General features: G+C 42.0%; 1 protein-coding gene across 1 annotated transcript; it reads right to left on the bottom strand.

Moving 5' to 3' along the window:
- Positions 1-23,323: 23,323 nt before the first annotated feature.
- On the bottom strand, positions 23,324-67,096 carry TMEM154 (transmembrane protein 154). Its single transcript, XM_039875770.1, has 10 exons — positions 66,844-67,096; positions 64,496-64,641; positions 63,856-64,015; positions 61,879-62,091; positions 44,997-45,257; positions 44,868-44,906; positions 39,429-39,456; positions 38,118-38,203; positions 36,279-36,336; positions 23,324-26,332 (listed from the first exon to the last, which is right to left on the bottom strand). Exons 1-10 carry the CDS (start codon positions 67,094-67,096, stop codon positions 26,317-26,319), a joined length of 1,260 nt encoding a protein of 419 aa, XP_039731704.1. The 3' UTR covers positions 23,324-26,316.
- Positions 67,097-72,089: the final 4,993 nt, after the last annotated feature.

Below are 72,089 nucleotides of genomic sequence, written 5' to 3'. Positions count from 1 at the left end.
GAAGCAGATAATTTCCCCAGGCTGCAGAACTAGTCATGGACAGACTGCGGGCAGAGCCCAGCTCTCCTGACCAGCTCCTGGCTCCCTGGCCCTGCCCCAGCACACTGCCTGTGCATGCCAGTTAGCGCCTGCTACACTGCCCTTAATGAGGACAAACAAATGTGCTCATTGCATTTTCAAGTATGAATGATGTGATCATTCAGCTCCCGCTTAGCAATTTTTTCTTTGGAAAGATCTAGGGCGGCTTCAAACATAAACTCCCAGATAAGAGTGGCATGCTTACAAGGGGAGTCCTCAAAATCAGAGCTGCAGGGTAGCTCTGCTCATGAATTCATTTCAGTTAGTCTCATCTTCAAGGGAATTTCTTGTCCAGCCATTACTATTATTTCATCCCAGATAGTGTCTAGAAGTCTGTCCTTTTAACTTATTCCTAATAAGATAGAGGACAGAAATCCTAAACCACCTGAGAAATTTTGAAGAGTTCATTCAAGTTGGTAATATCTCTTTTTCTGAGAGAATAAATCCCAAACTTCTTCTGTATGGATCACTTTGTATTTGCAGAGTCCACAAAGCGTCATTGTTTTTAAAAGCATTGCTGCTTGAAAACAAATCTGTGTCTTTTCCTTGAAATGAATCTGTGTCTTTTCCTTTGCAGCAGGCACTATCAAGACATTTTCTGAAGGCTCAAACCAGACCAATGGAATAATTGGCCATGAAGTAATAGTAACATACAATTGCCCCTGTGTATTTTTAAGTTAATAAAAAATGATGCTTTGACTGCAACACTTTCCTTTTGTTAACTGAACGTCGACTACCTGCCATGATAGTCTAACAACTTTTTCAGAACTCCAATCACATGCATGAAAAACCTAGGCAGCCTGCCCCTCTTTCTGACCTTGTCTTATACTTGTTTTGATAACTTCAGTAGTGTGATACATTTACATAAGGTAGAAGAAATAAAAAGAACTAAGTTTTTGACCAATACTGATATTTTAAAAATCTGTCTTCCTCTATGTGAATAGATGCCTTATGTTTAGAATCAAACGCAACCACAGTGTTATGTTCCGCATCTTCGGGCATCTTCAGATATGCCTGCCTTCATCTTTTATACACTTAGCCGAGTTATTTATGTGCTTTATTCATCTCTAGAAATAATGTCATATTAGTCATTAGGAAATATGAATTCCCTCTCAGTCTGGCTTGAGACCAGGGAGCTCTCAGGTATAACTTGGAACATTATGAGAAAAGTGAGCTAGCTACTCAGTTATGAAAGACATTATTAATACAGGGGGATAATCTTCCTGCTTTATATTAAGGTGGCTTTCTTCTTCGATCTCACTCAAATCTTAATTCAGTAGTCGCAGGCAAGAATACTCAGCGGGTAGATTCCTGGTCTGGAGGCAACCAAGTATAAAAGAAAAAACTATACCTACTAACATAACAGTACATGCCATTTGAACTACCTCATTTTATCCAGTAATTTTTCCAATGCAATTGTTCTTAAGTGGAGCATTTTCAATATACAGACATGCAGTCTCCACCCCAAGATCTGCTAGGTGAGAATCTTTTGGGATATAATTCAAGTAGTGTGTTGAAAGGCTTCTCAAGTTTTGTTGTTGTTGTTGTTGTTGTTGTTGTTGTTGTTGTTTTCTATGCCTAACTTAATTGGCTAAGAATGACTTTTCTCAATGACTCATTTTTGTATTCTAATTTTTCAGAATTTAAAGCACTCTTGTAAGTTTTTGAAATGTTTTATTGGCAAAATTAATTTTCCTGGTTAATACCTCACAACTCCAACAGATGATTTGAAGGGTAAAGTTGACAGCAAGTGATACTTGGAGGAAGACAGATGAGATGAAAAGTTTGAAGACTTCACCAAGTTTCAGTGTGAAGGAAAAACAATCCGTGTGGGTTAATAACGCCTACCATCTGCTGACTTCATGCAATGGTGTGGTGTCAAGACAGGTGCATCTCCGCCACCAAAACTGGCTTGGTCATCGTCACTAAAAGGTAGTCTTAAGCGTAGAGGCCCAACACTGAGCAGACCCAGCAGAGTCTCTGACCTGTGTAGTCCCTTTTCCTGGGGAGGACTCCTGAAGCCTTGGGGAACACTGTGCAAACATCTAAGGAGCAGACCTTCCACAGCTGTCACTGCCAGGCAAAGCTTGGTCCCTTCTGGCGACACACATTCCTGCACACGTCTGGCATTGCGATGGCAGGTCACTGCCCCCGAGTGAGTGGTGCAAGAATGAGAAGTGGTCAAACAAGGTATCAAAGGTAGGCCAGACCGTACCAAGTTTAGGTTAATATACTGTCATCTCACATGTCTGTGAGGTCGTTTTACACAAAGAGCATTTTCTCTTGGGTGAAACAACATCCCTTCAAAAATAGCAAAACATGAAATGCGAAGGAATCACAATCGGTTAAATCTACTCCACGCTCTGGTTTTCTATGTGCAGAAGCCTGTCGTGAGAAGCTTGTAAAACCAACCGCCGAGACTGCTCATGCATAGGCGCTGCCGATTTTACAAATGCATAGTAAGTAACGCAGCCTCCTCTCCAGGGGCAGGCTCCAGCCTGATGTTCACACAGCCAGCAGAAATAATCTCTTGCAGGAGATAGAATTTCATCATTTAGCGTTATTCCTTCAAAGGAAGCTGCACTCTCAGCCACACACACCATTTCAGAGTTGCTGCTGCCCTCCCCCTGGCTGCGTCCCTTCAAATTAATGGTAGCCAGCAGATAATCAATGGCTTTTACATAGGACAGCAGAGAAGATGCTATAGGTCTCTCTACCAGAGATATTTGTCATGAGAGGCAGATACCAGGTTTTTTTTTTTTAAAAAAAAAAATAACGTTTTTTCTGGATTATAAAAGTAAATCATGTTCAATACAGAAATGTTGCAAAATAAGAAAGCTTGAAAAAGAAAAACGAATCATTTGTCATTCAGTCATTCAAAAATAGCCACTCTAATGTTTTAGAGAACTCTGCAGGCTCTTACATAATGGGCATTGCACCGTATACTCGGCGTGTAGCCTGCTTTCTCACTTAATATTATATTGTGCATGTTGGATATTTAGTCACTTCTTTCTGTAATTATGAATAAATGTTTCAGTGAATCTCCTTGGATGTAAGTTTTAGTGTACATTTCTCATTATTTCCTTAAGGTAGATTGCTACAAGTGGGATTTCTAGTTCAAAAGGTTTAAATGAACATAATGGCATTTCAACAAAGGTTTTCTAGGATAATTGGAAAACACACCGCTGTGTTTAACTGGTTGTGTACGGCTGTTTCTGGGTAAGGAAAAACCATCTGCCACCAGCTTTTCTCATGCCGACACTTTTCTGTTGTTGGTCTGGTCTTAGTTAGGGTTGATGCTTTCTCTGGAGAACAGATAATTGAATGACAGGCCCCACACTCTCCAGCTGCCTTTCATCCCTCCAGATCGGTTTCCCTACTCCGCCCTGTTTTGTGCCCTGCAAGGCCGATCTTCATGGACCGCATCAACGCGCTCCCTCCCTCTGTGCATCCAGTAGGTTCTACCCATGACAGACAGGTACCGCCGCAGAAGGAGAAAGAAGGTGGCTTTTTAGCCTCCAGACTGCTCCCTGAAGAACTGCTGTGAGTTGACCGTATCCTTTTTTTCTCCCTTATCTGCACTTTTTAAAATTGTGGTAAAATATACATAACATAACATGTACTATTTTTAGGTGTATAATTCATTTACAGTGTTGTGCAACTGTCACTACCATCCACTTCAAGAACGTTTTATTATCCCAAACAGAAATTCCACACCCATTAAACAATAACTCTTTGTTACCCACCTCTCTCTAGCCCCTGGTAGTCTCTATTCTGCTTTCTGTATCCATGAATTTACCTGTTCTAGGTACCTCTTATAAAGGGAATCATAATATTTGTCTTTTGGCTTATTTCACTTAGCAAAATGTTTTCAAGTTTCATCCATGTTGTAGCATGTGTCAGAATTTCATTCCTTTTTAAGGTTGAATAATACTCCATTGTGTGTATTTACCACATTTTGTTATCTATTCATCTGTTGATGGGCATTTGGCTTGTTTGCACCATTTGGCTATTGTAAGTCATGCTGCTACGAACATTGCTGTATAATGGCTGCATCTTTTTTCAAGGCCATAAATGCTGTCAGGTGGCCCCTTCCATACGACTGCCCTCTGTTCCAATAACCACTCCCTTTCCTTGGCCTTTTAGGCTTAGGGCAGGAGTGGCTCCCACTGTTGCTGGTCTTAGGGTGCTGCGCCATCTCATGCCTTCGTAATTCTTCTCTTTATCAATCTTTCTTTAAACTACCCAGTTTGAGTGTGCCATCTATGTCCTGCCGGGATTCTGACTTTCATTGAATTGTAGCTGTAAACTGTCTCTACTTAAGGCTTGAAACAACTGAATACCTCTCGAAGAGTACCCGGGCATATCGCCAATGCATCCCACCAGCAGAAACTGACAAGCATCTGGAAATCTAAAATAATACAGGTGCCCAGGCTCTGTCCCACTTCAATAGATTCAAAATATCTCATGTGAGGACCCGGAAAAATCTTCATTTTAAAGAAGTTTCTCAGTGATTTGGATGCTGTTGGTCCATGGTCCAGTATGAGTCCCTGGCACTGGAATTCTTGTTTGTTGCCTTGAACCAAGGTGGACTTCTCGTCTGCTTAAAGAATTTAGGCCAACACTTTAAACTAAAGTAGCCCATTTCTACACTGAAATGAAGATTTGAGAATTAATCACATTTCATTCACATACACTTTCTAAATTAACTCTGTTTCATATCGGGTTACCTTCCAGATTATCAAGCGTTTAGAGGGGGAGAACAGATTATGATTTTTATACCCAGAGATTGTCATCTAAGCTGCCAACACCTCATCCGTCTTTCTCCAGGCTCTATCTCACTGTGCCTAATCTTTTATGTTCAAGATTCTGTAGAAGTAACAAAAGGCCAAGATTGAGAAGCTGCCAGCATGCAACCTTCATACTTCTAAAAGTTGCTTAATTAAAAATACTTCTCGTAGTATATATTTCCTGAGGTATACAAGTACAGCTGTCCTTGTCTAAAGTCACAGCCGACATGCTAGGACTGCATTACCCATCCCTCCTGACAATGACTGCAAATTTAAACGTTTCCCAGAAATAAGTAGGGAGCCGAAAGGCTAGATAAGGAAACAGGCTTTATCTACCTCAATACTGTGCAAAGGCAACTATGAATTTAGAGTATTAAATAAGTCATTATAATATCTTCGCTTATTACCTCATGTTTATTCTCAATCCTGTGAGGTGGTAGTTTCGGGCAATTCATTCAACTTCTCTGAATTTCGACTTCTTTATCTGCAAAAAAGAGAAAGAGAAACAATATTTTGCTGTACCAAAAAAAGCAGCTAAGAGCACATCAAATTAAAAATTTTTCGGTTCATGAATTCCATATTACAAATGAGAAAATGAGGTGCAGGGGAGTTTAAATGACAACTGTATCATTCAAACCACTGCGTAATGGGGGTAAGCTTCAAATCCAGGCCTCTTGGTTCTTAGCTTAGCAGGTAGGCCAAAATGAAGTCCAAAAGGTTAAGAGGAATTAATTAGCAATAAAACAAAACAAAATGAGAGGGAAAGCAAACAAATAAGAACGGGTGCCATAAATACTAGGCTTCCGCCATCGCTGGTGAGACAGAACGGGAGTGTGGTCGCCGTGCTTAGCGCAACCAGTCAGCCCTCGAGTTAAAAATAATTGCAAAAAATGTGAAATACCTTCAACTTAAGTCAGCTGGACAGATGCTAAGTGCAAGGGAGGTGTTAAAATCCACGGAGAGGCCCTCGTCTGCTTCGCTGTGGCATCCAGTTCAGGTAAGACACCGGGGAAGCCCGTGGGTCTGCGGACAATGCCGGCAACTCAGGGGCTAAAGATACCCTCTGGGGACTGATGAAGTTTTCCAAACTTACCCACAAATCTCTTTTGCCCCCTCATCTTTAAGATAAGAAGTTGAATCACTAAGTTTCCTTCCCGCTCCTTAACTCAGAAAATCAATAACCTTTATTTTCTAAGCATCTTTCTAGATTCTTCTGGGGATTGCCATATACTCAGTTGCTTTCATAATAGCCCAGACTATGAACTGTTGGAAAACTGAGCTTTTGATGTTTAGTATTTTAGCATAAATTTGGGAATATCTTATTTGTCTTTTGAAGAACTTGACCCTAAAACCTTACTATAATCACTATAGCAAATTGCTATTTTGATCCAGAAATGGTAAAATAAATAAATAAATAAATAAATAAATAAATAAATAAATAAAATAGATAACTTCATTTTCAGTACATAACATAAACTTGTGTTTACTTCAAAATCAGAAACAGGTTTCAACTGGGGGAAAAATTCTTTCTCATCAAGCAGTGGTTTAAGAAGTATATTGTGAGATTGTCCCCAAAGCAAAAGCCATATTTTCACTTCTTCAGTGTGCACATCCTTTGACCAGCTCTGAAATGTCACTAAATTTGAAATAATTTTCTAACATTCCATACACTAGCCTTGAGTTAACTGTTGGAGTCATTGGCACAGGCAGAAATCAGAAGCCAGTTTTCAGCAGTAGGGAACAGATCAAATAAAGCACTTAGGCTCGGGACAGCTTCCTAACAGCCAGGTGTTAACTCGTACTGCAGTGTCATTGTCAGGTTCATTTTCGAAGTGTTACAGGCTAATTGGATAACACCTTGAGTTCACTGTAACCACCGCATCTTTATATTGCAATGAATACAGGAAACGAGAAACAAATGTTCCCTATACTCCTCAGGAAATTGTTCCTTTCGTCTTATTCACTTCTTTAACGGGATGTCTTTTTTATTATAGCAATGAGTAAATGGCTAATGGAGATAAGAATGAGCCAGAAACTTCCCCACACTGTAGAGAAGATATAGGGGACACTCCCTCCTTTTGCTCCCGAACATACGTACAGGTCTCAGGGTGTGATACCGGGTTTGTGGGTGGGGTTTTTTAAAATTTATTTATTTTTATTATAGTGACATTAGTTAACGAAATCCAGTAAGTTTCAGGTGTACCAGTTTTGTGTTTTAGTAGGATGCAGGGATCCCGTGGAGACCACAGGGCAAGGCCACATCCATGTGGGCAGAGGGAGGAATTTTCTCAGTGTGGTGTGTGTGTGTGGTCACTAGGGGAAGAAGGCTTGACCTGAGCAGGGAGCTAAAAGTGGGAGGGCAGGGCAGGCAGACAGGAAGGGCAACCCCTCTCCTCATGGCCTCTCCCTGCCCTTGGGCCAGGATTTAGACGCAATTTTCTGACCCCCTCCCTCCGGGGGCAGGGGGTGGGGGGAGGCGGAGGGGATATGGGTAGAAGAATAAGATGACCTCCATTGTGGATTCAGCCTGGGAGCCAGCGGATGCTATAACGTGTTGTTACGCTCTGCCGTTTTTGTTTGGGCTTGCTCTACGGATTTCAGCTCAGCTGTGGTTGTGCTCTGAGGAAATAAAGCCAGAGTTGTGAGTCTTCGCCTGGCTCAGCGTGTAACGGGGGGCGAGGGGTGGGGCCTCCATTCTCACCAAAGGGATGGTCAACGTCAGGAAGCAAAAGATGGCATCTTGTGCCTTTCTTCCTCTGTTGCCAACCTTGGAGGCAGTTTGCACGGTAGTCACGCAAAGTAGTTTAGCCTTAAGCCAGACCTTGTGAGTTTATGTCTCAGTCCTGTCACTGATTGGTTGTTGACTTTGGCAAGTCAGCCTCTCAGGGCCTCGGTTTTACTTTCTGTGAAAGGGGGATAGTAACAGGTTGGTCGTAAGGATTAAACAAGTTGATTTGGTAAGATGTAAATGCTATATGTGTTAGCTTTTATCTTAAGATTAAAGACGCTGTTAGATTTCCTTAGAAGATTCTCAGGATCTCTGGCAAAATGGGCAAGTGCCTGCGTAAGGAGGAAAAGAAGCCTGGAGAAAATCGGAGAAAGGGACAATGTAGCCGCCACATGAAAATGACTTTGAAATGGTTAAGAAGGACGCCCTGAATTGTCGCCTCCAGAAAAAACTGTCATGGCATCCTTGCTTCTGCCCAAGGGGAAAGAGCTTTCAGCTTGGACTCAGGACTCCTTGATAGTGACGAAAGGAGTGGATTGTAATGAATCAACCCCAGCATGGAGTAAAAACTTTCTATATTTTATAATACAGTGACCCGAAGCACAGACTACGGATATTTAGTGCAGCAACTGACAGAGGAGCTGATGAAAACCTTTAGTCACAGGGGGAGTCTGTTTGGCTCCTATCTGGTATCTTCTTGTGACACACAGGGACTTCTAGTCTCCCACTGAATTAGTTTCCTGGGGCTGCCCAAACAAATGACCACAAACTGAGTGGCATAAAACAAAAGAAATTGATTCTCTCACAGTTCTGGAGGCTGGGAGTCCAAATTCAAGGAGTCGTCAGGGTTCCTTCTGGCGGCAACAGTTAAGGTTCAGCATGAGCTTGCTGATCCTTCAGAGCCTCCAGCTGCTGGTGGGAATTTCCACAGGGGCCGACCGTGACGGTAGCGGGGTGCCTGTGGCCAGCTCACGGTTTGCGCAGAATAGCTCCAGGGAAAACGCTGGTGAGAGTGAGTTGAATAAAACACTATTCACACCTGTTTTTGTTGCCTCTTTCCACACCAAGCTATTAAGCCTCAATCAGAGAATTGCGCAGTCTCCTCAGGGCACAGCTGGCCATAGAGAAGGAGGACAGAGAACCCAGCTTATGTCCTCTGCCCATAGAAAGAGCCAACTCTTGATGGCCGGCCCATGGTGCTGGCTCCTGACCTGAAGGATGGCCTGTTATCAGACTAAACCAAGGATGACATTCCAAGCCACTTTATTTTCAAATGGGCCAGAGCAAATCAATTGCCGTTCCTTTTTACTGGCAGGGCGTTTTCTTAGCGACAGCTTCACCTCTCCCGATTAGTGCTGCCATTAGACAAATGACTCCTCAGCACAGTGAGCCATCTCAGATCCTGACAACTGTAACCATTCCAGATGGTGAGAACATCAGCGACCATAATGGCCCTTCCTGTCAGCATTTGCTGAGGATTGTTCTCGGAACCACAGGGGACAGACACAAGCTTGTAGCCTGGAGAGATTTACAAGGTGTGGCTGCAAAGCAATGACACTGATGCCACACGCAGCATGTGGAAGTCAGTTGCTTCACAGTCATAACTTCCACCAGGGGCCAGAGCATAACACCAACTGCGAGGAGCGAAAAAGAACAAAGGGGCTCATGCAACCCAGCGCACCGCCCAGCAAGAAATAAGAAGCAGGTGCTCAGCCTGTCGGGACCGTGCTGTCAACATGAAGGCTCTTTGGGCTTCTTTCATACTGTCACCTAGAAAGACTTGCAGGCCTCAGAGGAAAAGACAGGCATCCAATTTGCATGCCTTTTGGTGTGAAGAAAAAGAAGCCATCTGCAGTTGCTCATGTAGACAGCAAAAAGGCCCGATTTCTTGGCATTTGGAATTCTCAGGGAAAGACATGCTCAGTTAAAGAAAAATAAAGTCGGTTTTTAGAATTTGTGCAAATGACTTCATGAAGCTGGTCGAGTTAAGCAGTTGCCCGTCCCCCCGGCGCCCCCCAAATATCTGGTTTCTTTGGAGAGCTGCGAGAATGTACTAAGCATGGCTAAATTTATTTTACCAATTTTCAAGCTTACATGATAAAAAAATAGTACTGGGTGAAGCCTCATCATCATTATGGCGAAGCGAGGCGCTCATTTCACAATTGGTTGTTTAAAGTTAATAGTAAATCAACTGAGCAACCACTAAAAAGATGATGCATTGGCTTAATTCCGTGTTGTTACAGAGCTCAGCAGCTGAGTTAATATATACATGGCGATGTTGGCAGACGGCTCCTTTTGGTAATAATATTCATTTTTATGAATGGCTCATTTATTTTTTATATGTTCCTCTTTAGCCCTGCCCTCGTTTCTCCCCTTTGTACTGAGTCTGGCTCCCAGGACTCTGTAGGTAGAAAAGAAAGCAGAGCTTTGCATTTTAACGGAGAGAATGAGCAGGCCGCTGCTTCAGACAGCTCCAACGCAGTGAAAAATGAAGAGGGAAAAAAATTAGGAAACGAATCAGGGGCAGTAATTGGTTTCAGAAGTGCCAGTTAGCCAGTTATTTACTGAGCCCATGCCCTGCATATCTTCGTAGGAGTGTTTGTTCCAAATCCAGGCAGTGACTCATCATGACAGTGAATCTCTCCCATCCCCTTACCTCCAGCAGGAGGAAACTGTATGCATGAGGCGTTTTAGCTTTTTCAACTAATCACTGAAAGAATAAGAGGAGCATAGTTCCTTGGGGGAAAAAAAGAAAAGTACAGCCCTCAAAGGAAAATGCTTTAGACCTTCGTCTCGAAAGTCATGAGCAAGGTCGGAGGGGGTTTGTGGTTGCTTCAGCTTCTCTTGGAATCGCACGTGTGTTTAGAGCAGGGCCTGGAAGGGTCCAGGCGTCACTGCCGAGCAGTTCCTGTATGTTCTCTGCCCACCAGGCTCTCCGCTCTCCCCATTGCTGAAGGTTTACCAGGAGGCTGTCCTCCATTACACCCCAGGGCACTCGTTACTCTTTGGTTGGTCCTCCCACCCACACAGCCCTCTGCAGAACAGAGATGCAAGTGGGGAATTGCGGAAGGGATGGTTAAAGGCTCTTTGGGGTCACAGGCTCCCACTGAGCGAGAGCTGAGACTCCTCAAAACACGCAAGAGGCTACAGAGCCAAGTGGTTGGGAACTTGGGGTCTGACAGCTCATTAGACATGTGACCCTCAGCAAGTTGCTTAAGCACCTTGTGCCTCAGTTTCTGGGAAATCAATATGATCGTATGTTGGGAAGTTTAAATGAGTTAGTGCAGGCAAATTACTTAGAACATTGCCCGGCACAAAGTTTTAACCACTCTTGTTATTATAACAACTTACTGTGCTAAGCGGTCCCTAATGTAAATGGCAAAAAACGCCCCATCGTTCTCATCACCCTGAACTAGCAATGAGAAGACCTGGTCAGGGAAAATTAAGCATCCCCCGCTTCCCTCTCAGATCAGTAATGAAGGGAGTGGTCTTTGAAGGGTGCTGAGTTTTCCTGGGTGCTGAATTTTCTCACTGGTGGGAACTGAAAAGCCCTCCTCTTCCAGGGCGCAAAGGTGCCAGTATCTCATCTAGTCATGGGGGGCTCAGTGGGCACCGTGCAGGGGTGGCTGACATGCCCAGTATGTCAAAGCAGACCCGGCCGCAGGAAGACTCACAGGTCGAAGGCGATACGGCATTCATTCCTAGGAACAGTTAGAGAGCGTAAGGGGCAGCCTCTGGCCAAGCTTCTCCAGTGTGCGGTTGCGATGGGAGGGCTCAGGGACTCAGGGCAGAGAGGTCAGTGCGAAGGGCCCGCCCTGGGAACCTCAAAGCTTGCCCTTCAGATGTCTTTTCTCAGGGACAAAAAGGTTCTTTCTTACTCTTTCTCTTTTTCTTTCACTTTCTCCTCCTCTACCTCCTCTGAGAATTTATTGGCAAGGTGCTTCAGAGGAAGCCTCCCCTTCGAGGCTCCTGGATAGGAGCTTGTATTGGATTTCTCAATGCACGCTTCCCTGCTTGAGAATTATCTGGGGTGCCCATTAAAGCTGCCGATCTCTGGGGTGACCCAGGACTCTGAATGTTTAAGAAGCTGTTCAAATGCTTTTTATCCACTCTGAGTGTGAAAACTGTTAACTTGGAAATGATTTAATCTAGCTTCTTTATTTTGCAAATGGGGAAACTGAGGCCCAGGGAAGTGAAGCAGCTTTCTCTAAGCCATCCAGCTAGTTAGTGGTAGAAGCAGAAGCCCGTAGGAGAGGAAATGCAGGAGTGTTCGCACTGCAGAGCTGGCTGCGGGCTCCCTGGGTGCGAGACCTTCCCAAACAAGCGAACGCTGAGTTTTGTTTCCTCTCCAGCTGGCGGATAGTCCTGGCCACGGCAATGTGGGATTTATTGCCATATTTTACAACAGACATAAATTCCACATTTCCAAATAAAACTAGAATCTGGTATATGTCCAATGAAAAGAAATTAATTTTAACGAAGATCTCATTTATAGTATTCATAGGTTTGGCATGTTTCATTCGGTAATTTAATGGTATTTTATCTTGAGTATTGATGTTACATTGATGACATGTTTTTTAAGATAAGAAAGAAAAAAACATAAATATAACTATTTCCCAGCTTTTAAAATTCCACAAGAATTACTAATAATAACACAGAATGATGTAAAGTAGCAAAGAGTAGATAATGACAGAGTTGGGAAAATGTCAACAATATAGGAGGAAGGTAGAAAAAATATAGCTACAGTACAGATCTCTGTCTTACCTCAAAGTAACGATGTCTTAGAAATGTCATGACAACTCACGTATTTGTCATTATATTGTAAGAAATTCGGGGCCATCGTCTATGACTACTGTTTTCTTTACGCTGTCCTACAACACTAAGCTCAGTCTCCTACAAACAATCAAAATATGTTTGCCTGCTGAATGGGAGAGGAAGTCGAAGAGAAAATGAAAATGGTGAGAGAGGGGATATGTGAGGGTGGGAGAAGGAAAATGAAGTCAAGAAGTGAAGGAGCCTGTGTCTGGCTAATCCTTTGTAGGACTGGTTTAGAAGGGGATGGAGTTTCGTGGAGGAGAGGGGCATGGTTTGGCAGGCAGGCCATAATGAGTCCAAGGAAGCACAGATGCTAGTAGAACAAACGCAAAAAGCTAGAGTGAGAGAATTTAAAGCTAGGGCATATAAGAAGCTAACTATCCAACTTTATATCTCTTAGCAAACAAACCGCTAAACCATCTGAGATGAATAGCTGTCTATTCTAATTTCATTCATTCACGTTTTATTTGTTTACTGATTCATACAATAGTAATTCCAAGAATACTTTTTACTTCCTAATAATAACAATAATAATAACTACCATTTCTGGAGTGCCTATTCTGTGCCATTACCCTATTACACAGATGAGGAGCTAAGGCTCAGAGAAGCTGCATGACTTGCCCAAGGTCCCACAGTCAGCTCCATGCCGGCCTCTCCTTTGAGTCACTGTCATGTTGCATAAAGTCAGTCCTTATTCAGGCATATGCAGATTGCTGCTGCTACCAACTCTCCCCATTCTGTTATATCACTTCATGCATGGAATCTGCTTCTGGTCCCTGCTCTGCTACCTACTTGTTGTGTGACATTGGCCAAGTGTCTTCGTTTCTGTGGGTCAAATCTATTCAATAGCAAAATGTAGCTGCCGGACTAAGTGATTACTAAACTTCTTCGTGGCTCTAAAGTTCCACACATCTGTAACTGGGTACTCATTCCTCATAGTTGGGGGTGAGGGGATGCTCATGAACTTACATATTTCTCTTGTGACCCCAACTGTCTCAGCTAGGCTGTCGTTTCCTATGGTAGAGTTGCCCACTGGATACTCACATTCCTAATAGAAGAATTCTTGACTTTCTTCAAGGTATCAACATACCCATCTAAAAAGCTACATTTTTCGGCTTTAACTTAAAGCAAGATGCACTCTTTTTCTAAGTTTGGGCCAATGAGATATAAGTTAATCAAGCTTTCAGGGGAGTCCATTTCACCTTCCCCTTCTTTCTCCCTGATGCCAGAAAGACAAGCTTGATGACGACAGCTCCAGCAGCCATCTAGGGCCAAAGGTGGCTCTGAGGATAGAATCTACATGCTAAGAAAGGTGGCACAGAAAGATAAGGAGAACGTGGTTCTCAGATGACCATATGGAGCTACAATGCCAGCCCTGGACTTCCTACCTCCAAACTTCTCTTAGGTGAGTGAAAAAGAAACCCTTTCAAATTTAAGCCTCTCTCTTTTTTTTTTTCCTTAGATTTTTTTATTGTATGCAGGCAAACGAATTCTCATTCATACACCTATAAGCTTTTCACTCTTTCTTTCTCTAGCTGTAATATTTCCCTTAAATCATAATGTTAATTTTGCTACAGACTGCTGGACAAATCGATGACCTGCTGGCACCTCCAAATCAATATGGTCAATGCTGGATTCATAATCATCCTGGAAAACTGTTTCTCCTGCGTTACCTGTTACAGTAAATGGCAACGCCACTTTTCCTGTCACTAGTGTTCAAAAGCCTGGTATTAACTTTCATTCCTCGTATTCCATCGGTTATCAAATCCTATCGATTCTCCATTCGTTGACTTAATATTTTGAGGACATATTATCGCAGGTGATGATCGGTGCTAGGCGTATAAGAATAAGCCAAATTGATATTCCTCTGTTCTCGTGATGCTTACGATCAAGGGCAGGCATTTATTTGTTCTCATAAAGCTTAATCAAGCCAAGCATTAGCTGAGTCATCACACCAACGAATGTAAAATTGCAATAGCAGCAAGTGCTACTGAGAAAAGTAACTGAGAATGTGCAGCGAGGGCTGGGGAAGGCTGTGACTGAGTTGACACCTGGAGAATGAATGAGACCTAATGTGGCAAAGAGTGGAGATGGGTATGGGTAGCAGGATAGTATTTCAGGCAAAAGAAACAGCAGGTGAAAAAGCCTGAGGAAGGAAGGCGCAGGGTCTGTTTCATGAGTTGAAAGAAGGCAGTTGACTGAAGTCCAAGGTTCAGACCTTGTTAAAGACTTTGAGCTTCATTCGAAAATTAAGGGGAAGCCATTTGACGTGTTTAAGTAGCAAAGGGAGGGTGGGCAGTGACCTGATCATATTTCTGGTGTTCTTCCTATTTCTTTTCTCCTCTTAATTGCTTCTGCTCCTACCCTCATCCCCTATGGCCTGCTTCTCTTCTTGAAACTCATCCGCCATGAACTGGGATCATTCTTCCCAATCCCAGTGCTCTTCATTTTGCCCCCATTCTTGAAAGTCTTCAAGAGCTCCACATTTCCTGCTAAATGAAATCCAATTTCCCAAGCCAGAGTTCATGGCGTCTGGCCTCCCTGGGCAGCCTTCGTCACTGGCCACTCTCCCTCACGATTCCTGCCCTCCAGCCTAGCTGTACTTTACTGTCTTCCCTGTTTCTGTGCTTTGCCTCATGCTCTCCCCTAGGAACTGGAATGCCATCTTCTTGATTGACTATTTGTCAAAACCTCCTGTCCTTTAAGACTGTGCCCAAGTCAACTCTCTCCCTAAGGTCTTGTCTGCTCTCCCTAACCTACTTTCCTCCTCTGTGTCCCTGAGCCCTGTTACTGCTTTTCACCAGGAACTTGGCATTTGGGCACAAGCCTTATCTCCCAAAACAGCTTGATGCGGGGGGATACTGGCTTCTTTTCTGCACCCAACAGGTCTCATTGTGCCCTACTTAGAGCAAAGGGTTCAGTAAATGTCAACTGAAGGATCAAATGAATAATACTCAAATAAGTGGGCAAAGAGCATCCAGGGTCACACTTTGCACAATTTCTGTGTAGTCAATGGAAATGGCATATCTGCACAGTGACCTTGGTAACATGTAGGCTGATTTTAGAAACAGACTATTTGGATTCAAATCCTAGCTCTACCACATACTATCTATGTGACCATGAGCAAGTCATCTCTCTATGCCTCAGTTTTCTCATCTATAAAATGGGGTAACGGTATACGTACCTGGGGAGTTAAGTGAGTTGATTCACATGGAACACTTAGAAAAGTACCTGTTACATAGTAAGTACTCAACAAAAGTCTTCACCACCACCCTCTCTTTCCCACTTAGAAGGACTGTTACTATGTGAGAAGGCACATGTGTGCCTCCTGTGACCAATGGCCTATAAAGTGGCACTTGGGGCCACCTACGCAGGATGATTTCCTATAAGCCGTTCAGCAGGGGAGCCTCCCAGCGACTCCCTATGTTAAAAAAAAAATGAACCTGACAAGTCCTTCATCTTGTTCCACAGACTTAAACTTCTAGTTTTTGCTGTTTCAGCCTCCGGACTGTGAACACCTTACGGGCAGAGACCGTAATATAGAGCACCACACGATTCTCTGAGTGCTCACGGCACAGAGCATTCACCTGGATCAACCCACGTGGTTTTTCCAAAAATCTAATGAGGCAACTAGGGCACAGAGAGGTTAGGTACCCTGCCTAGTGGCACGTAGCCCGCATTCAAACGCAGCCAGGCTGGCTCCAGGGGCTACGGGCTTTTCTACGCTCTTTCCTCCCCTCTGTATCTTTAACGCCTGGTACATAGTACCAGGCACTCAATAACTGTTTGCCACATGAATGAATGGATTGCAGTGGCATCTTCAGGGAAGCCGTCTAGTATTTTCTCTGTTCGGGATTTCTGCCTGGCTCCCTCTCCCACCGACCCTTCCAAACCCTCCCATAGCAGCTGGTGGTACGCCTGCATTTTTCAGGGAACCGTGCTCCGCCGGGCTGCTCGAGGAAGTCACCCATGCGACCCCACACTGACGTCCACTCTCAGCCCCTTCTCACTTTCCCTTTCTTAGAAGGAGATAGATGGAGCGTCCAAAACACTCCGAAAAATAGAAATTGCTTTTCTAGGCTGGTGGAATTAAGAATAACTTTTTTGAGGGGGGAGGAGTGAGGATTTTAACTGGATTTTATTTTCAATAATTTTTCACTCTATGGAGGATGTATGTCTTAACTGTAGAAACTTTGGCAACTACAGAAATGCACAAGGAAGAGAACTTAAACTGGAGGATGTTTTTGCTTTTTATTCAAAATCTTCTTTAATGTTAAATGATCCTTACAGTAAGAAAATGAAAAAAACCCAGGCGATTAGACATTATGCATTATGGGGAGAAAAAAATCTTTCCAATCCTGCCTTGTTCACATTTTAGCATCTCAGGGGCTTGACTACTAACTGCCTTCATACTCTCTGCTCCTGTTCTAAATAATGACTTGACCCAGAAGGTAAACACAGAATTCTAGAAACTGCCCTGCTTCTCCCACAGTCCCTGAAGGGAAATGGGCAAAGCATGCCCAAGTTCAGCCTGGGTTACAGGAATGCGCGTAGAAAAACTACATATTCCCTACTATGGAGCAAGTTTTTGAGGGTTTCTTACCTCTCCTTTCAGACCCCTTTTCTCCTTCCTTCAGAAAATGATCCTGGTCACTTACACTGAAATGTATTCATTCAGCTTTGCAACTGTTTCAAAAGACAGTTATGCTACAAGTATATTAGACCTAAAATTAGGATTTTTCAATGTTTTGGTTCTTAATATTTCTGCTTGGTTAATGGAAACGTACCCACTGTATTATGTAACATGCATTACAAAGGTAATACATATTTACTGTAGAACATTTAGAAAATATTAAAAATGCATGAAGAAGGAAATGAAAAGCGTCAGTAAACCCACTATCCTGAGAACCTGGCCCATTCTGGAGTTCTGACTCTGAATATGGATCAGTAAGCGGAATGAGAAAGAAGACTGTGGACTTGGTTGGTTCCAAATGCCCTGTGTTTGGTCATAGCACTGATTCCCTTTAAAAACTTCCCCCCTACGGCATCCTCTTCCCTACAACCAGCTAACCAATCAACCAACCAACCGACCAATTAATCAACTACCCAACAACCACACTCACCCACACATGCCCACACTTCAGTCTGTGACAATAGAGGGAAATGTCAGTCTGAGTGAGCCCTAATACCCATTTTTCACAGGGTTAGACATAAAACTCAGATTGTTTAATTCTTTCTGGGGGGCTTTTCTTAATTTGATTCAGGGAAAGAGATTCCCTTATACTATGATCGTGAAGATGGAACGATGAGCTCCTTGGAGCTACTAGCTGCAATAGTTTACAGCCCTATGGAGAAAGTTGGTCTCAGAATGAAGGAAAGACAAAAAACTGAAGAAGCTTTGTTGTATTTGAGTTCCTCGTCTGGCTGTCTCTGATTGCCCAGTTTGGTTCCCTGAGCCCATAATTGCTTCTGGTCTGGGTTAGTTTGAGTTGGACATTTTTCTCACTGGAACCAATGTCTTATTTAAGCAAACACGCCAACATTACATTTAAGAAGAGAAAATTAGGAGAAGCATATTTACTTATGATAAATCTTCATTTATTCAAGGGAAAGTGTTGGGCCTTGCCTTGTCCATACCTCATGTAGCCTGCTATGGATCTGACCAGAGATGTAGGCAGTTTGATGTCTCCCTTGGGTGACCCAGTTAGCTCCCATCACTCCCGCAACTCTGAGAGGAGTCAGGGTAAGTGTCCTGATGCTGTGGGAGCAGGAGTCCTAGCCTAGGCTCTGTTACTCATGCTGTCTCTCCAGAGCTGGGTTTTCCAACTTAGCAGGGAGGACGGCAATTCTGACAAAGACAAGGAATTGGTTATCCAGTGTCTTTTCCACCCTTCCGCCATTAGGCCAGGCAGACTACTGTTCCCTGTGCATCCAGTAGCCAATAAAAGCAGCTTGCATAGCTTGGCTCGACTGTGGAAATCACCAGAATTCTCCCCATCTCACTCCCAACTCTTTCTAGTCTGCTTCTGTCTAACTCCTGCTTCTAATTTGTTTCCCAGATTTTGACTCCTCTCCTGCCCCCTTGGTCTTCACAATCAATCTGGTTTTTCTGGTTTAACCAGAGAACTCCCTGAGTACTTTTCCTCACATTTTCCCCACTCCTCCTGGCCACTGGGTTCTTCTTGCTCATGTTCCAGCCCCACTCAGAACACAAATCTTGACGTTAATTCATTTGGCTGTTTCCCCAGTTCTATCTATTGCTGAAGGGTTGGGTATGAGCAAAGAGGAAGGATGGAGATCCAACTGGAATAGCACAGAGGTGGGTTATGAACAAAAAGGCACATTCGCACAAGGTAAAAAGTCATCAGTCACTACCTGTAACAAGTCCTGCCCAGAGAAGAAACAATCTGTAACTTGTGCTTACACCATCACCTAAAATAGATTAGTTATGCTTTTTATTGATAAAACATGTCTTTCTTTTCTCCATGACCCTTCAGAGGACGAAGAAGAGAAGCCCAGAGCTGAGGCAGAAAGAGCTGCTGGGAGGATTTTAATGACCTGCTGGGCTCCTTCCTGGGGATTCCTTTACCCTCCAAACCAAGACCACTTTGTCTCTTCCACCTCCCCTTGCTCGCTAGTTCAATTATGATTGTCCTCTGTGTCCTTACAGATCGCATTTACAGTAGCTAAAAATAAAATGCACATATAATGGGACAGTTTCAAATGAGGATAAAAAATGATATCAGACTCCATTATATAGAAGGTGAGAAAAACATAATTAAACCAGGAAACTTGGAAAGAAAATGGTGGTGGAAAATGAACAATTCTCTGTTTGGGTCCTGCTCTCACTGACAATGAAGACTGATTAGGGACTTGAGTAAACGAAGTACAGTGTCTCTTAGCTCAGCAGGTGGTTGGTTTTCCCGTGATTATTGAGCATTTACTGTTGCCAAACACCGTTCAGGATACAGAGGTGCTAAGACTTTTTAATCTCTATCTTCAAGGTACTCACACTCTAGCTGGTCCCATTATAACCTTATGTAATGAGTAGCCATAAATGCCTATGTGTCTGACCCACCACAACCTGTTCGTGCCATGGCTCATGCCTCAGGTAGTGGGTGAAACCAATTCTACCACCTACCAAAATTACTGGACCAGGGATGTATGTTCAAGCCAAAGACAGACACACAGGCACTGGATTCAAGGGAGGTTAAATATCCCTGAGGACACTTGGTGTGAGGTTGCCTAATGTATTTCTTCCGTATTGCATGGGGCCACATCGATTTTGGCAGATCGTATTTTCCAAAGATGCTGATAATATATCTCCCTATCCCACTTGCTCTTCTCATAATATGACCTTGACACCCTTCCCCTTGAATGATGGAGTTTATCTCTTCTCCCCTTTGAACCTTGTGACTGTCTCAAACAACAGCATGGTAGAAATGGTGAGCTGTGACTTCTGAGTCTAGCTTACAAAAATGCCATGTACTTCTACTTTGTTCTCTTGAAATACTTGTTCTTAGAACCCAGTTACCATGCCACATGGAAACTCAAGAAGTCCTGCTGGGCTCCAAACCAACAGCTAGCACCAAATTGCCAGCCATGTGAATGAGCTATCTGAAAGTGGATCTTCCAGGCCCAACTGAGGTGCCCAGCTTGACGGCATGCAGAACAGCTATGGGCTATTTCAACTAAACACCCCACATCGCAGACTCATGAGCCAAATAAATTATTGTCGCTGTATTAAGCTACTAAGTTTTGAGGTGGTTTGTTAGGGAGCAATAGATGACCAAAACACCAATCCGATCAGATTTTCTTTCTTGGGAAGTATGAATGCATCCAGAAGGAAGTATGAATGCATCGAGTTCAGGCTGAATCCCAAACAGTCCACTTTTCCTTTTCTATATGAATCCTATTTACATGCTAGCCTTGGCTATTCTAGAAGGCAGAATGACTATGGCAGTGAAAGAGGGAACATTTCAGGCTACTTCAAATTCTTTCAAACGCTAGCCCTACACACCTGTTCTTGAAAGCATCTGGGCATCCTTTTCCACTGCAACCTTAAAGAGTATGGCTATTACCTTGTTCGCTTCAGCACCAGTAAATGGGGATTTTTTTTTTTTTCATTCAGTGACCAAACCCTTACCAGCACGTAAGCCCAGAAACTATTTTTTTTTTCTTATCACACCTATTCCAAGTCCTGGCTTTTTTTCTCAGCGTAATATACCATTTCCAACGGACCTAGGATCTTGCCCTCACTGTTATCCTGCAGCTTATTACTTCCCATCTCAGGCTGTGCCCACCTTCAGGCCTCTTTGACAATGGCTGACACCTTCTTAAACACTTCCCTATTGCCTCTTCCTGGAGAAGCGTTGCAATATAGTGGTTTCAAATATGCGCTTTGGAGTTGAGGAGACACGGGACATGTTTATGAGTTCTCTGTATCTACCTTCAAAGTATATTCTGAGGTTTAAAATGAAATGATACATGTTAAGTGCTTAGTACCTTATGGCCAGCATTTCTCGTCAGGTACTTAACATTCTTTCATCACTTTGAGAAACAGAACCCTTATTGTCAGGCATAATGAGATAACAGCCGTAGAAACCGCAGTTCCCTGCTGCCTTGCTGTTGGGTTGGCCAATGAGATGTAGGCTGAGTTGTTTCACTGGACGGATGAGAAAGCCCTCTAAAGTGGCTGACCTTGTTGTGAGGCTCACCCCAGCCTCCCATGCTGGTTCCCTCTTTCTCCTTCTTGTGACTATCATCTTGGAAGTAAAGCAAGCATCTTGGATCATGTGGCAGCCCTGAGGATGGAAGCTCTGTAGTAGTGGAGGTTAGCAGGAGCCCAGGTCCCAGATGCCCATGGAGTCACCATACCAGCTTAGCTCTGTACTCCATCATGCGTGAGAAAAAAAAACAGTCTTGTTTAGTTTTATTTTGTGTCTTTAGTATCAGAGACTGAACAAAATTCCTAACTGATACAGATAGTATGTGCTAGTCAAGAGTATAGTCCTCTTCACATCCCTTCCCTAACTCAATGGAGCTGTCTGCTCTTTGAGTCCAAGCGGTCTCCAGGCTGATCCGTCCCACCACATGAGTCACTTACTCTTTCCAGTTAAATTGGGAGGGAAATACACACACTGCAATACACTCATGTGGATGGGCATACTGATGCCATATTAACCAGGTTTTACTTTAGGAGAGACCATGAGGAGAAATTCTTACTTTAGTTGGGACTAATGCAGTGGGACCAGGTTTTACTTTAGTCAGGACCAATGTGCTGACTAGTTCTTATGATCTGCAAGAACTCATCCTTTTTTAAGGAAGTCTTCATATTATCTACATGTTGTTAACCTGCCAGTCAGCCTTGCTCTGTTATAATGTCATAGTGTGAAAAATGAGATTAGAATTAAGGGCATGAAGAAAAGTGAGTAGTCAGGAAAAAAGAGAAGATTTTATTTTATCCTTAAGATTTTTCTATTTTTCTAAAAATATTTTTAAAAATTACTTTCCAGTAGCCAATTAAAATTTCATTCCTCAATTTAAAAATATTTTGTAAAAAAGAAAAAAGTCACGAATGTGTAATAATATCTTTTAGAGATGCAGAAAATCCAATTAGTTTTTAGTCTGGACAATTTTATATAAAGCAGGTCCAATTTTATAAGAACTTTTTGAATTGATATTGCTTTATTTAAAGAGATGTATGGATCAAAAGAGTGCAGTTATGAAGGTATCAATCCTTCTTCTTCCTTCACTCCTTTACTCTTAGTCATCAGCATTGTAGTAAACAAATATGTTACCTTTAAATAAACATTTCATTCTAAATATTAATATACATGAATTACATAGAAACAAATACAGAAGTTATTTTTTCTTCTCAACTTATAGTGCTTTATTTTTAAATTTTTTAAATTAAATTTAGAAATGCTCTTTCAGTCACTTGCCAAATGAATAATTTAGCTTACAAACATGTATGTACTTATTTTTATAAAAAAGCATGCAGCTGAGAATAGAATAATTTACATATATATACATGTATACTTAACATTTATAAAGCCCTAAGTCATCAAGGAAAAATATTACACACACACACACACACACACACACACACAGTCTCAGCATTCAAGTCAGGAGAAAAAAACCTAAAGCCTTCAGTCAGTCTTAAAACTTTGATAGTTTTGCAAACAGTTCTAATCAGTAGCAATGGGACCATTTCTTATATGAAGCTTACAAAGTAGAATTTGGATGTTGCTGAGACAAAAGCAAAGTGATAAATATGACATCTGATAATCTTACTGATCTCCTGAGGAAATACTTTGCTTGTAAAATGAGAGTCTAATGCAGTTGTTGTTGTTTTTTACATTATTCTTACTTAACTTTAAAAGCAAGATACTAAATAAATCATTACTGATCTACCAGATTATTTTTTAACTTGTTGAATAACTATAATCCCTGCTCTTTCTGAAAGCTGGCATTTATTACACATGTAGAATTTTCACATGTTCCTGATGTTATTTGTAATTTCAGGAGTTTCACCTAAGCCAGAGCAATACAATTTACTCTCATTGATCTTTACATGTTGCTTACTGTTTGTAGTTGCACACATCACTCATTAGTCCTTTCCATGCTGACCAAAAAAGAGAAAAGTGTGAAGAATATGCTTTTCCATGCTGACCAAAGAAGTGACAAATGTGAAGGAAAAAAATATATATATAATATATTTTATATAATTACATAAATTGCTATCTCACACATATTATTTTAAAAAGGTAATAGGGCAAAAAAAAAATTCCACCAGGTATCTGTGTCATAACAATCCCCTAAGGAAGGACTAAAAGAGGAGAGGCTAGGTTTGTTTGCCAGACAACAAGATATTATCAAGAAAGGCAAGGTCAAAAGAGCTTATAAAAAAAAAAAAAAAAAAAAGTCAGACAATTGGTTGTTTGGGTTATGCAATTATTAATAACCAATTTGACTAATTTCACTCCACACTAATATACAGTGCCTCTTCTGGTTATTGTAAGATTGAAGAAATGTGATCAATGAGTAAAGCTACTCTGGGCGCCTGTTGTAGATATTAAATGGAGACCCATTCATCCTGAATGTCTTCTGAATGTGAAAAAGTATCATGGGTAAATGTATTCAGTAGAAAGTTTCAAATTTTCCCCATAATTAGAATTTCAGCAGTGTCTTCCCAGTGTGAAACCATGTCTTATCACGCCACTATATTCAGAATTTGTACTAATTAAGATAGAAGTTGAAACTAACATCTGCATTTTTTGTTAACTCAACTTAAGGACCTTCTTCCAGAGCTGGAGTTACAAACTGATAGTTTAAACAACCAAAATAAAAGAATAGACAAAAATATTTTTTTAAAGCACCCATATACATTGCTAGAGCTAAGAGGCTGATCAGCAGAAGCATTTCTCACCCTATGGGTATCAAAGTTGATCCATGCTGTGTGCTTGTTTGAATGACAATGACCTTCTCAGAGAGAGGAGTCATTTCATTAAAATAAGATAGATATTTTTAAATATTTATTAAAACAAGTTTCCTGAGGAGTTCAACTAGGAAATGTTATTAACCTAGTATGCTTAAAATGTACAAAAACGAAATAAAACATCTATTTTTAAAATATTCTAAAGTCAGATTTTGCTCTGATTGGCTATCCAACTAGGGCAAATTAATGAGATTTTTCCTAACAATAATCTGAAACATAAAATTAAGTTTGGCTTTTTAAAAAAATTCTTGAAATTATCATAAATCTATGATGTCTATTGATTGGATAGTAATAAAAAAAAAAATACAGGGTGCTAGAATTGACCCTTGACTGTTTGACTCATATTAATTTCATATATCTTGCCAGAATTAACTATCTTTAACGAGTGCCTCCTACACTATGCAATTGTAGAGGTTAGTACATTTTTCATGTATAATCTCAATGACGTGTTGCTGAAGTTTGCTTCTTCTGGGATTTGAAGTTATTTTAAATGAGAATATTTTTATCATATAAAATATCATATAAAATCTCACTTTGTCAAAGTGAGATTCCAAGACCCCTTATACTTCTCATAATGTGTAAAGTCCATTATTTGATAGGGCTGAGTGAAGTTCACAGGCCTAAGTGTTCAGCAAAAATCTTAGCTACCTAGAGAGAGAAAGGAGCTAACTGAGACTCTTTGAAGAGTCAAACATTGATGAAATAAAAACTTAAAGTAACCAAATAGGCAGAAATGATCATTCAGAAAGTGGCAATTTTGGCATAAGTATCTGAGAATCACTGTGGGACACAAGTTGAACATGAATATGCAAAACAGCCGTGGAAACAAAAATGCCATTTTAGGATGTCCTAACAAGAATATGCCAGATAAATCTGTTAAAGTCAGATATCTTTTGCCAAAGCTCCATGCGGTACCAGGATAGCATAATAGCAGTGGTGAAACACAACCAGACAGTTCTGTCTTGCGCTGTGGAAAGACCTCCTGATTTGGAACTCCACCTTTAAAATTATGGGCATCGTTAGAAGGCAAGTACTAGTTAAAGCGTCTCTGAAAGAAAGAAAGGGGCAGTTTTTGTTACGCATTAAAGCCGCCTTTCGAACACAACCCAAAATTCAGCAGCAAATGGTGAACCTCATCTGCCCTTAGCTTATACTTGAGGGGTAAAATAAAGTTTTCATTCTTTGTTTCTTTACTGGAATAAAATATAAGGTGTCGTAGAAGACCTGAGGACGCCCCATTTCCTAGATTGCTTTAAAGGTCAGAATTAGAAAATTAAGGAGTAGATGGAGATTGATTTTACATGGGTGGGAGTGATAAACAGGCCCTTTTGCGTTTTGTGTCATTGCTACTCACGTGAGGATGTCGACAAATATCATGCAGAAATCAAGTATAAAGTCATCTCTGACGGGCTGATAGCGACCTCTCAGAGAGCTGTTTGAGGAGAGCATGAGGCTTGACTTGCTTGGCAGGAAAGAATACTGAGTGCAATAAGTGACATCTTCCACAGACACGGATATTTCCTATTCCTACTGTTTGTTTCAAATGACCTTAAAGATCTCAGAGAAATACAAGGGTGACAGTTGACCCCCAATTGCACTCACTACCTCCCTACCTACCACATGCAGGGGAGACCTGGTGAGAACAAGAATGAGCTTCAGGGAAATGCAAATTAGTAGGTAGTTTTAGCTGAGAAGGAAAACGTTTGCTCTTTCATTGAATATTCCTGTTCCTCTGAGAAGTTTCAAGGGTGGCTGGATCTAGCCAACTCCAGGTCCACAAACAGCATCTCCTCAGGACTGTGGACTCTCACTGCTGCATCTTGGCAGGCAGAAACGAGCTTATCAACCTCCTGGAATGGTGTACACTGTAAAACACTTGGTTTGTTTGCTGTCTTTTCCATGAAATACTTGCCTTGAGAAAAGTTCCTGCTGAATGCAGTTGACCTATCAAAGGCATTGACTAATCAGAGGAAATTATCCAAAGCTAATTAGGTAACAAGGTGACCCAGAAGGAAACCATAGATAAAACAGCCTCCTGATTTAAACCCTGAGGAATGAAACAGAAAGGTAACAAGGACAAAGAAAGCATGGCCGAAGTGAGTGCAGTCAGCGAGAGGCTGGCTGAGAGGGATCAACCATTGATTCGAGGTGAGTGTATCATATGGTTCCTCCACCCTCAGAGATGGATGTCAGCCAGGCCTTTTCCTCGTACTTCTCAATTGCACATTCTTCCGAGTACAGGTGATGCCATCATTAGGAAGAGTGGGTGTTGGAAGAAACAGCAAAAGGTTCTTGTGTCTATGTTGATTTGAAATGAATTAAATTTATGTCCTCTTCATCCTCTGTTGGCCCAGCAGGCTCCCTCCAGGGCTGATTCTCTCCGAAAACATTAGCACCATTCAGGTTTAGGATTCATTGTCACTGTAAAAAACAGAACAATAGTGTATTTCCAAGAAGCTACTGAGAGCTGGTCACTCTACTTTGAAAGTGGCTCGAGAGAGAGCACAAACAGTCAGGAAGCCAAGAATGTCCAGTTTACCATTTCTGAAACAAAGGTCGGTCTGGATTTTATATTTGATCCCTGAGAAGAAAATCCGTAAGAGACGAGAAATAACCCTAACTCTTGCTCTAACGTCTTTCCCCAGTGCCAATGGGGAGAGAGCCAGATGGAGTCAGGGGTCCTCCCTTTAAATTTAATCTTGTTCTCTATGAATAGATGCCAAATTGCTTTTTTTTTCTTTTTCTTTTTAAAGAAACCATGTGTTGCTTTCCCTCAAAAGTTTGTGGTCCTGGCATGTTTTCAAAGTCCCATTTTGTTCACATCCACGGGATCTGGAGGTGCCTTCCCAGCGTCATTTAGAATCCAATCATCAGGCATCTTGGGGTGTGAGTAGACATGAATTACGGACGTGGTATTTGGACACGACTGTGCTGTCTGGCTAATTTGTGCTTTCGTTTCTTTTTTCTTTTCCTTTTTTTTAGGCGAGGCAACCTTTGGTTGACCTCACAGATTGCAAGGACCTTGTCAGTTTACACTCCCTTTTTTTAAATTTTATTTTATTCTTTTTTTTTTTTATTCTTTTAATTTTTTTTACACCTACAGCACCTAGGTAGTCTCTCATCCAAGTACTGACCAGGCCCGGCCCTGCTTAGAGTGTGCTTTTGTTTCTAACTTGGCGATCTTTGCCACGTATCTGGCTCTGAGCTTTTCATCAGTAAGGCTAGGCTGCCACCCAAGTCTCCTGGAAGGCAGGAAGAAGGCCTGGAAAGAAGGCCACTCCATCTCACCTCCACATCTCTATTTAGTTTGGTGCCCCTTCACCCAAATCTCAGCACATCTCTATCTGAGGTGACCTTTTCTCCAAGGAAGTGCCTGAATGATAATAACCTACATGACCTGGTATCTCCTTAGCTCATAGGTGCGTACAGTCTGCAACAGATTCCGTTCCTCTGACTCCTACTTCAGTGCTCTCTTGCTCAGTGAAATACCATGTTTCCAAAATGACTCTGAAACAACTCGATACATAGAGATAGAAGGTCCATGAAAAAGGACGGGAAACACTGTGTGCACATTTGTGTGTTCGTGTTTATGTCGTGAAGATAGGGAAGAAGCCGAGGTAAAAAGGGATGATCAATGGGAAAGGAGAAGGAAGGCAGACAGTAAGAAAAAAGACAACTTCTATAGAAACACTTATTAAAAATGGAAGCCTGATTGACAATTAAGGAATCTGAAGAGTAGATGTAACAACCCAATTCCATTAAGTCACTCTGAACAACTCTTAAACAGGACAAAGAGGTTTCATATTTTGGAAATTGGATGGTAGCAAGATAATATTTCTAAGATCCAGAGTTCATGTCTACAGAGCCTAAGTCTCTGAATTGGACAATTTCCTTTTGTGGTCTTACCTTGAATTTTCTGCTACTCTGAGCAAAGTATAATACAAAACTGAATGGCAATAGGCACAATCCCTCTTTTGTCCACAGCACCGATCTGTGTCCAGCAGTTATTTAAAAAGTTATTTTTTTCAATTATTATAAAACCAATCCATATTCATTGTTGAAAAAATATATAAAATACAAATTAACAAAACAAAAATACTAACAATCTCACTACAGTTAACATTTTGGTATTCGTACAAAAATGAGATCATACTATGCATATTGTGCAGTAATCTGCTTTTCTCGCTCTCACTCATAAATAGACATCCTACCTTGCTAATAAGTATACAGCATTTTTTTAGTGGCTACAAAGCATCCCATTATCTCACTAGACCAAAAAAATTTTTCTTTAGCCATATTCTTATTGTTAAACATTTAGGCTATTTCCAAGTTTTAGCTTCTTTTTATTATAAAATTGCTGCATACTTTATTAACATTTGCATAAATATCTAAAAGAGGAAATGCTAAATTAAAATGTATGCAATTTTAAATCGTGACTAGCCGTCTGTCAAATTACCATGTTCCTTCGAAATTTTGTGCAATTTACCATCTCTCAACACTTTCTTTTATGAAACTATTCTTTTCCTCGCATTGTCTCCAATATTGGATATTATGATTTTCACTTTTTTGTAAATCCAATAGGTAAAAATAGTATCATATTTATCTTTACTTTTTTCTTTATTTTTTTTATTACTAGGAAAAATATTTTTCCGAAGCTTTATTGATAATTTTAACTTCTTTTGCCAAATTGCTTATTGATGTGCTTTGCTCATATTTAAAATGGGATAATTATCTTTTTTATTGGTTTGTGTATCAATAATAATTTTTTGTTCATCATATATATTGCAAACACTTTTCCCCAGTATGTCATTTTCCTTCAAATTTTATTTATTGTGGTTTTTGAAGTACAGAAAATTTGAGTTTTTAATGTGGTAAGTCTATTGTTTTCTGATATAGTTTCTGATTATGTGTCATTCTTTCAAACTAGTCCCCACCTTAAAGTTATAATACTTACCTATACTTTTTCCGGATTTTTAATTTATTTTTAGTGTTTAAATTTATCTGGAGTCTATTTTAATCTAAAACGTGAAGTAGAGCTCTAAATCCCCCACCCCCCGCCCCAGATGTTAGTCAGTTGTCCCAAGACTAGTTACTGACTAATTCACTAGCTATGAAATGCTACTTTTATAACATATTAAAGGTTACATGTATTTGAGGTTGTTCTTGAATATTCAATTTTATTCCATTAGTAATTTTTATTTGGTTGTGAGTGTACAGAGTTTTAATTGTTGGAGCATGTCCCCTGCAAATTCCAGCCCTGTTCACTCTCTCACAATTGCTCTTTTAGAATTGTCCTGGCTATTTGTGCACAGTGATTCTTCCAGATGAAACGTTCATTGGGATATCAAGGACTGGGTTAAATCTAAAATGATAATTTTACATTGTCGAGTCTTTCATTCAGGAACACAGTATGTCTCTCTGCATTTGTTTAAATCTTTTTATGTCCCTCTATTAAAATTTCTTTTTGAACAATTTCTTTTTATACTATTCCATGCATGTTTTGGTTAAGTTTATGCGTGGATACTTCACATCTTATGTTGCTTTTGTGGCAGTACTAATGCTAGTATGTGCTAACAGTGGCTTTTTTGGCATAGTAGATAGGAGCACAGGGTCAGAGGGCCAGAGCTTGAATCAGAGCTCAGCCACTTCCTTGCTGTGTGAACTTGGGCAAGTTAATCTTTCTTAGTCTGTTTTCTGTTCTCGTCTCATCTGCAAAACATACATAATAATACCATATACCTTACAGGGTTGTAAAGAATAAATAAGAAAATGTAGGTAAAGCACTATGCTACAGCCCTGACACACAGACATACGAACACATGTTATTCTTATTCTTATTCTAGAGTCTCCTGTTAAAAATCACTAATGGAATAAAGTTGAATATTCAAGAACAACCTCAATCCTACACTAGCAAATATTTGTCAAATAGGAGCTGGAACATTGCTTCGAATAGCCAAAGGCTTTAAGAAACCATCTTCCAAAATAAACTTTCAGTTTCTGAGGAGAATATACTTAAATGTGATTTGTTTAGAACTCTCCACAAGCATTTTGATGGATCGTCCACCAACCAGAACTCGTTTATTTAAAGCACCAAAGAGCACAGGAGCTCACGCATGGTGCTTACTGCTACAGCTCTGTGAACCATGAGCGACGTGACAGGCCTGGCCACATAAGGAACAGTCCCAGTGTAGGTACAGTTGCTTCAGTTGTGAGACATCAGGTCATTCCTAGTGTTGTAACTCTCACACGCAAATTTTCACCAGTGGTTTGTTGCCCATCAAGCCTGCTAAGTCAACAGCCTGGGATCCGGCCTCCCACCTGAGCCCAGAGGCGTTCTCTCTCTCTCTCTCACGCTCATGCCTCTGTTTAGTTACATGTGTTTCCTGCTGTCTTAGTGGCTATTTATCATCTCTATGAAATAATCAAATAAGCCCAGACATTTTTTAACTCTGGCAAATTCTAGAGTCTCCTGTTAAAAATATCTTGGCAAACTGCCACAGAACTGCAACAAATAAAATAAGTGATCTTGCTTCAAACCTCTATTGCTTGCCTCAGTGTTAATTCGTACGGTCTCAGTGACTTATCCATGACAGACATTAGTGAGTAAGTTTCTCAGAGTCTGATATAGATATTTTAAGAATGTGCGACAGCTTTCCCCAAAGCCTGTATAGTAACAGGCCTACAACTAAAAAAACAAATTCGATTGATTAAAAAGCATCAACTTATTACTACTAAGAAAGCATTTAATTGGAATGCTACCAGTTAAATGAGGACAGATGCAACTCTAACCCTTTGTTTCATAACTGCCCCTTTGTTGCGGTCAGGGTCAGATAAGACATCTTTGTTCTCCCGACCAGTTTATCTTGTAACAATCCCTCTTTATGACCACAGCTAACGTTCCCTCTCTCGAAAGATGGCAATAAAACTACGTTAAACCTTTCCCGTGTTATGATGTTCTCCAACTTGTTTTTTTGGGGAAATGCGGAGTTCAGTTTAGCGCAAAGTCACATAACCATTAGATCATGCTCCCTTTCTCTGCATCAATATAATGTCCCTTCTCCTTCCCGAAAGAGGCCTGGCCTGGGTGAAATTATAGAGGTCACACATCTGGCTAACATCAGAGTCAGGCCTAGAATTAGTCCAAGACACATAGATCATGCTCACAGTGTAGACATAATCTGGGCCACTATTCAAACAATGCTGTGGTGTATTACGTTTAGTACTTCTTTCCTAACCCACCCACCACACACCTGCATTTTAATGTTACTTGAGGTTATTATCCTGCAAGATTATAAACTGTTACTTTGTGTCCCTATAATACTTAGCTCAGATTTGAGTGAAACCGGTTGTCACTTAATACACTGAATATTCAATACTTCTTGACTTATAAATGAATTTTGGGGGACTAGAGAGGAAGAGAGAAAAAAACCCTCACATATAAAAAATAATAATAGGAAGTGTCCACAGACATTTGCTTGAGTGAAGAGGCCAAAACAGTTCACACAAAACTACTGTTTTCTTGTAAGCAATGGTTCAGTCATGTCAATGCCTACACTAGATGATGAACACCTCACTCACCAAATACTTTCATATATTAGCTTCATGGTGGCTGGCTTTCTTGCTGCTAAGTGTTCTTTTTTTAAATCTCTAATTTGTTTTTAATTTATGGAATATTTCTTTTATTTTAACTAATTAATAGGAAAAAATGCAGTTTTAAACTCTTCTTTAAATCGACCTTTATCATAAACTTGCAGTGCGAATTTGGACAAATCACTTAACCTCTCTGAGTTCCAGGTTTACTTAGATGGATTATTTCATTTTCAATTAGTTGTCTTGGCTTGGTGTAGACACTGTCAGGAACAAATTAGGTGCTCAATAAATATATTTTGAGAGACTACATCAACAATTATACTTTCTCAAAAAAAAAAAAAGAGAAAGAGAAAGAAAGAAAAAGAAATTCACAAGATGCTCTATTAAACTAACCTACATTTTTCTGAAAAATATTGAAGTGATTCATTTTTATAATGTCATTAACTCAGACATGAATCAATAGAATAAACAATAGAATTATTGCCAAACCAGAACAGGCATACTGCTATCTTCTCTGACTTAGTTTCCTAGGTGATAGCACCTAAGCATTGGGCATATAGAAAATGCTATATAAATGTCTTATTATTGCTATTACTGTACTTTCAAAATTATAATTCCACTTGGAGGAACCTAATCTAGTTTTGTTCCTAATCTTTCCCAATGCCGTTACTCAATATAAAATCATCGCTGTAGCCAATGGGCATAAAGGGAAAGGAGATGGGTGCTTGGCTACTATTTGCAATTCCTTTTCTGTGGTTGTTCATGTCAATTTGCAGAGACAGAAACGCCAAGCTTTCGGGAATTGGACGTCCAACTACAAAAGGCCTCTGGAAGAAGGAAGAGGCTGGCAAGCCTGTAAGCACTGTGATTACACGGACTCTATCTTTCTCGTCTTTCCAGCAATCCCGTGGCATTTGGGGAGGTCTTGTGAGGGAAGGGGTAGACAATAAGGAAGTGCATTCTTTACAGAGAATTTAAGCAATAATAAAACCCACTCGGTGGGTCCATTTTTGTTCTCACCACACACTGGCAATGCTTACCGATGTCAACAATGACGTTCTCATCAACTCTGGGGAAGACCTCTCCAGCTCCCCTGCACCACCCCCTGGACACTATTCCACTGCCACTGTCCTCAGTACCTCACACAATGCCTGGCACATAACAGACATGAATTACAGGGAAAGTGCTAATGTGAGAAATAAGAATATAGAACTTCCCCTCCCCCACAATTCTTTCGTCTTTTCCTTTCGATTTAAAAAAAAGAGAAAGAAAGAAAACCATAACATAAGCTTCCCTTGGTACTTTATATATCTCTGGCCCTTATTTAAATCCTATGCAAAATTTAAGTTCCATAGCTCAAGGTAAACGTCCCTTCCGTGAAGACAGGGCAAAGTAATGAACGATGGCTAACCAATGGGATATGTGAGAAAAGTTCTGAAAGACCTGGGATTATGGACGCTAACGAGAGAAAGTTGAAGGTCGAAGCCTCTGCACACCATGTGGCACGTCAAGTGTAGGCTGGTGACCAGATACTCTCCTTTTTCCCAGAAACATAGCAGACCTTACGTATAATAGAGCTTCTATGTCAGGGTGACTTTCTGGCAACAAGAAGGGCTGAACCTTGTAAACAGATTCCAGAAGTCTTAATTTACCAGAAGGATAGGGAAATGTGTTTACCAATAAGTTCAGTCTCAGTGACTATTATATATCTTCTGAAGCATTAGCGTCACCCGCACACTGCTTAAATGGTAGAGGAAGGATGATTCACATTGGTAAAAGCCAATGGGGAACTTTTGGGGTAATGATGTGTCAAAGTAGGTTAACCGATTGTAACAAATGTACCATTCTTAGTGGGGAGGCTGTGCATGTATGGGGACAGGGGGCATATGGGAAATCTCTGTACTTTCCTCGGCCAATTATGCTATGAATCTAAAATTGCTCTAAAATACAGTCAAAAAAAAAAAAAAAGCCGATTGGAGAAGGAGGGAGAACAGTTGCCAGAGAGTAACAGAATTAGTGTTATTTGCATGGTGCCTTAACACTTACAAAGTATCCTCTCTCTCTCTCTCTCTCTCTCTCATGATCCTGTGAAACTAGAAGAACAGGTGTCATTATTTCCATTTTTCAAGATGAGGAAACTGAAGCTAGGAGAGTTAAAGTGACTTGTCTTAGTATAAGGAACAAATGACCATTCAAGTCAGGTCTTAAAACTAATTTTCCAAGTCCAATGACCAATGTGCTCTCTACCTGTATCTCGAATGATTCATAAGCTTTTAGAGCAAAAAGCAAATCTTAGTGCCATCACGGATTAAATATTCAAAGCTCCAAAAGACCTGGGTTACGAATCGTTACAAGAGAAGTCTGAAGTCTGCACACCATGTGGCGCATTCGATATGGGGTGGTGACAAGATCCAGTAAAGTAAAAGCTTCACTAATTATCCATGCAATTAGGACAGTAGGAAAAAGAAATGTGAACGAAATCATGACATCATGAAATCAGAAAAGAAAGATAATGCAAACTATAAAATAATTCAAACTATATATATATATTCTTTCAAAACCTCCAGACCGCTAAGAGGAGTATTCTGAAACCACCAACACTAAAGACCTATGATGGTGATGGAGGGGTGTCAAAAGTCTCCAACTCGTTCCTAGAAGATCAAACAAATTCCTGATTCCTCAGGATTAGTGAGGTCCAAAAAGAAGTCACCAGGGAAACCAGGGGGGAAAATAATGCCCCACCCAACGATAGACATGTGCCTGGGCCTCAGGAAACAGCTGCATTAACCCAAAAGGGAATGAGTCTACATGTATTCGTTTTAATTTATTAATAATAACCAATATTTATTGGGAGTTTATCTTTGCCAGGCTTCATTCTAAGTGTTTTGTACTTTTCTGAGTTTTTACTGAATCAAAATAGAGTTGGCTTGGCAATACCATAATACCCACTGAAGTAACCAGAAAGTGCCCTGTGGCACCAGTCTTGTGACTTGCCACTCTTGGCTGGTGCTGGCTTCACAGAGAAGGAACGAGGTAAAGGCCTGACAGTTGTCTTGTGAATTAGAGCCAGGCAGTTCTAAACCAATAGAGGAATGTAGGCATTCCTTTTAAAAATAACAATTTAGCATAAAGCAGTTCTCCAAATAGGTTAAGACTCTTTGCCTCACAGGCAGAAATGAGCTCAAGCTTATTTTTAAGACCACCTCTCAACATTTCAAAACTATGCTAGCTATGAAGCTTTAGGCATTTTACAATACTCTAACATTAAGCTTCTTCTATGTTGTCAATGATTTCAAAGAACAAGAGACAGGTATATGAAAACCATTGACATTTCATATCATGTGACAGGGCCCACTAGAGATACAGTAATAAGATATTTATAGGGTTTTCGTGGAGACCTGAGCCCTGTACTAGACATACATAGTGGCTCATCATTAGCTAAGGTAAAAATGCAAGGAAAAATTTCCTTTGTGGTGGTGTCCTCTGTGATACTTCTCCAAACATTTGTTTTCTTTCATCTGCTTGTTAATATCTGGTATCTCATTTATGTAAGATGGAATCTTTTCTGAACCAGTAATAAATTTTAACATGCAAATGCCTGGAGAGGTAACAAAGATTTTCTCTAAAATCCGCAATAAAATAAAATCTGCTTCAGAGCTGAGCTGTGGTGGCACGATGCAGGGACAGATGTCAGATGGTGACTTCTTAGGTAAGGTTTAGAGGAAGGTTCAGTTGCAGAATAAGGATCCAGAAGATGAATATCCGACTGCCCCAATCACTGTCTAGTAATCAGTCTTTCTCCGCATTGCTCTGCCTCAGGGATGCCCAAAGACAGTGACCACACTCTGGGAGCATTTAAGATGATTGGCACAGGGCTTCTGGTTAACATGAAGGGAGAGAAAATGGGTGGTATTTATCCTGCTTTGAAAGTTTATTTTATTTAATCCGACAGGAATGTAATATTTCAGTCACGGGCTCAGTCATGTTCTCTGCTCACTGGTCATCTCAAGTCGCCCCTGTCAACAATTCCGTGAGCCCCAAATGACAGCAGTGCTCTACGGAGAAAGTCCCCGACTTGTTGAATGGTTGATCCTATTTCTCATGAGCAGGTCCCATGTCCTGAACTGATCAAAAACACCCCAAACCTGCTAATTTCTATCCTCACAGAAGATAATGTAATTTAAATGAGATCGTGGAATACTAAAAGATACCCAAGCTCCATGCACCAAAATTTTCTATCAAGCAGAGCCACCTAGTGGTAGAATTAATTTTTTTTATTTTTTATTTTTTAATTCTCATTTAATTTTTCTCATAGCAATCCCATCCAGAGAGGGTCTTCTTTCTTTTTTTAAAAAAATATGTTCAATTTACTCATTCTTGTTTACAGCTACCCCCTTTGAGACTGTCACCTCCATCCATTTTTCCTTACCAAACATCTACTCATGCAAGATAAACAAACCTACAGTTTGTTATGATCAGAAAGGTTTATGACTAAAACAGAAGCTGACTTAACAGTATCTCTTCAGAAGGACAATAAATCAGTATTCAGAAATACTGATTTATTTCTAAAGATAAAGAGTCACTATGATATTTACTTTGTACCTATTTTCTATAACTCATACTTCCTTTTCTCTACACTACACATATATACACCCATATAAATTGTCACATAAAATTTATAAGCACAGAGAAGGTGAGCAAAAGTGCTCTACTGTGGTCTCCAATCTCTCCCCCCACCCCCCATATACATATAATCTATGGTAGAAATTAGAAGTACCTTGGGCTGTGGTTTGATTCTTTTTCTTCTTTTAAAGTAGGTAAACATTCACCGTCGGCTAGGACACAATAAAAGTAAACTCATTATTAGTCACTGAAATTCTGTTTCCTAGCCACAAAATTCATACAGTTGAGCATCACATTTCTCTGATCTGTATGGCTACTTGTGCAGAAATGGCCTCACCAGGCAGTTCCAGAGGTTAAAATATTAATGGTGGCAAGGCTTTTAAAATGGAAAAAGCACTAATAACACAGATACAAGATTTCAATGTGCTTCTGGCCCTGTTGAAAAAGGGCACAATTCATCACTGCTTAGTTATGTAGTCCCTGAAGCCACCCCTGTGGCTCCAAAAGCTAGAATCTGCATGTTTCAGGATGGACGGTGGAATAAAATGGCTTCGCCTGAGGTCCTGATGTGCCTGCAGAATGAGTTAAGTCAGGATGCAAGATGGAAAAGAAGCAGGTATGGCGGGGAGCAACTCACCTTCTCGAGGTCATCAGAGTTCTCTCCTATTACACCACAGCTATGTGTCAAAATAACTCTGCTTTAGTTGTCAAATAGAAATGCCTTTTTTCAGCTTTATGGTTTTAGTGAGTATAATAAGATCATGATTTTTTTATTAAATGATCTCAGGAACAAAAGGAAATACACCAAAATATTAAGAGAGGTTGTCTTTGGGTGGAGAAATTTTTTAATTTCTACTTTTTTTTAAATTTTCCAAAATTACTGTGTATGTATATTACTTTTATAAACTAAAAACAATAAAATTAACCTACTTTAAGAATTATCTTAATGACCCGCTCCTATCCTCAAATGCTTTTCAGAGCCAAACATCCCCCAATATTCTATGAAAAACTGTTCAAAATTGTACAATTTAGTTGAATGGCTCTAATCTTTTGGAAAATTCATGTTGATAAGCCTCTGATACAATAATTCTAACAACAAATCTTTGAATTTAAGAACTCCATTGTAGATTGTTGAATGTAACAGACCTCAGGGTGTTTTTTTTTTAGCTAAATGTTAAAAATACAAAGGATAAGATAATAAAAATAATAGATTTTATTAGCTTAATCTGAGCATCAAAATAATTTATTAATTTTAAAGGAATTTTTAAAAGAAAGAAAACAGCTGTTGTCATTTTTAGTCCAAATATTGATTTAATGAAAAGTAAGGAACATATACTACAATTACTGCTAGATATCGATTTGAAATTAAATTATATGGGAATATCTATATCACTATCAATATTAGTGCTGTCCAATAGATCTCTCTACAATGATGGAAATATTCTAAATTTGTGCTATATAATATAGTAGCCACTAACCACAAATGGCTACTGAGCACTCAAAATGTGACTAGAGTGACTGAGGGAAAAAATTTTTTAATTTTATTTATTTAAATTTTAATTTAAATAGCCACAGATGACTAGTGTCTATTGTATTGGACAGCACCAATCTATGTCAACAACCTTATTTGATAAAATTTTATAACCATACACAGATTAAAATCATAGATCTCTAAATATAAGGTAATGCCAGATATTAACTTTTTCCAAATAATTTGGAATCAGTGGTTTCCTCGCTTGAATAAAGCCCATTTTCTTCTTGAAAAAAAACATTTGAAAAATCTGTACCAAAATAAAAACAAGTGGCCATGATGCAATAATTAAACTGATTATTTAAGGGTGGTCAGCCTCAAGTGTATTACCTGCTCGCATCAACTCTAATGCGGGTTGGGCTCACACCGCCACACTCCAGGACTCAGGGGCGGCCATTTACAACAAAACTGTTCAGCCTCCTCTTACTGGAGGGGATGGAAAAAAACAAGGCTACCACATACCATTTCTATTCATGCTGTTCATCCATTTATCGAGCTCTTCCATTTCTATTTCCATAACAGAGGGTGTGTCTTCCTCAAAAATAGGGCTAAAAGAGAACAAAAAATTTGTTGAAAGGAAAAAAAAAAAAGTGCAGTGCGCTGAATTTCATTTTGGGAAAGCCTAGAATGTCGGCTGTGAGGAAGATGAACTTGATTCACTGTCTTATACTCCAGGTAGATTAAACATGCACCCTATTCAAGTGTATTAAACTCTAATAGGAAGAAAGGTTAAAACTAACAAAGCTTCATCTATCACTGATCCAAGAGTGGAGGGCAATGGCTCATAGAGCAGCGTGTGGGCTGAAAGGGAACCCAGGAGCTTCAGCTGCCCCAAAGGTGCAAAGCAGAGGAGTGGCCACATTTAGCACTGTGGCCTTGCTTAATTTCACTTCCCTTTCTTTGGGGTTTTTGATCAGTGCCTCAGTAAAGAGGCCGCCAGTCAACGGGATCGGATCACCTCTGCCTTCTGTTCCCAGGCTTCCTGTCTTGGAGGAATGGAGCTATTGCTTTCTAATGAAATCCACAGCCCCTCCCTTGCCAGGGTTTGGGGTCTTAGAGCACACAGTTAAGCGGAGAGAAGCCCCTGGTTAATGGAAGAAAGGTTGGGGGAAGGGGACCGCCAGCTCTGATGGCCACGTAGGCCTTATACCTTGTAGAGGAAGTGAGCAAAGTACCTAAGGAGTAAGGCTGTTGAGGGGGAGGGCAAGGAGGAGGAAGAGGAGGTGGGCCTCGCCCTAGAACATTCTTCTGAAGTGAATCTTCTATTTTTCTTCCTCTCTCCCTCCCTTCCTTCCTCTTGGCGGCCGGCCTCATCCCTCCACGCCTCCCCACCCCACCCCCTACACTCCTGCCCCAACTTCCTTTTCTCTCCCCTTCATTCACCTCTACCAGGGCTCCCCTCCCTTAATAGCAGCAAACATATCTTCCCTGGTGATAAAATTGTTAATCCGAATAAAGGGGCTGATGTCCTTGAACGACACCCAGGATATCGAACTACTGTGCATTTGGAATTGGTAGCGTCAGAAAAAGATTCTTTTCTGAACAGAGGCCCCTGTCCTCAGCCCGGATCCACCCCCTGGATTAAGGTTTGGGCACTGAAACATCATTTCCTAGACAGCAAGGGGCTGTCTCCTGGGGCCCAGGAAGCAAAAGGTCCCCGCGCGGGGCTTCGGAACAAAAACTCTGGGGAAGGCAGATGGCCCTCTAATCTGCTCCTTTCCCTAGCATCCGAGTTCCATACCGCACAGGACCGGAGGGAGACGGACGACTTACACTTTCAGGTTGTCGCTTCCCAGTTCATCTAAAAGAGCATGAATATAAAGGTCATGTTAGCTTTGTTTGTCAGTAACAACTTTTTATCTCAACACAGCTGAAATCTGCTTTACAAAGAGAACGAAGGGGCTTTCAGTAAATTGTGTTTTTAAAGGAGCAACAATTAACCTTTAAGTCAAACAAGTGCCAGTTGCCATATTGAAATGAGGTCGCAATCCACGTGATTCTGTTTTCTTATACATATGATGGTGCTCTGAGATCACTCACCTCAGATCAGATGTTCATCCCTCTCTGTTTTTTCCACACAAAGAGAAAGACAGTGGTAAGGGAAAGGAAAAAAAGGCCACATAAGAGGGCTTGCTCCTTGCCCCCTGACCCAAAATGTACCAGTTCGAAGCACTGCTGTTTCATCTCCTTGTGACACACCAGGCCGAACACTGTCACTGCCCCTTTGTCTAGGAGAAGGATGTGGGGCACTCCATCCAGGGCTCCCCTTAGAACATTCCTCGCACCTGCTCATTGCATGACTGCACCCTTCACACCTTCTGTTCTCAGAGAGGCCTCTCCTACCTCCTCTCTCCAAAGTGGGGCTCGTCTTTCCTTTGTCCTCCAGCTCACCACTTTGCTTGCTTCCTTCATAGTATTTGCCACAATTTGTCACTGATCAAGTCATCTATTTAATTCTTTCTGTCTGTCCCTCCCAGTAGACCACAGCTCCGCAAGCTCAGGGGTCGTGTCTGTCTTGTTTGTCAGGCGTTCCTCACTTCCCTTCCAACTAGCACAGAGCCTGATAAACACACGGTAAATATTTACCGAATAACTGAATAGATCTTAATCTGGATTGTCCAGCATTGGGGTTAAATTCACGGCCAGGGATTTGGATTTAGCATTATCATAATAGTGAAACTTCCAAGCCTGCTTTTTGCTTCTATTGGTGAAGGTGAGAGTCAGAAAACAGTCAGCAAAATGGCTCTAATGCAAATCAGACTCTCAATGAGCACGTGGCAAGAATTAGAGCCCAATGCCCCGGCTCCTGAACTCTGTTGTGTTTGGCAGGGGGATCAATGCACCCAGAGAAATGAGTCAATGATGTCAAGCAAGTGGATAGCACAGGCTCGCTGCACCTTTTATGATGTAAAAACCATTAGGAAGCAAACCACTTTGTAGAGATGCACCAAACGGTTTGATGTTCCTGAATCTTGGCAATCAGAGGCCTCCTTTTCTCTGGCCTACAGTAATGCAGGTCCCCAGCGAGGGAACAGAACCAGCAGGCACCTGGAGCTGAGCTCCTGGCAGCAGCCTGGAGCTGTTGTGATTTCTTGTGGGTTGGCAAGCTTGACCGGCATTGCTAATCTAGGAAATCTGGGCACAGATGCAAGTTTCGTGCCACCGCTGCTTACCTTCGAGGGGGTGCGGGTTATGTCCTCCGGCCCCCGAATAGGAATCTAAAGCTTCCTGCAGATGCCTGACTCCTCAGAATCTTTGAAAGGGGGGTATTTGCATCTTATATTATATACATATATATATATGTGTGTGTGTATATGTGTGTGTGTATATATATATATATGTATATATGTATATACATATATATATATATACACACATCTAAAATTTACATGCTATTTCCTTAACAGATTTTTACTATAAATAAAGCCCCTACACAACTGACCCTCTCCCGCAGGTGACCCATAAAAATTCCCCTATTTTGTCACTCCCTCCTTCTCCCTCTCCCTCTTTCCCTGCTTAATGATCCCTACTTTCCTCGGCTAATTTCTCTGGGAGCAAGTGTCCCCACAGCTCACTGTCGAGGGCATGGATTTATATTTATAATCTGAGCACCTGCAGGCTTCACAGTGAGCAAAAGCTAGTCCTGTACGCAGAGGATGGAAAAGTTTAAAACCTCATTACAGAAGGTGCTCCAGATCCACCAAATGCGAAGCTCCTGTAATCAGTATTCAAACAGAGCAAAAAGCCTTCTGTGGCCTCATCTCCCCTGATCCAAGACCATTACCCCTGCCCCAGCCACCATGGCAACAGAAAAACATCTGGGAGAGCGCACCAGACCAGAGCATTAAACCAGGAGGGAGACCAATTACTTGTCCTCAGCAATCAGGCCCTGCCCGCTCCACTCCACCTGGCCTATATCTCTTTGTTAATAGCCACCTACTCCCTTGCAACCGGGAGGCAAATGCAGCTCTCACACAGCCCCCCTACCTGCACCTTCATTTTCCCTTCCCACCGTCCTTCCATTTCATATTCTCCTACCCACTTTGTCCCCCTCTTTCAGCCTTTAGCCTGACAATGCCCGTGCCCTCTGTGTACTCGATGGTGGGATTGCTGGGGCGGAAGGATGGGGACAGGACCCCAGCAGGGCACTGGTTTGCTTATCTTGTTTCCATGCTGAACAGAGAGCAAGAGACAGAGTCTCTCTTTCTGGAGATTGACCGAGCAGAGCCAGGTGTCATGTAGCCTGTTTATAGTGATGGTTTACTGCCCGCTGTTTTCCCTGGAGCTCTTTCAGAGAGACACGGCACGTCAAGACACTAATAAATGTTAAATAATGACAACTGCAAATTTAATGCCTGGAGGTGTAGGAAGAACGACCGGAGAACAAGCTGCGGCTCTTCTCTTTTCCTGGCCATGAAAAGAATGGGCCCAACGCCAGAAGGTAACTTCCAACTGGGCGAAGCGTTCTTCCTAAAAATGTTGGCCAAGTCCTCCCCTGTTGAAATTAAAGACTTGTTTTCTGGTGTAGAACAATATACCAGGGTCTACGGATGTGGGGAAGGAGAAAATGTGTCTCTTCTTAACTCTAAGGGGACATCATCTGTGCCTTCTCACAAAACAGCCCTTTGGGAACGTTCCAAGCTCAAGGCTGACCCAGTATGACAGCTTTATTTTTCCTGCAAAAAAATGTATTTAAATCAAGTTTCGTTGATTTAAATATTCTCCTTTGATTGACTTGGATTATAATGTTAAATGTGAATGGGTGGACTTCAGTGGAGAGCAGTCATTCACCTTTTCGTATCCAGTTTGTCTGAGGAGATGTATGTGTTAAGTGTTAAGCAGTTTACCACCTGTGTCTGTATTAGAGGAGTGGCTAGTAAAAGAAAAAACTCAAAAAAAGCTCTTTATCAAAAACTTTTGTGATAACAGTTGCTTTTAAATTCTAAGTTTTCCACATTGTGTTTTTGTAAAGCGAGGCATGTTTAAACTAAAAAGAATGTGCCAATTTGCATTAACGATAATGGGAAATTTGTTTTTAATCTCAGAATAGGTGCCTTTTAAAAAGAGTTCTAACACTGTTTAACTCATTGATTCAACGAGCATTTACTGAGCAGCTAATCTACGTGTTGGGCACTGTGCCAAGTCAAAGGGATAACAACAACAAGCTAACGCGAGCTAAGCCAGGTACCGTTTCTTCTAAATGATTTCCACACGTGAATCCATTTAATTCTCACAACGCCATGAGGTAAGTTTTGAATTTGCCCATTTTACAGCTGAGGAAACTGACGGAGAGGTGACGGCACTAGGAAGTGCAAAAGCCAATTAGGCAGTGTGGTTCCAGAGTCTGTACTCTGAACGCCATGCCGCACTGTTAAACAAGATAAGTAAGACAAGTTCCTGGTTCTCTTGAACCTTAAAGAGAACATAATGTAGTTAAGAGAGACCAAAAGAAAAAAAAAGGCAAGTCACTGACCTATGCCAGCATAAATGCTGTGCCCAATAAGTATGACCACGGTCTATGAGAGCACAGACGAGGTGGCGATTAATTGTGTCTGGCAGTGATTATTCAAGGCTTCATAAAAGCTTTAGAACCGGGCATTGAAGAATGGGGTTGCGGTGTGCCAAACAGACAAGAAGGAAATCCCAGACAGAAGAAACGGCAGCAGCTGGGCATGGAGGCATCACGAAAGTACAAGCCACGCTCCAGGAACAGCAAATGCTTTAAGTATGGCTGCAGTATAGGACGCATGGGTCACATCCAAGAGTGAGGCTAGTTCTCACTTGCGAATGGCTTTTGAACTTTGAGATTCCTACGATAAAGTTTAACGAAAAATCTCTTTCTGGATTTAGAGCCTAAAAGCATGACCATTTGACTATCAGATACCCCCAAACTCCCCCCAACCCCAGGACCCCATTAGGTAAGGCCACCTGTGGGGTTATGGTTTGAGCAGGAAATTCTCTTCCCCTAACTTGCAAAATAACTGGGGTAGCTCTGTCTGCTTTTTCTTTTTCTTTAGCTTACGGAGGATCTCCCACATGACCTCCTGTGATTAGGTCACCCTGAAATGTTAAGCAGTAGAGAAACACGTCTTTCTTACTTTCTTGGAATCTAATAGATCAGTCCGTGTCATGAAAGATAATGAAAAATAACTTCCAGGCATCTTCTCTGCTCACATTTGCTGTACCCGAGGGCGTAATGGAAAATGACCATTTAAAGTTCCTGTTGAGCCCTTAACTCCTGGCCTAAGGACAATGAGCAAAGCCTTCATGCGAGGGCATGATTTGAAAGCGAGAGGTACCCTGTTAACAGACCTGAGAGACAGACAGTGCGTTCTGTATGAATATATAAATATGTATCTTATTAGAGAAATTCTCATCCCTCGAGTGATTTTTGGAATGACTAAGGGCTTCAACTTAAAACTTTAATTGGAATCATTTTTACCAAAACAAGCCCAAAGTACTCAAGTCTATTTTGGATCTAGAACTCCCCTAAAACCTGGTGTTTGATGCTCGTAGAAGTGGAAGTGAATACTCTCAGAGTGAATCTCTGACCTAAGGAGTTTTCTATGAGATCGGTTTCAGACTGATGATTGTAATCTTTAGCAGGTTGGGAATTTGTTTATCAAAGTGAGCACAGCTTTAATGGAAACAAGAACAACGCTTCTTCATCCAGGCCTTTTCAAGGCCAAACTGGGATGTGGCACAGGGAAGAAACAATATCCGTGACAGAAATATAGATAGAAGAATCCTCTTCTTGTGGAATGACCCCAAGGTCCCCAGACTTGTCATCCCTGCCCCCTGTCTGGCCCCAGCCTTGTCATCACCATGATGTCATCACCATGTCATCACCATGGGGAGAGTAGTGCACTTGGAGAGGGTGTGGAAGCTCTGCACCCCTTTCCCACACCTCCAAAAGTAAGGACATGTTACATTGACCTATTGGCCAAGATAGTACAGGGTCCTCCTCTGGATTAGGTATAGAGCTAGTAGCTTTGTATATTAAATTTTAATTTAAGCTGAAACATTTCCTTTTTAAAAAGAAAAGAAAAGAAAAGAAAGGAATATAGTATTTTTAAACTCTGAAAAACTTCATGAAAATATGTCATTCATGACTTAATATCTTATATAGTCCTTATTGCTTAACTTTAAAACCTCTCAGTTCCTTCTCTTACCCCACCTCCAGTTCTGAGCGGGTGTTAGGATAATACTCACATGTCTGTAAAACACTCTGAGATCCTTGGCTAGAAGGCACTGTGGAGAAGCGAAAAGTATTTTGTTTTATTGATTGTTCATTAGCACATGAAGCAATTGTCTGGACTTGGGAACACACAAAATATTTACCTTGTTTAGTTTTTTTCCTCTTATAATTTATTACAATAAGTACCACTGATAAGAGTAGGAGGGCCAGTAATATCGACGGGATCAACACCATTAATATAAACTCTAGCTGACTATCTTCCTCCTCAATGAGGATTGAACTCGTATTTCCAGTTAACGTTTCCGTCGTCATTGCAGCAATTGTACTTAAAATAGTAGTATCTTCATCTGTACTCTCCTCACCCACGGGCATATACGCGGACGTTTCTGTTGCCTCCAAATAACCTGTGGTAACACACACAGAATTAAGATTGCCATGGAGACAAAGCTAGTAGGTTATGTTTGCAATGATTTTTAAATTTATTCTACATGCATCCAGTGATAAACTTGATCCGCTGTATTTGGTCTTCTGGTTCAGTGCGACAGAGTATCGATTTAACATAAATGGAGCTCATGCTGGGAGTATATTGAAAGTGGACTCAGAGCCCAAAGAGACACCTCCCCCAAACGCAGGCGGTGTAGCCTTGACCCCGTAGCTTAGACATGTTTAAGCGAAGGCATTGAGAAGCTTTGCCCTGTCATGTGTGCTATTCCAGGACATTGCCTAGGGTCTCGGGATATTTTAATAGCATTTCTGAATAAATTTAAATACACTTTTGCTGAAAGGTAAGTACTTGCCACATAATACTTGTAGATATAAAGGAATGCACTGTGCCCTGATTGAAGGTTACCCATCAATGGGAAAAAAAATTCTTTGAAATTGGGGTGACTGCCTAGATTTCGGCATCAGGTCTCACATTCTGCAGAGAACTAAGTCTCCCTCTGAGATTATCTGACAGAAATCTCCCTGGATTCCAAATAAAAATACCATGTGTATTTCATTTGTAAAGTAAAATTCTCAAGGGGAATTTAGAGACTAGGAAACTACACTTATATTTAAATGTATTCAGTAAAATGTATCTCCTGAACTTTCCTTGTTCATAATCTATAAGCAAGTTTATTCTGTTTGAACTTCGCAGGACAGGAAAGGAGTATTATTTGAGAAGTCTGTCCTCACCTGGCTATGTAGTGATCATGATAAGGCAGGCGGAAGTTTTCATCCTATCATGGTGTAATGTTGCCTATAGTTCAGATGGGGCCCACTGCAGGAAAACAGCAAGTGAGTTTAGGCTATAGAAAACTTATCAAATGAGATAATTTATGTGAAAGTTCTCTCTACCGTGAAAGGTGCTATGTAAGCAGAGAAGTCGGCTGCTTTAAACGACGCCCGGTTGCTACAGGTTAGGGCACCACTCCACAGCACGATTGACCCGGCCGCAGCCGAGCCCGTTGGTACCTTACTTACATGCATGACTGTAATGACAACAGGTTCCTCTGATTTGATTTATAAAGATGTTTGTTTGATCACAGTCTAATTATTCTGATTACATAAATAAACATTTCAGTCTTCTCCAAGACCAGGGAATCCACTTGATAATCACACTGGTAAATGCCACCCCAAACCATCAGAGTTGATTATTGACTAAGAGTATAACTAACTGGTGCTCTTCACATGTATGCATCACAAGCAAGATTTTTAAAAATCTATCATTTGTTGATAGATTCCTTGCTCACATTTAACCCCTGTCCGGGTTAAATGACTTTGTCCTACATTGATGTCTTTGAAATAAGGTAAATCGATAACGTATTCACTCACATGTTAAAAACATTGATATGTCACGTCTCATCCTGGATCAGGAAAAGATATCTGGCCACAAGGACACTGTCCTCATTGAAGTTACCCTGCCTGCAGAGCTCCTGGGCCCAAACGGCATTCCTTACTGGCGACTCGGGCCAGTGAAGACGAGATGTCCAAGGGGGTTTGGGGTGTGGGTCGGGGGTGTGCGGCACATGCACGAGTGCAGTTGGCGGCGGTGACCTTTTCCTTGGGGCCAGTGCTAACGAACCTTTTCCGAATACGCAGACGCCCCTTCCACTTCCGCTTCTGCTCTGGCTGCTGCTACCGTTTGGGGCTAACCTTTGTAAAGGGCTTACTGAGAGTCGACTCCTGTGCTCTCTGCCATTTATCCAAACTAACACATTTTGTTCCCATCATTTTTTCAGATAGAACCTAGGACAAAGAGGTCACACAACTTTCCATCTCTCACAGAGCTGTCGTGGAGGAGTGAGGTTTTGAACCTTGGAGGGCTAATTGCTGAATCTGGCAGGAATGTAATGATTACAAATCCTGAGGTGGTGAACAAGAGAGGGAACCCCTTATTCTTGCCCCTCAGCCTATAAGGAGGTGGCTTTCTGGCCCAAAGGGGAAGGGAGGGGAACGGTTCTCAGAAACCTCGGCTTTGCCAGGGCTTTCGCTGGGCATCTCGGCCCAGACTCCACGAGCAAAGCTGCCTAAGATGCGGGGTCTTTTCGGTGCCTCTCCACGGAGGGCCAACAGTTCCCAGGGGAACACTTAGTTCTCTGAGTCACCACTTGACCAGTAGCCCCTGAAGAAAAGAAAATAGGAAAGGAAATAGGCTGGCAAGAATGAGGGCTTTCGGCAATAGGGAACGAAAGAGAAATGGAGAGGACGCCAGATGGCCCTGGGTCATGCACACTTATTTTTCAGCATAAGAGACGATGCTGGTCACGGACGGCCCTCAGTGGCCTCTTGGAGTAAAAGGGGATGGAAATTTTTTCCACAATATCCCTCTCGCACATACCTTAACATACGTTTTCTATGTTAAACATTTACTCAATGGAATTTTCTAGTGACTATTTAAATAAATGAGAATCAAGTGTTCTCCCCCGTCTCCTTCTCCCTCTCCCTCCCCCTCTCCATTTTTCTTATCTCTCTGCATGCCTTCATCTCTGGACGCTCCTACAACCTTCCTCACAGTAGTCCTTGCCCCAACCAACTCCATAATAGCCCTGAAATAATGAACTACAAAGACTTAGTGTGTGCTGGGTTCCAGGGTGAACACTACCTAATTTAATCTTCACAACGACTTCCTTGCTCACATTTTACAGATGAAGAAATTGAGTCTCGAATGTCTCACCCTGGGGTGTAACCCTGTCATTTAGGCTGTAAATTCTACTAACTCTAGGGTTTTGAAGCTGCATTCCCCTGAGCATAGGTACCAAATGACAATAAGGGTCTTAGTCATAGCTCTGTCACTTAGTAATTATGGGAATTTAAATAAAGTATTTATCTCTAAATGGCTTAATGTTCTGATCTGTACAACTAAGGTCTCATCTGATTTCACATCTCTAGGTCGATTCTAAAGCTTTGATCTTGTTTTTCATTAGAATGTTTGAATAGGTACTAAGTTCAGAAGGGAAATTTCACCACCACGCAGTTACTCAGTTAGCCTCCCCAGGGGTAGCGGTTTCTGCTGCCTTCCAGAGAAACTCTGTGCCCATACGAGTATGAGCGTCATTTCCTGTTTTCTTTCATTAACACAAATGGTACCAAAAGTTAAATATTGTTCTGTCTCTGGCTTTTTTTCACTTAAAATTTGACTTGAAGATTCTTCCACATCTGCATCCACATAGCTGTCTGTTCCTCCCACTATTTGGAAGGGATTTTTTTATTCCTGTTGATGGAGATTTACATCATTTCTTTTATTTCTTGGACTTCTATTTCTTTTGTTTCTTTCACTTCTTGTATTTCCAATGCTGCCGCAGCAAACACCCTGTACATCTTTCCGTTTAAACACATACTGATCTATTCTGCATCGTATCTCAGGAGAGGGGGAGTAGGGGAGAGGTTGCTGGGTGCGGTGGGAAAGGGCGATAGCATCAAACTATTGTAGGAGGTCTGCCCTCACAACTTCTCCAGGACAGATTCGGTCCAGTCCTCACACAATGAGAACTGGCAGAGATGAAGTCAGGGAAGGGCTGGGTGTGCAGGGAGCCTCCGATGGGGAAGTGGGGGAAAGTTGAAAACATTGGGGATCAGCCCCAAGAGTTTGTGCTGGGAGCATCACGTATCACCAAAAGGGAAGCTGGAAAACTGGGTGGGCCATAGAATTAAATCGGTAACCAGGAGCGAGTCACCAAGGGAACAGAGGTGAGAGCTGGGAAGAAACCAGAGGTGGACAAAACCAAGGTGGAAACCAGAGAGAAGCCAGAGTCACAAGAGCAGGAATGGCAGTGGAGCTGGCAAGGGCAGCTCAGGTCCTTTTCTCGAAGCATCACAGGCTCCTCCTGCAACCATGTGCTAACGGCAACTCTTACCCCGATGGACGCGGGACCCCATAATGCTGTGCAGTCTCAGACACCAGGCGGGCCCTCAGCTTGTTCCAAGAAGCACTTGCTAAGGCCCATAACAGTCAGTGGTGATTTCCTGTAAGAGCTATGCTATGCGTCTTGAGTGAAAGTGACACTACAACCGCAGAAGCCAAAGACCACTTCGGAGGAACCCAGAACTCCCTTTCAGGAAAATGATTTGGAGCTTGCAGAGCGATTCTTGAGTTGGGTGTGGGCGTCTCCATGGCACCGTGGAGAGAAGGATTTGGACCGAGAAGAGTGAGGCTTGAGGCCTAGCGCTGCCCTCTCCAGCCATGGGGCCCGGGAAGAGGCCTTACTTCTCCAGCCCTTCCTTTCCTAAAGGCCGAGTAAGGAGGCCCACTGCTCTGCCTAGCCCAAGATGATGGATAAAGAGCCAAGGAGATCACAAATGTGAAAACGCTGTATGGCTCACCGAGTCCAGAGCATAGGCCAGGTGTTGGTAGATTTGCTATTTCCTCCATTCTCCACCCATTCTCTTTGCCCCATCTCTAGACTTATCTGTTTTTCTGCTGTTTCCCAGGAGACTGACATGCCTGATGTAACTTCTTCACTTTATTGTTCTTTTCTAAATTTGGACATATTTCAGGGTAAAAGGGGTGAAACCTGTGGGTAAAAGCAGAAGAAGCTGCAGAAGATAGAGATGGAGAGGATCGCATGAGAGAGTGAAGAGAGGCATCATCGAGCAAAAGTACAGAAGAAAAGCAGCAGAAAGAATGAGGACAATATGTCAAAAACAGAAGGTCGGCTTGGCGTGGCTGTGTACCCTGTGTATGACCTGCCTGTAAAATCGCCGGGGGTGAGGGCTCGAGGTGACAGTTCTGGCTGAAGCCCTCTCTTCTTTTTGTGAGGTCCAGTCACAGTTATCTCAAGTGACCTCAACGCAAACACACCCAGAAATTCTCGCTCTCCTTATTTCTCTTTCTCTGCCCAGATAATGGAGCAATATTAAGAGATAAAGGGAGTGGTCATGCGAATGACGAAACTACTTCCAGACTTCACTTACTTTTAATTCTCGAATTACTGGATAATAAGTTGCACAGTGTACAGAGTCGCTTACAAATGATGATCGACAATACCCAGGCAAACACATCTGGGGCTCATATTTCACACATCTGGCAAGAACACTGGGGGAATCCTTTTAAGTGTGAAAATGAGGGAGATGCTTGAGGCGAGCCCAGTAGCTCCCACAGCAGAGCGGGGCACGTCGCCGCTGTTATCACTGCTGTAAGCATCATCACTGAGTGGAAATGACTCTGCTTTTCAGTGAAGCAAACTAATAAACTTCTCTTTTTTTGAAAGTGGAACAAATGCACAATCATGCTCTAGTTTCTAAAGTTAAAAAAATAAAAAGTATTATATGCCAACTAAAAGATTGCCACACTGATATTACACCATAAAATAAAACAAGGATGAGAGGATGTTATTAGCCTCAGAATATCACAAAGTATGTTGGACCTCAACCAGACACCCCATTCTTTCATTTATCTCGACTCCAAGAAACCAAACCCGAGAAGTTTGCCTACTTTTCCCTCCCCTCCCTACCCGACCCCTGTATACAGCAAAGAGCCAGTGGTAGGAGGATGAGATAAAACCAAAGCAAGGCGTCCTCTAGTGGTTCTGAGCCCTGGCTGCCCATCAGGGGACCTTTGAACACTCCTGATGCCCAGACCACTCTCCAAACTTTAGACCAAAAATACCCAGATGACCCCCGTGTGCAGCCAAGGCTGTCGGCCGCTACTCCAGACCCCCCTCACTCTTGCCTTCCCTTGAGCCACCCCAAGTCACTCTCCCTTCTTGTTTTCTATTCTCCATCTCGGTGAACTGGAAAAGAACCAGAGGTCAGGAAGTTGGATGCCAAAGGCTTGCCTAGCAGCTGCCAACTCTATCACCAGAACACGGTAGCATAAACATCATCACGGAAAGCTTGAGTCCCTGAGACCCGGGCCAGGATGGATTGAGAGAGAACTGTGACAGTCATGCATTCCCGAAGAAGTCTGGATAAGAGGAGCGTGCTGGAGTTTAAAAGCCAAATCTCCATAAAGGTCACTGCTAACTGAACAGCTTGGAGGTTTATACCAGTGATGCTCAAAACCTAGCATGCCTCAGAACCACCTGGAGTGCTTACAGACGGCTGGGCACTGCTCCCAGAGATTCTGATTTGCTCGGTCTGGATGGGGCCCAAGAATGTTCGTTTCTAGCAAAATGCTGATGCTGCTGATCTGGGAGCCATCCTTTGGAAACCATCTTCTAAGTCGCCCAAACAATCTCATTGAGTTGTGTTTCATTTATTAGTCACCTTTGTTGTTGTTCCCACATTTACTGGGCACCAGCATCACATGATGGTTTTTAAATTCCACCTGAATGAGTTTACTTGAGGATATCCGAGGCTCCGGCCTGGGCAGCAGTCTATTTTAAAAGCTCCCCAAATGATATCGGTAAGTACGTATGCAGGGTTGACAACTACTGAGTTAAATCACAGCTCAACTGACTTTATTCTAATTTGCTGTGATTCATGAGACAGCCCTTATTAGATTTAAAGGTGGTTGGAGAAGCCTACACAGAAAGAAGCCTTAGGGAGCAAAATTAGTAGATGTATGCACCCATCAAATAATCTATCTCTTTGGCGCTTATATCTTTCAAAAAATCAATTTTCAGCACCTATGGAATCTGACTATGATATGGCCAGGGACGAAACTGGAACAAATTGGGAACAAATGACCTTATGAGACTCATCACGTCCCAGCCTGGCTGTGGGACGGTGACAGTGTCTGACAAAGGGGGCGCTAACGCCAAGTCAATGGGGAACGCCCCTTGGCGTTGGGCCACTGGGACGTCCTCCGCATAGAGAAAGTGCTCTGCCCTTTCCCTAGCTTGCTTGGTTTCGAAACAGTACTAACTTGTTGTTTATTATCTGAAACCATCATTTGTGTACTTGCTTTATTGTCTGTCTCCTCCATTATTTCACACTATATCTGTCTCTAACACCTGGAATCCTGTCTGCTGTGTAGCGGCCACTCATAAATAGTCGTTTAGGAAATGTAAAATAGGCCAGATTAGTCCGAGCCAAAATGTGACACCTTCACTTATTTTTTTTTTTTTTTTTTTTTTTTTTATTGAGACTCTGTTATCTTCACCCTTCTATCAACCTCCTTCCAGGTATTCTTAGTCACAAGAGAAATAGAATCTAAGATGGTTTTCCTTCAAAGAGTTATAAAAAAAAAATACTGGGGTTTTTTCTGTAATGGCCACCAAAAAAAAAAAAAAAACAAAAAAAAAAACTAGGGAATGAGATGAACTGTTTAACCTAAAGTTATGAATCTCTAATGATGAAACTTCAGGTATCTTGTTTTCTTGTTTTCATTTGTTTGTTTATTTTTCGACAAGTGGAATTTAGAGTGTCTCTCATGGCATTCAGGTGTAAAGCCAAGCGACTTACTTCTCCCTGGGAGCAGAACAGGTAAGACTTTAAGTGCTGTTGTACCACGTATTTGACAATTTCCATTAAGTGAAGATATTCACGTGATATGTCACCTGAAGAAGTTATGGTCAGAACAAACAGGTGGTTGAACAGATGCCAGGTCGACACGTGGAAGGTTAAGGGCAGATTTTATGCACTGAAGGTAAAGCGGTGCCACGTTTTGTACACCCTTCCATTTCAGCCATCAGATGGTGACAATGCCTCACATCGGAAGAATGTTAAAAAATGTTTCCTTGAAAGAATGTTTCTTTTGTTTATTTTGAGAAGGGTCATCTGGTAAAACGCTCTCATGCAGTCACCTGCTCTGGGAATTTTCTTGGGAAGCCAGGTTGTATTTTTACCTCATTGCCTTGAGACATGCACACCTGCAGCAGCAACTTACTATCAGATTAAAACACGCCCCACGGTGGGGGCCCGCAATGCTCTGAGGTCTGTTTCTGTTTTATTTTAATGTCTTTTTTAGAGAAAGCTTGCTCATCTCTAAACAGACTTGCCCAGACCCTAAGGCTGTCTCTGGTTTGAAGTCAATCACCTGGGGAAGCTGAGTTTTTCACCATCCAACTCTCTCTTTGTACGTGGGAATCCTATCCTGGCCTGTAGCATCTAGAAGTTTAAAGGAATGTATAGATTTTTACCGGACATTTATACTTTTAACCTTTAAAACTTCTTCCTATCATCATTAGGGTAATAGACACAAAAGTGCTTTAAAATGGGGGAAAAAAAGGATTATTACATGAAGTTATTATCATTACTAACCTGAATACTTTTCTATTTTTATTATATTTCTCTCTCTTTCTTTTGAAGAGCCAATTTCAAATTACAGTTTAAAAGAGTAACTTGCAAACATATGTTTCTCGCAAGCCCTGCCCTCTCCCTGGCCTTCTATGTCACCTTCCCTCTGAGTGGGAAGGGAGACACACTGCCCTGTGGGTAAAGTGGGCAGGCTCTCCTGCGGCTCACACAGGCCCCCCACCCTGGCCTGGCACCCCTTGCTCAGATCAGCACATGCTCAGCATTGCCAGAGAGGCAACAACAAGACAGAGACAACCAAAAACTAAGTGGTAGATGTATGTCTGTGGTAAATCAGAGAACGGGAAAGCAGAGAAAAGACACGTGGGCTAATGTGCCTTCGCCAGGAAGAATGGGGAGAGGATGTAACCAAAAGTTCCCCGTCATCAGCCTATGGTGGAGCAGAGAGCAAGAGTCTGTTTTTCATTTGAAGGTTCCTTATAGGAGGCTCAAGAACAAAGTAAGTTCCTGAAGTGCTTGAGGGAAGCAAGAGGAGGGGTGAGATTTTCTAGGATCAGCAATTTCCCTTAACAGGCGTCTGATCCTATTTTACCTCGAAAGAGAATCACTCCTGCCCTTCCATCCCCTACAGTCTAACGGCTCACGCACTTGGAATCTTAGCATTACTGCTTGAGCGACTGATGTGCTGTTCTCACTCTCTTGATGACCTCTGTTCTGCATTTAATTATATAATTATATGCTATTTTTTTCTCATTTAGTTTTCAATGGGATGAATTACATTATAAGTTCTCTAAAGTTAACCCATTCTTGGATTCCTGGTTTTATTCTACTAATTATGGTTTTTTTTTTTTTCCCCAGCAATGGTTTCTTGTTATTTGAATGATTAATCTAAAACTCAGCCTAAATATTCTTCTAATTTTTGTTAGATGGCTACAAAGCCAATATGTCTGCAGTCTTACTGATAAGCCCATACAGGAATGGTCTTTGACAAAAGATAATCATAAATAGAGTTACTAGATAAAACACAGGACACTCAATTAAATTTAAGACTAACAACAAATACTTTTTTAGTATAAATATGTCTCGTGCAACATTTGTGTGTCCTATAGTTACATTAAATTGCATGAGATGCACTTATACTAAAAAAAAAAAATTGTTTACTTGAAATTTACATTTAACTGGGTATCCTATATTTCTACTTGCTAAATCTGGCAATTTTAACCATAAACAAATAAATAAACAAGCACGATTTTTAGAAAAGAATAAGTGAATTTTTAAATTAATAAACAGTGTTATCGGTGGGGGAAAAAAATGTCAGCAAACCCTGGTAACCACGGGGCTCCTGTTTCTGAAAATGACGATGGGGCGGGGAAGTAAGGAAATAATAAAGATGGTTTTAATTCACATGAAACAAAGAAACATAGGAAAAAAATGTCCAATTTCAAAACAAACCGGATTCATTCGTTTTGTTTCAAGGAAAAGGAACCAAAACACCTCCACCGACAGACCCTGGGCTCATAGATAGATGACTCTTTTCTAACCACCCTCCGTCACTTCTCAGGAAATGCCTCTGTACTGTCCTCACCACCTGAGGCAAATTTTTTCGTTAGTTTTGTGTTACATAATTTTTACCTCTTTTTAAAGTTTTCAAATAAGCTTTCACTGGCTTGAAATTTAATGTCTATGGAACTTGTTTTCCCTTCGTTTTCTCTTCAAAAGTCTCCCCAGAATGTTTTAACTATCTGGCCTTTCTGCAAATTACCAAGCCGCTCAACAAATAACTTTCTGGGACTGAACTTGCACCCTATTTTTGGAGGAAGGATGGTGAGAGCGCTTCCTCAGTACCACCTGCAGAAGCAGCTACCTCGTGCTCTTCACAGGAAGAAGGGGGCGACAATCACTGTCTCCTGTTTAGGTTTGATCAGACACAAGTGAAATATTCATGAACTCAAAGATTTGGGATAGGTAGTTAATATTTTGGAATAAAATAACACTGGGTTAACTAAAAATCACATTTATCTAGGTATGACTATAGTTTCATTTTATTCTTTAAATAATTTTAATCTGTCATGAAAACAAATAAGTTTTGGGCTATAGGATAAATGAATGGAAAGTGAGAAAATGAAGACGTGTTGACTGTCCTTCAAAGAGATTGGGAAACTCTCTGGAAAGATGGAGGACTCAGGAGAGCTAGGAAAAGTACTCACAGGCTCTCTCATTACTTTTCACTATGAATGTATACACCAAAAAATAGAGAATAATGTAACAAATAACACAGCACCCACCACTAATTAGCTTAAATTTTTCTACATCGACTAGAAAAATTATTTCTTAAAGGGCCACAATGTAAACATTTTAGATTTTGTAGCCAAAGGAAAATACAGGCTATGATATAAGTTCTTATATAACCATTAAAACCAATCATTTAAAAATATAAAAACCATTCTAAGTTCAAGGGTGGGAAAAAATAGGAAGCTGACTGAGTTTAGCCTATGGATCTCAGTTTGCTGACCCCTGTACTACTTGTTTATTTCCTGAAAGAAACACAAATTTATAGATACAGTTACAGCCCTCCTTATACCCGTCCCTGATCCCACTCCTAACCCTCCCTCCCTAAGGTAACTGTTATCCGAAAGTTAGTATGTGGCAGTCCTGCACTTTTCAAATATGCCTGTGTCTCTGAGCAACGTAAGCATAATTTGGTGTGCTTTTACATTTTAACTAAATGTAATTATTCTCTGCACGATAATCGTTGGCTTTTTTGGTCAACATTACATCTGAGACTGATTCATCTTAATACATGTGGCTCTAGTTCACTAATTTTACCTGCTCTATGATATCTCATTCTATGATTATTCTAAGTGTCATGTATCCTTCTTTCATTAATGGACATTTAGGGTGTTTCCATTTTTTCCCCATTTTTGTAATAATGCTGCAATCGGTGTTCTTGGCCACGACTCTGCTGCACACGCGTGAGTGATCTTGGGTACATACCCAGGAGTAAATTGTTGGGGCGGAAGGTTATGAACATCTTCAGTTGACTAAATATTTCCAAACTATTCTCCAGAATGGTTATATAAAATTTTCCTTTTCTAATACTCTGGTATACTTAGTAACCTGAAAAATTCTCCCAATATTCAATACATAGGATATTGGGTAAAATAAATGAAGCAACTTTTATATGTATAAATAAATATCAAGAAAGCAAGGAAATCCTGAGGACGCAGGAAATGTAAAAACAAAACAAAACAAAACAAATATTGTAGAGGAAATTTAAATACTACATCTATATTTAAATACTACATAAGAGCTGCATCTATGTATGGGGATTTCTCAGAACCAAGTTTTTGTGCCTTAGGGATGTAAAAGGCTATATAATGCTTTCATGGGTCTTCTTTCCAATTACTGGGTCAAAAGTTGAAGCTAAAACACCAGACCATAATTAAAAAAAAAGAGGGGAAGGAAGGATGAAGAAAAGGGTGGGGGAGGGGAGGAAGGAGGGGGAGGGGGAGATGAGAGAGAGAAGAGAGAAAGAGAGAGAGAGAGAGGGCACTACATAATAATTTGGCAAGTTCAAAGTCAGGGTGCTGCCAAAGAAAGAAAATAGATCTCACCATAATCCTGACACTTGGACCTTGGCCCCTCCTCTGATTTTGAATTTGATTCTGTTTATTTTTTTCTCTTTAGCAATCACTTTTGTCTCCTTGATTACTTGCTTCTGGTTACTAACTTGGCTCCACTGCTAACTCTGGTTTGCTGGCTTACGCTTTTAACTAGGTTTGGCACCTCTTCAGGTGGCTCTTGGAGGTCTGCCCTGCTTCCCAACTTAAGGCTGGGATTTAAACCTGAGGTTCAAGCATCGGTTCTCAAGCTCAACACATCCCCGTCTGAGTTTCTTCCCAATGCTATTTTGTGGTGACAATATGGGAGTTGTATTGGTTAAGCATTTACAGTAGGTTGGTGATGGGATCAGAAAATTTGGGGTTCTGTTAAATAGGGTAAATCAGCCTTTGTGTGCCCGGTTCTGCCCTCAATGCCCCCAATACTTCCATCATGAATAGGAGTTGATAGTTACACAAGCAACAAGGTTAGGTCTACAAAAACTTGATTAAAGTTATCAAATAGATAATATATTCAAAATAAAAACATGAAAGAAATAAATAACAATAAAATAGTAAAACAAAAACACTATATATATATATATATATGTCATATATATGAAGAATTTTCTAGAAATAAAAAAAAAATTCTAGAAATGAATTACATGACAACTGAAATTAAAAGCCTAATGGATGAGTCAAGCAGCAGGACAGACTCGGTGACTGTTCCCACCAGCGGTGCATAAGTCCTGTTTCTCCACGCCTTTGCCAACATCTGCGGGTGGTGCAACCTATACACAGGGAGGCAAATTGCAGGCCGCTCTGTTTCCTTATGGAATTAAGCTCATCTTAGCGAAGATCCTGCCCTCTTCTGGTTTCCTGGGTCAGCCCTTTACACACACAGGGACTTTAAGCCTCAGTAAATCCCTCTGCTTGTTTTTGTTTGTTGGTTTGTTTGGTGTTTGGTCCTGGGGCTCTCCCACGGCAAGGCTGTGCTTGTTCTTCCTGGTTCCCACACCCTGAAGCCTCTTACCCAGTGACTTCAGCATTCTGTTTCCCTTCTGGTTTTAGCTATGCTAATACCCAGATTCTGCTTTGCTCACACTGCACCTTTCAGCCCCTCCCTTCCCCTCTGCAGGCCAACGTTTGATCCAGCTCTCACCATTACTTTTCCTGTCTCTGACCACACCAATAAATATAGCTCCTTTATTAACATGTGGTAAGTAACCTTAGAGTCCAGCCAGGAGTTTATGTGTGTATTTACAGTTGGGAAGGCACCAGAGACATATTTTTCCAAACCTGAAACTAGACACATAGCCTGAAAACCAGAAGGTAATATAGCATATGGTTAGAGCATAGACTCCTGAAGCTGAATCTTGCTCAGATTTACTACTTAGCTGTGTGACCTTGGGCAAATCACTTAACCTCTCTGTGCCTCATCTTTCTCATATGTAAAACAGAAATAATGGTACCCATTATATATGTTGTTATGAGAATTAAATGAGTTAGTATGTGGACAGTGCTTAGAACAGTGTCTGACATATAATGGGCACTGTACACGTTCCCTATCATCATTATTACTTCTTAGCCGAGACTGTCCTGGGAAGTAGCAGGTGGCAATCACATTCACTGCAATGAGAACAGTGTGGGAAAGTGCCACTTCATTTATGCAACTGGTATTTTCTTCTACTTTTTATTTTCTTCTCAAGATTCGCCCAGTAATTATATGGTTCTCACTTTTCTGATACAGCCCTGAAAATTTCCCAGCCCTCTCTGTCAAGCCCAGTGTTTGACTCTGGCCACAGAAACAGTTACGGCCACCTCGTTTCTGCCCTATGCCCTTTAGCTCTCCTTTTTACAAACCATTCTGCTTGGAGTGGCTAATAAATCTCATGCTCTCAGTATCTGAGAAGTTGCTCTTAGCTTTCTGATAGTGTTAAGCTGAAACCGACAGGGCCCAGGGTAAGGAAAGAGGTGGCACTGCCTCCCTTCACACAATGTGGAATGTGGAGGTCATCTTGAGGCTGAACTTCCTTAGCATCCTACAACAGCCAAGATACCTAGGCCCAGAGCCTTTCTCTTCAACTAAGCTCATCTGTTTGGTCAAAATTTCCAAAAAGCTATTTTCTCATTTTTCTCCTGGTGACTTCTAAGTGGAATATTTACTTGGGACAGTAATCAGTTCTGCATCAGGCTCCCTATCTATATAAAGAGAAAGACACTGATTCAGAGGTAATGATGTAGTCTTGGGTAATCGCATTGTTAGATAATATTAGATAATGTTGCCTGTTTGTGGCTAATAAAGGCTTGGTTTGAGGTATATCCCAGAATATACTTGCAAGGGAGAGAACTGGACTGTTCAGTAGATTGAATTCTCCTTCCAAACGCCTCTAAAATATTTTTTAAAGAATTCAAGGAAATACAAGTGTGACACCTATAAACTAACTCATATCCTGAAGTCTTAGATACCAACAGCTCAAAAGTATATTCATTAACTAATTAAAAAATATATAGTCACTCTTAAATTTAGAATAGCCTATCTCCTGACTAATCCTCAAAGTCATAAGCTTTGATTATATGGCTTTTTGCAAGTGAGCACTCTTACATTTTCAGACTTTGGGAATTCAGGACGGGCCCAATAAGTGTGTTGGATTATCTAGATAATCCCTGTTCTCTACTGAAATGCAGTCAATTTTGACTTCTGACATTCTTACACTACCTGTTTTCAGGAGCTCATCAGTATTTTGTGATCAACCTCATATTTATCCTAGTTTTTTAGCGTTTGTTAATAATAATTGCCTCCTAAATTATGCTGAACCCTTACGAGGTTTGGGAAGTCAAAGATGAACAAAAAAGGATTTTTCCTGGAGGTGCTCACAGCCTGGTGGAAGATATGGACACAGAAACAATGATGATTTAAAGTGACAGCAGAGTTTACATAAATTTAGGTCCACGGGGGTGTAACAGGGGGTTAAGGCAGAGCTGCAGGAAAAGGGCAGTGAGGGGAGACATCAGGGAGGAGGAGACGTTCCACCTGAGCCTTCGGGGTTACATAGGAGTTTACTAAGTAGAAAAAAGAGAACTTGTCACTGACTCAGGGCAAGAGCCCAGAGGCCTGGAGCCCGTGGTGTTGGGAGGGCACATGGGAGAGGCTGCCGCTGGAAAGGACATTGAAGTGAGAGTCCCAGGGGCATAAAGGAGGAACAGCTGAAGGTCTTTAAGTGGAAGAGTCATATGCTCTGACATAGGCAGCAGAAAGAACTTTCACTGACTGAGTCTCTTCAGATTTTCCGTCTGCATCTCCTGAACTGCAAACAATTCAGTACAATCATCTTTCAGCAGCTCAAGAAAATACTCAGGCAAGATTACTATTACTCTCAGGGAAGTGTATGAGCGGCATGTTTGTGGGGCTGGTGGGAGTTATAGGCAGTGGAATTGGGATGGCTAGGCTCCGCTTGCTTTTCCCTGAGGGAAAAGGGGTCTCATCCATGCATTTTGGCAGGAGGCACGGTTGGTCCCCTGGAGCCCAATCCAGAAGAGCTGACTAGCAGCGGGATTCAGACATCTCACCTTCCTCCACCTCAGTTCCTCCACCTGCAGCCCCAGTCCAGCTTGAGCTGCATCATCTTGAGGCTCCCACCAGCTCCAAGACTTTGTGTGGAACAACTCATTGTTCCTCGAACTCATTTTGAATGCTAACCTCAATTTTAACTGACCATCTTTCCAGTTGGAATAGTTTGGCTTTCACCTTCAATTCTCTACCTCAGAGGCCTGGAGAGAGCAGGTGGAGAGCACCCAGGGAAAGAGGAATTAATTGATGGGGTGGGGATGGTGAGGTGCGGACTGCTCATCTCTAGGAAGTCGTGACATCTGTTAGGCCGTCAGTGCCTGATTCCCCAACCTATTTAAAGAACTATCACTTGAGAACTTTCCTTTTGCTTGAAGTGCTGCCCTGCACTCTCACAAGCAGGTAGTATCCATTGACAGAAACCATGGGCAGCCAGTTTATTTATCCAGGGGCAAATCAACAAAACTGTAAGAGGCAATTGAGGGTGACTACGCTTGTTGTAGCAGCAGTCAAGGATATAAAGCAATTGCTGCTCTTAGATCAAAATAATGAGATTTAGTATTTTGTCTTTTCCAATCCCTTTGATTTGCTATAATCACATTACTTTTTTAAACAAAACTTCATCGGTAACAAGCAATGCAAAGACAATATCCCCCGAAGGAACAAGAACAAAGAAAAACAGACGAAAGTCCTTTCTTGAAAAGTTAGAGTACATGCCTGGGAATCCTCAGATAATTTCCCGTTTACGTTTTTTTTTTTTAACTTCTGTTTTCCTTTAGTATACTTTCCAGTAGTAAATTTCCATACCTCAGTTTTTCCAGGAGTTTTTAGAACCAGCGGGCTTCTCAGCCCACATTATTAAAAGCAAATTCATTATTTCTCTGTTTCAGCTGAATGAAACGTTATTTCGCATGAACTGCCAAAGTTTATGGTTTTCTTTATATGCCCATCAAAGCTGGTAAATTACAGGGATCCGCATATCTTAGAAGACAAAGATTGCAGGAAGGTTGCATTAGGAGAGCGAGGTGGAGTGCGATTTGCCAGCTGCAGGGAAAGCCAAGTTCATCCTCCCACCCCACCCCACACAAAAAAAGACAGTTCTAATTTTCTCTACTTCTTTTACAAAAAGGTTAACATTTTTCTGGGTGTTACCCTCCCCGGCAGGGTTCTGTAGCCTCGGGCAGCAGCCAAGCCTTCGTTCTCCTCCTCCCTGGAGTGGAAAGCCTGGAGGCAGCTTACCCTGAGCCCGGCCAGCGGGAAGGAGCAGGATCGCCAGGGCTAAGACGAGGGCAGCTCCGGGAGCCTTCATGTCAGCTCGCCTGGGCGCTCCCTCGGCAGGCTGTGCTGGCTTCAGCCTCCCTGAAACGTGAACATTTCCTGTTTCCTGCTTGTTTGGGTCGGTGCTAACTTGAAGGAGAAGTGTTTGCCTGTTTTTTAGGAAGTGATGTAATTCTGCAAGAGCCTGTCAGACCAGCAAGGATTGCAAAAGAGAAGTTGCTCTTCAAGCACCGATTCGGTTAGCACGTCTCTTGAGCCCTCGTCAGTGCCGGCCCTGCTGCTGGCCTCTGTCTTTTGTAATTGTCCCTGTGGAAACAGTGTCCATTGCTCAGACATCATTTGGAACCTGGGATGGGGGTCCTTGGACCGCGTGCATTCTTGATTTGTGATTATTTACCCACCCCCTGGGGATTCTGCGGCTGTCTCGAGCCTAGAGGAGCACTAGCCAGCAGTAGGACGTTCTGAGATGTTAAACTTCACTGTTCCGCTCATTAGCTACTAGCCCCATGGGCTACTGAGCACTTGAAAGGAAGTGTGAAGTGAGTTTTTATTTTTTATTTTTATTAATTTAAATTTAAATAATTCCATGCGGCTAGTCCTGCCATATTGGGCAGCACAGGCCCACCTGTATTACCAGGAATACCTGTATCACCAGGAAATGTCCATGCCACTTATCTGCAGCCAGGTCCATCCTCCTTCCCCAGCCCTGAATGCTCCCTCCCTTCAGGCTCATAGGGAGGACAAGGACACCCATGCCTGAATGATGTGCTCTGCTTCCCCAGGGAGAAATTCCATGTTTTTTGTTTGTTTGTTTATTTGTTTTTCTTTGTAAAGACTTTATTTTTTAAAGCAGTTTTAGATTCGCAGCAAAATTAAGAGATTTCACATATACCCTCTGCTCCCCACCACATGCACAGCCTCCCCCATTATCAACATCCCTCACACAGTGGTCCATTTGTTACAAGTGATGAACCTACACTGACACGTCATCGTCCCCCAAGGTCCATAGCGCACATTAAGGTTCACTCTTAGTGTCGTACATCCTATGGGTTTGGACATATTTATAATAATGACACGTATTCTCATGAAGTGTCACTGCCCTAAAAATCCTCAGTGCTCCACCCATTCATCCCTCCCTCGTGCCCTCCCTGACCCCTGGCAGCACTGATCCTTTCTCTGTCTCCTTAGTTTTGCCTTTCCAGGATGTCACGTAGTTGGAATCACACAGTGTATAGCTTTCCAGATGGGCTTCTTTCACTTAGCAATATGCATTTAAGGTTCCTCCATGTCTTTTCATGGCTTGATCGCTCATTTCTTTTCAGTGCTGAATAATATTCCATTGTCTGGAGGTGCCACAGTTATTTATTCATTTACCTACTGAAGGACATCGTGGTTGCTTCAAAGTTGTAGCAATATGAATAAAACTGCTGTAAACATCCCAGTGCAGGTCTTTGTGTGCGCGTAAGTTTTCCATTCCTTTGGGAAAATACCAAGGGGCCTGATTGCTGGATCTGTGGTAGGAGAAAAACGACCTTTTAAAGAGCCTATAGCCAAGCGGAGTATGTCCTTGGGGTGGGGGAGTGGGGGGAGGGGGGGCGGGAATCTGCATTCCACCTTTCTTCCTCCTTGAGCGACAATAAATTTCTCAGAGGTCATTAACAACAAACAAAATAGGACTGAGTTGGATTAGAAGGGGGTGGAAATCCTACCCATTTGAAACAATGAAGAAGGAGGTGTCTGTCTGGACGGGAATGCAGGGAGATGAGAGTGGAAGGTCTTTGTGTTCTAACTGAAGTCCTTCCTTTGGCGTGGGGTTAGGGCCTAAGCACTGTAGAATGCGATTTCATAATACGGTTTGTCATGGTGCTAAGAGAGACAGGCAGATAGAGAGAGGCATGAGACACCCAACTCATCTCTAACCCTTTTCCTGCAAGTTACCATGAGTCATCTCCTTCCGTCCAGTAGGCTTCATCTTCAGTGATCTGATTGGTGTAAACACTTGAGGTGACCGAGATTCCTCTGCCCCTGACATAGCCATTAATTTGTTGTTCAGTGCACTGCTGCTTTTCAATGTCACTAGACACTGTTTATCTCGGTCCTTATGCACAAGAAATAGGTTGATGATTCATATAATAATCAGTTTGTTAATGAATTTACAGTATGGATTTTAATGTTTTAAACTGGCAATTAAGTCAACTCCTGATAAAATATGTCTTTGCAGCTTAGGTGACAATACAGAACAAATGGCGGAAGAAAACAGACAAATTCACAACTAGATGATTGATTGGAAAACAGCAGGTAAAGAACCATTAATCAAACTCTCGCTGAGCAAGTGAAGAGACCATTGGTTCAGAGACCCTCTAGCGCTGACTTTGGTTGGCAGTTATCCGGTACTAACTCGCATTTTTCCAGCTGAGACACATACGCAAGAAAGAAGGCTCCGGGCTTGGGAGCTGCCTTCGTTCTGCCATTTACGCTCTATTAAAACCGTTGTTGGAGCCCAGGCTTGAGGCACACGTTTGACAATGGCGAGGTATTAGCCTTCCTTGGTTTCTTCGATTTTAAAACTACAGCTCACAGGAGGCTTTGCAGAGCCGGTGTCCGTGGCTGGACCGCAGGCGGTCTTAATCGGCAGCCGTCCGCGGAGGCCGCTGCGTGGCCCGACTGTTCCTCGCATCTTCCACGAGTGAGCCGCGCACTGCCTCTGAGCGGCACGGCGCTCCCCTGGTTAGAATGATGCAGAACAAACCGAGGCGGTGGAGACGTCCTGCGCCACCGCGTGATTTTCTTTTGCGCCCCGTGCTCTCAAAGACCCTTAGCGTGATTAAGCTGATCTCAGGGGGAAGAAAATTACCATCATCAATCAGAAAATTGTAGCACCTCAGTGATCTCTCTGCTGCAGTTAAAATCACAGGGAGACTGGTAGATAATGGGCTATTTACCTCTCTGTTTGTTCTTATTTCACCAACCATTAATTTTGGCAAGTGGCCACCAGGCCTCAGATTAAATCCTGATACACTCGTGGCAGGAAGTTGGGGCCCCAGTCACAAACGTGAGGCACCGGGAGCCTTTGGAGGGAATGGCAGGCACACAGGCAGGGGTAACGTCACCTCAGTGCCTGCCACTGGCTTTTAGCAATGAAAGGAGAAAGGGAGGTAAGGAAGTATGGTGCCTAGGAAAAGTCCTGAGACCTCGTCATGCTCAGGAGGGTAAGAGGAAAAGGTAATGTCACGCTTAGGAAGGAAGGAGGAAAATGCACTTGCTGGTTCTAGGGACTCTTTATTACTTTATCCCCCCAAATCCGGCTTTTCTAATCGCCTCTCTGTATTACAGAAGTGATTCTCATCCAATTCTTCCTCCCTTCCCTTCTGCCTCCTCCTTTCCGACAGCCCTAAAAGAGAAGGAACTCCGGGGAACAAACTCAGAAGTGGTAAGATTTTATTGTCCGTGCAGGCTCCTCTTACATTCTCCCTTACCCCCAACCTTGTCACTCCCCACATACACAGACACACACATTCATACACACACACACTCAGACACACTCACACATACACACAGCTCCCTCTCACACACACATGCTCGCATGCACATGCTGACACACACTCATGCACAGTGTGGAAATACGTAAAGACCAACCAGATGAGGACAAGCGAACGCTGTGTATTCCAAGCTTCCTGCAGCAAGGGAGTCAGCCACCAGCACCAGCATTCTGGCAGAGACTCGAAAATCGGCAGAGGAGCCGAAACACTTTATCGTGGAAAAAGGAAAGGCTTCAGAATGTACCCTGATGCAATACCGTTGGCATGGGGAAACTAGAAACGAGTTCTAGTTATTGGTTCTAGTAACTGGTTAGAGATACATATTTGCTTCTCCTAAACTGAAAGCAGGAGAAAAAAAATTACGGCTGACTATTAACAGCTAGTGTGGTTTGGTTTCTTGGACCAGTTTCTAGAGGTAGGGTCTGACTTCCTACATGTTTGATGTATACCCACCTGGCTTCCTGGGTTGTTTGCTGCAGATTGTGGGTCAGAGTTATGTTTTATATGGTCTGGCCACTGTTAGATTGTATTCAGTCTCTCAACACATACCCACATGCATAGTCATATACTCATACACACGTGCTCACGCACACAAAACTCACACCCACACCGGCACACTTGCATACACTTTCTGGGGCTTCTTGTTCTGTCTAAATGCTAACCAGTGGTAGTTGATGGCTCAGTAGTGTTTGCTTAACAAGGTAGCCGGGACCCAGATACACTATCAGGTGGGCCTATACATCACTCTGAAGCCAGTTAGGTGGGTTCAGGGAGCAGATTAAGGTCCCAGGTTCTGAAGGAGTGCCCAGAGAGATTGGTGGGCAAGGCAGGGGCTAGGGCTGGGGCAGAAGGATTAAACTGGACTCCAGAGTAAGCGAAAAGCCGTAGCCAGGAGAGGGGCTAGTAGCAATTCTACTGTATCTTAGCTTGTTCTGCCATATGAAATTCCATAGACTAGGTGGCTTAAATGACAGACGTGTATTTGCTCATAGATCTGGGGGCTGGAAGTCAGGGTCCCAGCACGATCAGGTTCTGGGAGAGCCCTCTTCCTGGCTGGCTACACGCTCACTGTGTACTCACATGGCAGAGAGAGAAAGAGAGAGCAAGCTCTCTGGTGTCTCTTCTCATCACGAGGGCCTCGCCCTAATGACCCCCATCTCATCCAACTACTTCCCAAAGGCCTCCCCTCCAAATACCACCATATTGGCAGTGACAACTTCAACATCTGAATCTGGGGGCAAGGGGAGAACACAGTTCAGTCCATCACACACCGCCTTTGAAGCCGGGAGCCTACACACCCAGGTGCACCCTGACTGGCCCCTTTGCATTTGTCGAAACCCCCAGTGGTCTCTTTCCTTGCATTCCAGCTGCTGATCTGGTCACATACTCTTCAGCTCGTGACTCAGAGCAGCTGCTGCAGGTTTGCAGAATGCTAGGGGCTTCCACCACAGGCCTCGGCCTGGACCACCCCCATGACAGTCTCCGGGGTCTAGGCAAATAGCCTGGTGACCAAAAATGAAACTGCGAAGGGCTGTGGTTAGGAGCTGAAGTGTCAACTGGCCTGTGGGACAAGGTGCCGAGCCTGGGTCTGCAGGGCCCTGCGGTTGCCCCTGGGGAGCAGGGCAGAACCTCGAGTCCATGGTACCCCACTAACTGGCCCGCAGGGCCTTTCTCCATCTCGTTCTCCAGTCTATCCCCAACATTCAGGACAGTGCTTTATATGTTTTCGAATCAAAAAATAAATTTAAAAATTCCTTTTACTGTCATATATTTTTAAGTGGGCTGGACGGGGGGCACCTACACCGGAATTATTTGGGGAGTGTGTAAAATCCAGAATCCTGGACCCTATCCTGGAACTATTCACGCAGACTCTTTAGAGCTGAGATCCAGAACTCTGCATTTTAAATAATATTTTGGGGGGATTTTTATACACACAAAAAAACTTGAGAATCACTATTCCAGAGTTCCATTTTTAGCTCCTGGAAAGGTATGTCCCTATTCTCAAATAGTAAGAAATAAATAGCCCAGAATATTTCCCTTTTTGCCTTGTTTGTCAGGAAGCCCAGGTTTCCTTACCACTTCTAAGAACGCTTCTTTCCCTGGCAAAGTCTAACTCATCTTTCAGGACTTCGTTCAGGAGACCAGAGAGCCTTCCCAGGAATCTCTCCCTACCCACAGGCTGGATGCCCTTCCGCCACTCCCACCCCAAAATGCCCATCAGAGTATACCAAGAAGATCTGGTCACGTCTGCCTGAGACTGACTTCCCCAGTCTTGCTCATCTGTGACGTCCTACACCTAGTAAAAGGAACAAAACTTCCTACCACTGCTGTTAATTTTTTGATCAAACCCTACCTTGATAACATTTTTTTTCTTTTCTAAGTCTCTTCAAGTATTTTTGAAGTAAGACATACATCATTAACAAATATATATCTGTACCAACATCCATTTTAGAATGCTAAATGCAGATTAGTAGTCTCATTGCTTTTTCTTTTATTATTCTGTTTAATTTGACTTTCCAGATGCACAGCTGATGGTGTTCTGGCCAACTACATCCTCAACAAAGGCACAAAGGTTGTGCGGGGAAGAGCAAGTTGTAATAGAATTAGGGAAGATACTAGGAGAAGCAATTCCAGTGCCAGAGTATGTGGGTAGCGCCAAAAATAAGTGAAAGTTGAGAAGATTTGTATCAGGTGGGAGAGAGAGGAGTGGAGGATAGGAGGTAAAAGGTGATTGTTTTAAAATTAAAATAGCAAATTTTTCTTATTACAAAAAGAACACGTATTTACTGTGGAAAATTAAAAATGTACATAAGCCAAAGAAAATTATTCCATTTTAAATCCTTTCGGATTTTTCCCTGTACATATTAGCTGGCAGCATTACTATTATTTTCATTCCAGTACTAGCAGTTGGTATCGCTATCCTACCAGGACACTGTAGGTACAAAATTCACAGGTCGCAGACTCAGGTATGGATAAATGGTAACTTACTCTATTTTCCTATTATAACATCGATTTTGAATTTCAATTCTGGTAGCGGTAAACTGAATATAGTGACTTACAAATACAACGAGTTGGTCTAGTGATTTCTCTGTTATTCCGGATTAACTTCAGTTATTTCAGGGTCCCTCTTCCCAGTTTTCTCTGAGATTGCCTTGGGAATGCCAGAGTTGGTAGGAAGGCTCTCTAAAATGCAACTCTGGTCCTTAGGCTGATAGATGAAGAGCTAAGAAGTAACTTTATATTTACCTGTACATTTTAGCTGAGACTTCCTTTTGTTAGATCAAATAGTCTAATTTGCTGGTTTGGGGGGCCTTAGATGGATATGTAAACAGAGAGAGCCATGGCCCCCAAATGCATCTATTCATAGAATTCTATCTAATATCCTGCCGCTATGTTCACAATAATTTCGATAACAATGCAACTAATCCCCCCTGCCCAGGGAAAGGTGGATGGGGTGAGACACTGTATATCCACTGGATTGAGAATCGAAAGTCCAAGACTACAGTCTTAGTTCATTCCCTAGAGTCTCCAAGCCTCATGTGCTTTGTCTGTTACACAGTGGAGATAACTAGCCCCCAGCACTCATATTCTACGAGTTTATTAGATTCTTTGGGAGGCAGGCTCATATACAGATTTTCAGAGGAGAGATAGAACTCAGCTTCTAAAGACAGAATCTGCCATAGACAACCCAGCCAGGCTCTTAGGCCTTTCCTTCATCACCAAGACCCAGAAATATAGGCATGTATTTACAGCACCACGGCAGCCCTGGGCTGGGTGAGAATGGAGGACAAGGGACTTGCAGAACAGCCAGTCGGCTGAGTGTTACTGCGTTGAGATGGAGCCGCCACATATGCAGTGGATGGGAGGGACGTGACAGTTGTAGAATTGGGACAGGAGAAAGGAAATAAGTAGGCCCTTGAATAGGAAGACGAAGTTGTTCCTTCACTGTTTATGAAGCAGCAGGTGCAAAGCTTAGCTGAAGCCAGGAACAAAAGTCTTCAAGTCTACAGTGATGATCATTTCAGCTACAGCCACAAAGGGGCACGGGGCCCATGTGTCAGTCACCATGCTTCAGTACGCACAGTCAGCAACAATTCCGCTGCATGGGAAGGGGTCACATGTACATCTCACTGTTAGGTTCTCTCTTCATGAAAATGGCAGTTCTTTATAGTGGATTAGATCATTGTTCACAGTTCTTTTTGCTTTCTCTGAATTCCATGAATTATATCCGTGCCCTGGGACTTGGCAGTTCCTTCGATTCTAGTAGGCGAAGTTTATTTCCCTGCTTATTGATGTGGGGCCAGGTCACATATGACTTGCTCTGATCAAAGAAATATGAGTGGAAGAGACAGTGTGGGCAAAGTTCTTTAAGAGCCATCACATAATGTGGCTCGCCTTCTTGTGTTCCTCTCATCTTACACTTCCGTGATCTGAGATTGTGAGATCCATCATGTGAACCAGACCTCAACAAGATCAGAAACTTGGATTCCAGCCTAGCTCTGTCTAGATCAGCCAAACCTCTGCTGACTTACAGACCCATAAGCATGAAAATCAATGTTTATAACCATAAGCTACAGAGATATTTACATGGCATTAGTGCAGCAATAGCTGACTAATTTATCTCTTAAGAGTCTTCATTCATAAGTTGTAAACCTGAGGGGAGAAAGTCAGAGAAGAAAATAAGAGCTAGTTTTGGCAAAGCCAGGAAGCATTGAGAAATGTGGCTGCCACACCTTACTGTAGACAGTAAAGACAGGGCCTGTAAAGATAAGGCTGTCCCCACTTAACTGCCACGGCCGTCTTCTTCCTTCCTCTGGCAGGGACCACGGTTCAGTTCAGAGCCAGCAGATATGGAGGCCGAGTCATGCTGTGTTATCACCCCTGGCGTTTCTGGATTTCTGCATCCTGGGACAGTTGTGTTGGAACCTACGTTCATGTCAGTGTTTCTTGGGAAGCATCGGGTAGTACCTGCAGTATTTTAGCTGTTCTCACATTATATTTGGGTTATATCATTTATGCAATCTCTTTCTGCCCTCATTGACCATGTGCTTCTGGAAAGCTGGAGCCGTGTCCGAGTTAACTACATGACTTCCTCCTACTTAAAGCTTGGCCCCATAAAAGAATCTAAAACCAATTAATTCATGTGAATGAACAAAGGAATGAAGAGGAATCTAAAAATGGCCCTTATTCAAATGGAGTATTTTTTAATCTCTTCTTTGCACTTGAGCACCTCTTTTTGTAAAAGGCCATAAGTTACCAAATCAGAAACTAAATAATTCTCACCATTTCCCTGCCAGGAATTTAATTTATAAAACTTCGCAATGCAGAATGTTCACTGGAATGAGCCCTTGTGCACACCCTGCCTAAATTCTCCTCTGGTATGGAGTCATTTTTTCCCATTGCATAAACTTGTCTGTTCTTTCTCCTCAGAGTCCCTCGCAAAACACATTGCCTCTTTAAAAAAAAAAAGAATCAAACACAGTAGAATGGAGGTTTTAACGTTTGGGTTTTTGTGGATGAACGCCTGAAGGGGTTTGCTTGGCGGTGTCGGAAGGCCTGATCAGGCTGTCTGCAATTCCAGCACACGAGGCGCCCGGTGGGGCTTTGGTGGGAGGGGGAGTCTATCTTTGAGACCTGCAGAGCACTAATAAAACCTGCTCTTTGACCATATGTAGGGACTGAGAACTATTCTGGCTGGGGACAGAATAAGAGAAAAATCATTTACTTCGCATGTAAACGTTAGCAAAATATGCTTGCATATGGTTAGAAAACTGGAAGGATAGGATAGGAGTGAACTACAGTCCTGGAGAGGACATTACAAGCTAGGGGGGGGGGGGGGGGGGGAGGGCACTGAGGAGGAGGAGAAAATGAAGGGGATAGATTTTCCTTAATACACTTTGATATTATCTGGGAAAAGTGTAATACCACGTATTACCTTCTCGGTATTAAAAAACAAACCAAAAAGATCGGTGAGAAGAAAAGGAAATCTAAAATTATGGAATGGCTTTTGGTCCTACTGGTAGGTTGGTGAAGTCGGTGGGAGAGAGAAGAGATGATTTAATGAAAAAAACTTAAAATTTTAAGAGAAATTGCACGTTAAAAGTAGGATTGCCTAGTAAACAAAGATGAAAAGGATGAGTTAGAAAACAGGAAGAATTTTTGAGTTCAGTCTCCAGGAAATGAAGTTTTTTTGTTCCAGGAGATTCTATGGACAGAATCCAGAGAAGCTACTAGGTCTGCACGTGGACGACTGCAAAAACATCTTTGCACAGGTTGGCAGAGAGTAGGGAAAGTTCTCCCGACATGGAATTTTAAAAGCCTTGTTTATTTCATTACCAGAACAGACTACGGCGCTAGACGGAACAGTTGGAGGGAAGAGATGGAAGGGCGACCAGAATATAACTCTAGAAGCTAATGCTGGACCAGTGTTCTCACCAGAGACATGTCCCTCCCCGAGGGACCTAGGGCAATGTCTGGAGACATTTTTTTGTTGTCACAACTTCGTGCTGCTGGCATCTGGTGGGTCAACACCCTGCAGCACGCAGGCCAGTTCCTCCACGCCTCCTCCTCCCCAACAAAGAATTATTCAGCCCAAAATGTCAATAGTGCTGAGGCTGAGAAACCCTGTGTTAA

This window comes from Pteropus medius, unplaced genomic scaffold, assembly GCF_902729225.1.
Source record: "Pteropus medius unplaced genomic scaffold, Ma_sr-lr_union100, whole genome shotgun sequence".
In the NCBI taxonomy this organism is placed as follows: domain Eukaryota; kingdom Metazoa; phylum Chordata; class Mammalia; order Chiroptera; family Pteropodidae; genus Pteropus; species Pteropus medius.
This window is presented reverse-complemented; position numbering and strand designations above follow the sequence as displayed.

What these genes read in the sequence shown, in the direction of transcription:
- TMEM154 (XM_039875770.1), bottom strand. Translation starts at nt 67,096, where the DNA reads ATGGACTCGAGGTTCTGCCCTGCTCCCCAGGGGCAACCGCAGGGCCCT. An exon ending in CCGGCTCTGCAAAGCCTCCT is followed by an intron (nt 64,016 to 64,495) that starts GTGAGCTGTAGT and finishes CTTGTGCATAAG; the next exon opens with GACCGAGATAAACAGTGTCT. An exon ending in GGAAGCGACAACCTGAAAGT is followed by an intron (nt 38,204 to 39,428) that starts GTAAGTCGTCCG and finishes GTTCTCTTTTAG; the next exon opens with CCCTATTTTTGAGGAAGACA.